Here is a 72,089-nt window from a genome sequence, read left to right as displayed (position 1 = left end):
CATACTTAGTTATTGCAGACATACAAAAGCCTTTTGCTCATTTGTCAGTGATTACAGTTTCTGACACAATTTCGGAGAGTTCACCAGATACCTTGAATTCTAACATTGTATTAGATATTAAGGCACAGTATAAAAAATGAAACAAATATCACCTTGGCTTTCCCAGCAAAATCATTCACAGGTTTATCCTAGCAAGTTTTTTTTTTTTTTCCTTTTACTATCTCTATACAAATGTACGCTATATTTCTGTCAGTGTCATTGTGTCAGCTGAAGACCTTGGCTACTGTGATTTTTACACCACGTAACTCACAGTTTGTTCTTATTATCATATGTCTCCAAAAAGAAATTGCATCTGCCAGATCCATCTCTAAGCTTTGCAATGTCATTATGACAATGCCCTGCTATTAGAACATCTTGTCATAAAGCAATAGTCTCTGCCATCTTGTACAGGAGTAACCCTCTATGTCCAGATCACTTCTGACTAAGCAGTTGCATTTAATGGAGAAAGATGTTATACTCTCATATTTTTCACTCCTTACTGTTCCTTTTTCTTCTCTAGCCTTCCACCACCTAGGTACATTTAGATTTAATCAACGGCTCCCAATTAACAAAAGCAGATCTTTCTCAAAATGTTGCTTCAAGGGAGCCCTTACAGTATGTAAGTATAACAAGACTTCACAGATTACAGTCTCACTATCACAAAAAAAAAAATAAATAAAAATCTCTGGTTTATTTACTACATGGAATTTATATATAACGGAAATTACATACTGTTATCTTTCAAACTTTCCCAAGTGACTGCATATGCACCCATGACAGTGCTTGCAAAACTCTAGCACAGAAATGCAGACATCAGCTTCAAAACCAAGTTTAGTGACACTAGAAGACACAGAAAGGAGTGTTCTCATTGGACTAACATTTCCAAGCATGTTTTCCTTTGGTAGGGGCATCTCCTTCACTACTTCCTTAACTATCCCATCAGCTGTGTCAAAAACTGTGAATATGGGATATAATTTCAAGTGGAAGCACAGACAATTTTCTCTAAGATGGCAATGTTTTTTAACCACCTGCCCAGAATTGTGATCGGTCTGGTTCAAGAGAATGATTTATTTTATAAAAGTCCACTCTACATAAAATTTGAATGTCAGAGTCCTATTAACTTTCCTTATGCTTCAAGCATTTCTTTATTGCTGCTTACTTTATCCATTGTATCAGAAGCAGGTTAAAGCAAAGTATTAACAAAACACATTTTCTGAAACTGAGGTTAAAGAGATGATAGATTATTATTCCCAGGCTGACATCGACAGTCATAGAGGTGTGGAAAGGAAGAGACTCAGAGTATATTATTTGGGTCCTTTCCACTCCAAAACCCCTTGATATGAAATGAAATCAAATTGTAGGCCAAACTTTTCCTAACTAGCATTCATTACATTCTATAATTCTCCCAGGTAGACAACATTTCAGCAAAATTAGGGCAATCTTGGTTTTGTTTAAGAATAAAGGAAATAGAAAGGGTGTAGCCATTTTGGTTGTCTAAGAGTGAGGTGAATAAAAAGTTCTGCAATTTGCAAAGAAAGACTTGGAACTGATACCTTCTAAATATGGGTTTCCAGATAAAGATTACAATTTAGGGGAAACAAGTGACCATAAAAAGAACAAAGGAAAAAAAAAAAAAAGAAAAAAAAAAAAGAGGGGAAAAAACCCTCTAACCACCACACAAAAGCCAATTCTTCCATCTCTTCATAAATCATATTCAACATCAACATATGAGCCCTGTATCACCTTTTAATGAAAGCATACTATGGTCAGCTGAAGTATTCTTGTGTTTCTAAATATTTTCACTTTGATTTTTTTACATATGTAGCACTGTATTATATTTTAAAAATCCTGCAGTCATTCCCTTCTGCAGAGGGAAGAGCTTGGATCAGATTGCAGCCTATTATAGTAAAATTGATCTTATAAGTACATTTTTCTTGCTTGATTTTATCCATTGCATGAATTCTTCACATGAAAGGAAGTTATTGCTGATTCCTAACAAATTTCAAAATTCCACTCAGTGAGAAAATGTTTTTAAGCACTTATTTAACTGGGCAAATATTGTGACAGCCGATTCTTTCAGCAAACTCAATTCAGTCTCTGCCTACGTGGTTCATCCATTCTTCCAACAGCCCTTCTTTCACACCTATGGTCTCCAGTTCTGGCCATATATCTTCATTAAAGATTAATTGAGATTAAGATACAGAAAGGCTAAGAAAGGTTCGCCCACACAGGCGGACATAGATGTCCACATGCTTCCAGGCAGGCAGATTCAACCCAGGTGTAGCCCAGCAGCTGTGCAGCTGCAGTAGCACTGTTCTTATGCTAATCATACCCTGCCTCTCAGCAGGAGAATGACGTGTATCTTTTAAGTGGAGAATAAATGAAAAAGGCTTGTTTTGCCTAACAAAACAAACAGTGAGGGAGAATATGACTCCTATCTCCAAACACAATGTGTGAGCTAAACATCAGAAAGGAATAAGTTATTTAAACTGAGGGGCACATTTGGCAGAAGAGCAAGTGAGTAGAAACTCATCAGGAATGAATTCAAGCTGCAAATCGGATTTCTATCCAGTAGAAGATGTTTTTTATTTGCTTTCTGGCAGTGCTGCCAGCTAATAGTTTTACTAGTTTTATCATAGAAATTCATAAGTTTATGAAAGACCCTCTGAGTTACCTACCTGTTGTAGCAGTGGTTGGACCGAATGACTCAAGTTCTTTGCTCTCATACTCAGTTGACAGATGTATGAATAAATATTTCTGCATTACCCCATATTCTCATATGTGTTTTAATTAGCATACCTTCCTATTTTCATATTATGGATCAAATGTTGAACATACACTGGAAGCCTAAGAGGTGTTCAAAGTAATGCAGTTTAACTGTAACCTGTGTCCCATTCCTACAGAAATGGCCATACGAGCTTTTTATATCCTAATTCATTCATATCATCTATGTAATTTTAAAAATCTTTTACCTATTTTTAGCTAAAAAAGTGCACCATTCAATCAAGCTAACAGTGCACGGTAGAAGTATATATCACTTCCACACAGCCAGAATATCATTTAGCAATGTGCTGATTGGTCAGGTTCAATTGCACTCATATTTAAAGCAAATGTAAGAAAAGTGCTGCATCATCAAACTCTTTACGAAACCAATGCACTATTTAATAAAACTAATCACCTCCAAAGAAACACTGCAATTTGCACTCAAATGCTCCCAAAAATTTTGGCACCGTTAGCTTTTTCAAAGAAGAATTCAGATGAGGAGTCTAAATTAGGTGTCCTAAAATGCCCTTGGAAGATCTGCCTGACACATGAAACACTAGAGGATAATTAGGTCTGGATACAATAATTTTAATAATCAAAGCCATTCTCACAGTCTTAATCCAGCTCAGCTCTTTTGGTCATGTTTACTTTTCAACTGCTGCTAGATCTGGTGTTTTCTGAATTCTCATGTAACTCAAGTACTGTGTTTGTAAGTCTTCCACAGTTCTGACATGGTTTAGCCCCAACTAGCAACCAAGCCCCAGACAGCTGCTCACTTACTCCCCCCTGGTGGGATGGTGGAGAGAATCAGAGGAGTAAAAGTGAGAAAACTCATGGGTTGAGATAGACAGTTTTATAGGTAAAGCAAAAGCCCTGCATGCAAGCAAAGCAAAGCAAGGAATTCATTCACCACTTCCCATGGGCAGGCAGGTGTTCAGCCACCTTCAGGAAAGCCGGGCTCCATCATGTGTAACAGTTACTTGGGCAGACAAATGTCATCACTCCAAACATCACTCCTTTCCTTCTTCTTCCTCCAGCTTTATCTGCTAAGCAGGACGTCATATGTTATGGAATATCCCTTTGGTCAGCTGGGGTCAGGTGTCCCAGCTGTGCCCCCTCCCAGCTTCTGGTGCACCCTCAGCCACTTGCTGGTGGCACAGTGTGAGAAGCAGGAGAGGCTGTGATGCTGCGTAAGGATGGATCAGCAACAATGCAAATATCATTTTGCTATATTATCAACACTGTTTCCAGCACAAAGCCAAAACACAGCCCCATACTAGCTACTCTGAAGAAAATCAACACTATCCCAGCCAAAACCAGCACAAGCTCTTGTTAGACTGGTCCCAAGCCCATGATGCCAATGTGCAACCTCCTTCCCATGTGATCCATAACTGGAGGTATGAAGCTTCAGTGCACAGGACCAGGAAGGTGGCAAGACAACAGTAAGGACACCAGGTCCCTCTGATGTCCCAAACGGTGTGATACCTCTTTGGCTCAGGGAGTCACGCTGTACTTTGGAGGGAAGTATGTTATATAAGCATTGCTTATAATCTATACAAGTAAAGGGTCACCTATATACAGTCTATATACAAGTACTCTATGTATACAACTACTAAAATTTATATGTTTGAAAATCCTACATTTAATCTAAACCCAATTGGTCAACCAGATGGTTCTTTATTTAGAAAACAAGGATTTTTTGACAGAGTTACACAAGTACACACATTTCTGGAGGTAACTTTAGAATTTATTTCTCTAATATTTATACTGTCTTGCATTTCAGTTTATAATTACAGGTATCCTTGTAAAATATTTCTGCATTATTTTGTAGCATCTTCCATATAATTTCAAAATTATTCATTGGTGTTCTTTGTAAATATTTTTTCATTCTTCTTTACTTTGTTCTAAATAATAGAATTAAAAAAAAATATATTATAAAATAATGACTAGAATTTTACTGTTATACTGCCATGATAAATTTGAATTTGAGAGAAAATATCTCTAACCATGCTTAGAGATCTGAAAAATGTTTTTTAATCACAATGCTCCCCAAAAATTCAATATACTTCTCATAATTATTTTTATTTTTCTTATTAGTTCTCATGTGTGCTACCAGCACCTACCTGAAGGATATTAAAGTGCATGAATCAATTTTCCATTCGTAACAGGCATGAACACGGTGCTTTGCATCTCTATAAAGAAACAGTGTATTTTTCAGCATGACAAGAAAATCAAGATGGGGTGTGGTGGTGTGGGTGTGTGTGTGTGAGAAGATGCAACTCTTATTTGTGAAACAAATTTATTATTCTTTATAAAAGGGGTAATAAATCCACTTTCAGTTCCTATGCTTGATTATGTTTTCACAGTAAACCCTGACAGCTGAGATACAGTCATTTTTGGTTTCTGTTGTCCAACAATTAAATACTTCCTTTACACCTGGGAAAGACATCTTCTCTGACATACATACAGGTCCCTACTGAGTATGTTCAAATCACAATGTTCATCCCAAATGTGCCAAACTGAAGGTTTTTTACAGTTTTTGTAGAAAATTTCTAGATGGAAAGGTGATGTCCCAGTTCTAATTTGTGTTTCTTACAAAAAATGTGGTGTACTTTCCTTAGACATATTTTTTTTTAAACTTCAGTCCGTCAGCTAAACATAAAAAAATAATAATTCAGATTATTATTAATAATATATTTGGTCTGTAATATTTTATCTCAAATAGCTACAGTTCAGTAAATATTTATAACCTTAACTTTATAATCAAAAGTGTAAAGCAATATTAATAAAAGTGTCAGTAACTGGACAATGAAATTTTTTATTTTGCACTGAATTTCAGTAGCGAAAATGATTTTTTACATAGGAAATGTGTAAAAAAAGCAAAACGGCTTTAAGCAACCACAGTATGCATTGACTTGCCTTCTAAATTAAGTTGTAAAGTCTTTTGAAGTTTTTCCTAGGCAAAATACAGATAGGATCTACATGTTATTAATTTATTTTCCTTTGTGATGTTTTCTGAATATAACTTCCATTTTTCTATATGGGTAAATATTTGGTGTGTAAAATAGTAATTCAGTGGCTATACAGGGTTCAAGAAGAACTTCAAATTAATTTTCAAGCTATACATTGGTTTATTGCTTCAAAAGTATATGAAGCATTGGATTTCAAGGTAATTTTGTTCCAAAATACGCCAAGCTGTCACACAAAGCTATGTAGCATGTTATAATATGGTTAAATTAAACATTACCACTCTGAGCTTATATGAAACTTCAATTACATTTAAAATACAAGTATGTAAAATATTAACTGCATTTTAGCTACTATTTAGACTGTTTTTCTCTCTTCTTCAGAGCAGTATACTTGAAAACTGTCTTACTTGAATTAACTTGGAGTGAGAGTACTTAAACACATAACCTAAAGCAGATGGCTATAAAAATGACTAAAAACCAGTAGAAAGATGTGAACTGCAAGTTTCACCAACAGAGTGTATCAATCATAAAGACATTGCCAAGTATTCACTTTAATAGACTATGTCCATTTGGCCTTTTTTCCAGATTTAAATTAGAACATTACTACATTGGAGACTACACATATTGAGACAGGAGGGGACACTGAGCCCATCCACTGTTCTTCCCTCTCCTGCCAAAAGGTAGTTGGAAAAATCTTTCCTTTTCTTTTCTGATTCTCTGTTTTGTTCTGCTTCACACAGTTCTTGCAGCCAGAGCTCTTCCTGCAGTTTCAGTCTATTGCAGCTAATGGCTTTTGGTTTGAGGAAAAATTCAAATGAAGATTGGCTTAGACCAGTATGGTGAAGTCTTGGCCAGAAGACTGAGTGCTGTTTTTGGCCTTTGGTGGAGTACAGCTTCATGGAAATGGAAGCTGGTAAATGATCAGCATTAGGAGTTTTACAGAAGTTGATAGCATTTTAGGAACATTGACAGAGAATTGTGATGCTGGTTTTCTGAAAGCTAGTTAAAGGTAGAAAGGTTAGTGGTGGAAAGAGAAATTAGAAAGTTTAGGTCAAATAATAATGCAATTCTAATTTAACTCACAATAATAAAATAACTTGCATATATTAAGTTTATCAGCAATTAACATATTAACATATTAACTAATACATCCGAGGCATTTTGCAAATACAGAAGTAAAATGCAAAAGATACAATTAAAGGGATAATTCTTTCAAATTTTCCCAAGACAGCTGTTTGTAGTCCTCATAATACCGTACTCCTGCCAGGACATGCCAAGATGAACAAATTGATTTGATTTTAGCAATCCAGCCTCTACAGGAAAGCTCTGTGATTTCTGCTTGAGTGATCTCCTGACTCTGATTAAGGATAACATCAGTTAATTGGGCCCTATGTTGTCTTTAGTGAGACAAATGTTACAGCAGGCAGCAATTCCAACTTTTGACACTGATTTTTATGGTAGTTGCTGAATCCTGTTTGGATGCAGTCAAGAGAGTATAATTCTGACATAGCTGCGTATTCTGTGCATGTACCTGTTTTACTCTTTATTGTCATCTAAACTTATTCTGTTCTCTCTGTGCTGCTGTTGAAGTCTTCAAAAGAATTTTACTGCTAATATCTGCCAGTCTAACCTAACTTTCATTGACTGTTCTGAAATGTGTTCTACTGTTTCCTAGCAAGATGTATGAAAAAAAGTCTCTTCAGTGGTGGACAAGCCACTCACCAGCTCGGTAAGAACATACGTGGGAAGTCAGTAGTGGCAATACCTGGCTGAATTGCCACAGCTTGTATCTGAACTGCCAAAACCCAAGATATTATTATGAAATCAGAAGGAACCAAAATAACTACTGAACTCAGTGTCTATCACATAAACTTTGAAGGCTTTCAGTGAAAGAGAAAGCACAGTGTGTACTGAACACGATAGTGGGTATAATCTTATCTGCAAATACCTAAAATGATTATAGGTGATTCATGTATATGACAAAAAAGATGCATGTTTCTCCAGTTTTTTGAGCTGGATTTTGAGTTGTATGTGTTGAGACAAGACAAGACACATTATTTTCTCATCTTGTCAGAGAAGAGAAACAAATAAATGTCAGGTACAAAACCAATATAAATCATGTTACTCACACTTGAGGCTGCAAGATATGGAATTGTGCTTATATTGAGATATGAAGTGCCAAGATATGAATGAAATATGGAGTTAGAATCTGCTTTTGCCCAGCACTATGTTTGAGGTAATTCTAAAATATTTCATAAACTGGTGCTTCAAAATTTTAAATATATTCATTCTTTTGAATCAACCAAAAAGTGATTTTTTTAACACTTGAGAAAAAAAAGAGACAGTGGGCCTTATAGCTGCTGTGTAATATAAAATTGTGTCTCAGGGATTTTTTAATTTTTTTTAATGGCCTGCATATTCAGGCAATAAAATTAGATTTGAGTCAGGATTATGAATAAGTTGATTTATTGACTGTTCTGACTGACAACATAAGTCTAATTCCATTACTGAGAGAGTTCTTTATTTTAAGGGCAGAATAGCTATCAACATGTGACAGAAGGCTCACTAATGAAATGTGTTGTGTCACCAATGTCAGTAACTGCCTATTGTAATCTCTGAGATGTATGATTATTTTGACTGTCTTTAAAATTAATAACATGCTGTTTGTCAGCTTGATGGACCCTCAATTAGTATAAGAGATTCACTGAATTTCACTCCTCTTGAGAGAAATTAGGATATCTTAATTAAGAAGAAAATTCGGCATTGTTAGTGTCAAACAATTTTAAATTTTGATATCTTCAGACTCTCAGAGTCAATTTAGGATTCATATGTCCTTCATGGAAGAAAATGTATGTGTAAATTGAATTTCTGCCCCTCTAAATCTTGTAGACACAGATGAGTAAGAAGGAAATCTCATATAGAAATGCACAGGTATCCAAACAACATGGCTACTGACTTCAATAAAATCTTCCATTTGACCTAAATGTATAAAGTAACATCTGCACATGGAGTGATGATGCCCTATTTGTTTTTTAGGGGAAATTAGAGGAGATGAAATGTTCATTAAGGAAATGTAATGGCTGCAAGCCATAAGTAAGCACCAAAAATTAATCCCTTAAACTTGTTTATGTTGTATGTCACATACACAAGACCATATTTTTAGATTTTTATATTTTAGAGGATTTGTTTATTCCTAGCAAACAAAGAGGGCATATAATGTTGTCATTAACACTTCTCATCACTGACTTAGATGTTTTTGTTCCAGCGTATATACACATGCAACAACATCAGCATCCACATCATTGTGTAGACACTCACAGTGCAGACAGGAATTCTCCATATGTTTGTGGAAATAGTTTTTTTTCAATATGCAATAATACAAACAATTTGATCTGTATATGGATTATGATCTCTTTTAAAAATATCTAGCAGATGTGGATGCCATTGTCTAGAATGTGGATGGCCCCTTGCTGCAAGATATTTATGCACACAGCCTTCTACAGAGAAGTTCCCCAGCTCCCACCATCGCCCCCAAATGGATAGCTCAAATAAGCAGCCTAGGCTTAAGTGGGACTTTCACTGGTGGGAAGGAGAGTGAAAGGTTTCGGTCTTTCTCTGGTATTAGCTACTGAGGAATCAGGGAGGTTGGGATTCTGTTCTAGCCTGTCTATGTTCTATGGAGTGTTGTCTCAAATAAGGTCATCCCTCCACTGACTTACTTAAAAATTAAGATTTTTTGTTATATTGGGTGGCAAAGATACTTAAAGTCACAAGCCCTGGAATATGAGACATTCTAATTAAGGGATCAATAGGTTATCTGCTGGCATTGCAACACTGTATAGCTGAACCATTCAAGGAGAGAAGAAAACCTTTCACCATATTGGACCATAATCACCCCAATAAATACTGCTTTCACTATAGGATTAAGAACTATGGTTTTACATTTATGATTAGACATGCATGGTGAATTACCTGAAAGATCTGCTACAATTTGTTTGTACTTGTTATCTTGACAGACCTTGCACTTTTTTCTTATCCAAGCAGGAAAACAACTGGGTACCTGTTCTGCAGAGACAACTAGTTATTGCATGCTGACAGTTCATAAACTCCCTATACTATAGAAAAAAATGACCTCTTACTGATATGGGAATGTTTAGAGAAAAAATTGTGAGCAGAATATGTAGAAATATGCTACCTGTCAGACAAGAGTCTTTCAGGTTTAGAACAGAATACCTAGAGATCGCTCTGTGCTACTTTAATTATATATATATATATATATATATATATATATAAATGTCTTCTGATGCCCAGATTTGAACAAAGGCCTGTTTTTTTGTTTGTTTATTAAAAAAACACACCCACACGCACAGAAGAAAATACCTAAAATAGATTTCTTTTTTTCTCTGGTGATATGGTACTGATATAGCATGGAGTACTGAAGTCACAAATATTATTTGCTGCAGTGCTTCCTGCGGAAGGAGTACCAAAATAGTATGTGCGTAAAGGAAGTAAGAAAATAATATTGTCATGTCATCCACTCCTGTTGAGACTAGCAGACTTCCATGTCAAGTGTATTTGGGCTCCTAAATGATATTATTTTTTTTTTTAAACATGCACTTTTTCAAAACATGCACCTCCTTTCTCTGAAAAACTAAAAAAAATGTCTTAATTCAAGAAGTTAATTCATACCTAGGTATATTTATATATTTCTTACACAATTATCTGAGTTTACTACAATATTAACTTTAACACATTATAAGTCACTGCTCAGGAGATTATCTGAAAATTTAGTGAAGATGATTGCTGTATGTAAAGGACATTGAACAGCAGTTACCCTTTAGGAGAGATGCATGTATCTGTTTTATGATAAGGAAAGTCAGTTATAAAACATGACTATCTCCTGTTTTAATTCTCATTTTCATTGAAAATTGCCCCTTGCACAGGAAAATAAGCTTTTTAAAGTAGTGATGGGAAAAAGACAAAAAAAAAGAAAATAAAGAAACAAAATTAAAAAATGACTATACTCCATCAAGCATATGCATTCCATTGAAGAAAAAACTCTATAGATAGTCTAAATATATTTTATGGATGTAAATTCTCATACACAAAAAGTATAATAATGCAGAATTTTACATTTAAATGCAGACTATTATGAAACCAAGTGCCACATTATCTGAAAACAGCATTACAATGAGTATTAAGCAATCAGTCATGATAAAGCATACACTAGAAAAAAAATGTTAATGGAAGTCTATTTTCTTCTGTGTCCTCAGGCAGACCCTTAGGTCCAACTACGGGCTTTGTGCTCAGAAAGGGGAAGGGATTTCTTGCTCAGCCAACATGCCTCCTGTGGTTTACAATGCCCCAGAGGAGTCTTATGAAGAAAGGTAGCAAGCAGTCATTAGAAAGAATAATGGAGCTAACACCACCTTTCCTGCACTCTAATAGGGAAGGTGCCTTTACAGCAGTCTTTCCCCAGCTCTTCCAAACAATACAGCTTTGTTTTGCCCTCCATTCAGGTCAGCCATTAAGCCACAGACTGTGGCATCAAATCTGTAAGGGTCTGCAGAGCCCCAGAGGACAGTATTTTTCACAAAATAATGTTAGCATATTGGAGGTCATTACACACATATAAACCCCAGAAGATTCATGTAGGTTTTTTATGAAGTCCTCTGGTCTTCATGTTGTGATCTCTCTTCAGTTCTATTATGTTTCAGAAAACAAAAACAAAGCAAAACTCCATAATGGGTTCTCAGATTCTTTCAAAATGCTGAAAATCTTTGTCATCTAGCAATCTGAAGAGTAGTTACATATATTTACTATACTAAAGCTCTTAAGTAGACCACAGAGACCACCCCTTTGTGGAGAGACTTCACCTAGTAAATTCTAGCACCAACTGCTAGTATTTCCACAAAACCCAGGTGTTCTCTCACTGTTCTGAGACTTTCAGAGTCCCTTGATCTCACCTATAAACTTGCTTCTGCTGCTGTGCTATAATTTCCCATGCATCTGTAAAAACGCCAGCAGTATACGTGCAAGAGGGCTATATGCTTTGGAAAGATTCCCAGTGGATCCATCACTCTAACTAAGTGGCATTTCGACCTCGCAGAAGGACATGAAAAAGTAATGTGGAATGACTGTACCTTCATTTTATAACCTGAGGGTTTGCGTAATAATTTAACAGCAGGTTGCTGGAGCTATTTGCTTACTTGTAGAAGGACAGACAGTTAATTGTCACTTTTCCCCCCTCATCTTGCTCTATCTGTTTAAGTTGATTTCTCTCAGATAGTCACTGAAAATTTACATTAAGGTGATTAGATCCTCTAGTCTTTGTTCAGTTAAAACTCATATCCACTTTGACATGGTCATTTAACAGTCCTGTACTGAAATTCAGTATAAGATAAATACATACATCCAAACATAAATGTTTTAGACGGATGTCTCCCAAATTTAACAAAATCATTTTGCTTACAACTGGTTTCAGTGGGACTACATATGGAATGATATACCATTGGCAGCAGATGCAGGTTCTGTGTATTTAAGAGCTTCTACATCACTTCATTAAACTGTCATTATGCAGCATCTTATCTCTAGAGAGTTATTTAATGGGTGCAGACTGTTGTGCATGATGTCTGTTGTTGTCTACCAAAGATAATCTGCAATAAATGTTTCCCTCAGGTTGTATCTGAGAATCTTGTAGGTTATTATTATTTTCAATGTCTCAAAATAATTTTAATAAAAATTATACAACACTATATCCAAAAACTTACATCAATTAATTTAATAAGTTCTAAACCAAATTACTCATCTTGGTTTTAGAAAGACGTGCCTATAGGAAAAAGAAAAAAAGGAGCATTTTTGTGTATCCTCAAAATACTGTTAATAATTAAACCACTTCAGAATGGTAATTGCAGTGAGAAAGCTCTGAGGTGCCTCTAGCAGGTAGTGCCCTTCAGGTGCCTAGACTGACCACTGCAAGCCTTGACATTTTTGTCATTCCTCTCCTATTACTTAAAAATCTGTTCGCTCATTTGATAGTGAATTTCTTGACCTTGCTTCAGAGGAGGTTAACTAACATATAATTTTTACAGAAATTCTTCTGTATTTGAGATCTTAGATAATCCTACCCTTGAAAAGTAAATTAACGTGATTATCTAGTAACTGCTCTTTTCCTAACCGTCTTTAGAATTTTGTACCAGAAAGTAGGCTGTGGTCTCTAACAATGCTCCACGACTATCTAGCAATTTTGAAGAAACTAAAGGACAAAAAAAAGAAGTTAAATTACTTTTTAAAATCTCAGATTTGGGAAAGACAGTTTAGAAAATTGAGGACTTATTTAATTTCATACTTACTTTTTTATGATCTATTACTAAGTGACATGGGAAAAGAAAAACCAGAACTAATTGGTAGAATTAAAAGTTTATGTTCTTCATACTCCCTACCACAGGTAACAAGATAAAAACTGTTGATGTGAAGCTCAGAAGAAAGCCCACTTGTAGCTGTCTGGTTTTATCTCATGATGTTTATGTCACTGTACCCTGCATAGAGAAAACTACCAACAAATACCTTTCTCCCAGAATTCCTGGTATGACCAAAAAGAATGTAACTATGATTGTTTCTTTCCTGAACTGTAAGTTTTGATTAGAAAGAGATGTTTGTAAGGGCATTACCTAGATTTAAAAAAAGAGGGAAAAAAAGGAAAGGTGTTACCTGAGAAAGGCAGTGTAGCTAGAGTCAGTTAAACTTACCATCTGGCAGCTTGTCAAAAACCTGACGTATGACACTAAATGAGAAGATCAGAACTTGCTGACATTGCTGTCTCAGCAACTACAAGAACACACAATTTTGTTCACTTTTGCCTTATTTTCCTGTGTCCATTACACTTTGTATTGGAACTGCTGCCTTGAGAGTAGTCAATCATAATTTTCCCGGGGCATTGTCATATACACAGCAGCCAAGTACACAGAAAACAGTAATAAAGTTAATTTCATTTTAGTCAATTTAGGAATGCTGCCATACTAGATTAGACCATTTATCCATTTAATCTGGCAGCAGGCTTCTAGCAAGGGGTAATGTCTGTTGTAAAAGAATGTTCTCATGCTGCATAAAGCCAAGTGTGAATTACTACATTCGCATGAGAAACAGTTCTTTCATTCAGTACAATGACTACCCTCTGTCTGAAAGAATGAGATTTTAATATCTTTGGCACAAACTCTGTGGTTCTTCATCAAGGAAAACTAATTTATAATTAGTGTTTGACCTAACAACCAACCAAAACAAATTTCATCGTCTAAAAGTATGAAAGTAAAAGCTGTGTTAATCGCAGAAACATCCTTAGTTACTAATCTAGTTTCTGAGGTGGATGAAATGGCCTCTACCATGCTTTTAGTAACCTGTAACTCAGAAAAAGCAAGCACATGAAACCATATCAGTTAGATTTGAATAGGTTTGCGAGCAAGAATTCACTACAAAGCATCGAATTTATTCCCCTGAATAAAGAAAACTTCATTTTTCACATGTTTGAGGGAAAACATGTGTTCTATGTTAGGCATAAAGTGGAAACCTGATTGTCAGATTTCTTATTGAAAATAGCAAGAACACTGTCTTCTAATCTCTGCAGTTACTGCTGCCACTCTAATTGAAGGTAAGCAGTTAGCAACAAAAACTTTCTGCCATCAGATGCCCTTTTAATTTCCATCACTAGCCTTCCTACCACCTGCTTCTGGCATTCTTGCTTCTGCTTCCCAGATGACATAGTGAAACAGCTGGATGATGATGACGATGATGTGAAGAGTAAAACAGAAGTATGGGTAACGAGACTCTTTTCCACTTGGTGACTTCACCTGCAGCTTCAAAAGAGCCAGTATTCGGTGGATTCGGGAAAAAATGAGGCAGTACTATGCAATATGATTTTTAATAAGGAACCCAGGCTCTGAAATTGCAACACAAAAATTATATGGGATGGCTGGAAACTCCAATGGAAAGACAATCCAGACAGGATTTTTTAAGGGATGTCTTAGTTGGAGAAAATTAGAAATCCTAAAGAGAAAGAGTAAGTTTTATAATCAAGATTTTTTTATAGTTTCGCAGCAATATATTAGATGGATAGGGAAATAAGCAATAATGAAAATAAAAAACTGTTTTCCAAATCCTAGCACTGCATTTATGCTTCTGAGTCACCACTAAAATAATTTTTAACCTACACAATAAAAATTATATCATGAAAAACATTAACAATTTTATCAGCTATTTTCTGGCCAAAATAAACCTGAGGATGTATCCAAAACTGTGTACAACGACCTAAAAACTATTAAATTGCATTAGCTTTCTTTATACCAATCAGGATACACCATCTTAGTTGATCTATTTCATATAATGCCAAAAATATTCTTATAAAAATATTGTCAAATTCTAAAATCACTTTCTTTGTGAATGTGCATACAAGCATTAAACTGCCTGTAGCAGTGAACCTGGTATAAAATTTGTGAAAAACATCTCAAAGGCATTGTACTTCTGTAACTTCCTATCAAGTTTTTAAAATTACAAAGTTTGTGAAAGGATATATATGGCATTGTCTGACAGTTTCATCTTATTATAATGATCTTAAAGACATACTATGATTTTCTTTCAGCATAGTTATCAATATATGCCAGATTTCTCTTTGACTTTCTCCTATTCCTATCTAGTTATCTTTCTCCTTATTAAAGTACTGCCTCATGCTTCTTATACATGTAGGGAGTTAATCTTTACTGTTTCAAATAATTTTCCAGGGAAGTGCCATTCTTGAAGTAATGTACATAATCACAACACTCATTAATTTTAAAGGTTTTTACTAGTGCAGCTGAACTTTTGAACTCAGATGTTGATTATTTGGAAATTATTTACTGAGGTAATTTAGCTTTACAAAAAGCTACCAGCAGTGTTTGCATAGCAAAGAATTCCTGTAATAGTCTGAACAGTTAGTTTTAATATGAAAAAAATGTATGAAAAACTAGGATGTCAGACCCATAGTTTAACAAGCAGTGTGCTGTCTGATGTTCTCTTTCTTTTTTGTTTTGCTAATACTTTTCAGTTCTTTTCGTAACACTTTTCTGACAGACAGCTTGCTTCTCATTTCTATGCTTGCCCACTCAAAATGACACTTTTTGGTAAACTGGCAATTTAAACACCATTATTATTCTGCATTGAACTGCTGCAGAATGCCAGTCAGGCATTACGATTTTTTTCAGTCCAGCTGTGCTGAGCTACAAGTAGATATGAAGTAATTGACCTTGTTGTTCACTGAATTGTACAATGCTTTGCTACCTACTGTTTTGTGCCACTCACTTCACTTCATGTATCTTCACAAGTCGTGACCTTTATGGTAGGTATTACTCTCCAACATAGACAAAACCCGCCTTTACAAAAGTAAAACATTAACCATGATCAGCACAATGTTTCAGCAACAGGGAGGCTAAGCAAACCTGCAGTACTAAGATTAGAGATTCTAAATGAGATTTTGCCAACAGAGGGAGAGAAAAAAGGAATTACTTCTATGAAAATAAACACTTGAAAATCTCCAGTGGAGAAGTTACTCATTCCTATTCTCTCAGAAAGACATGATTCTTTCTTCTGTAGCTGAGACAACTAGGCATATTGAATGTACTACTTAGGCTAATTAAAAAAAAAGGGGGGTGGGAGAGTCTTTCTGTAAAGAAGAAAGAAAACAAATTTGTTTCCCAAAATTAGAAACATAGATTGTCCAGAGTATTTTCTATTATAAACAAGAAGTGCTTCAGAGTTTTCATGAAGGCAAAAGGTTTTCTAAAAATTACTTGTATTTGGAGTAAATTAAATACATTTTTTAATATTTAGTAGTTTTTATAAGTTATTTTTGAAAAAATGTTTCAAAAGAAATTAATTTAATCATAATATTTTGTTATGAAACAATATAAGTAACAAAGACTAATAAAGCAAACATTATACTGCCATGAAAAGAGAAAAAAATATTTTCCTATCTTTTCAGGATGGTTCTACAGAGCTTTTTTTTTAAAAAAAATCACCTTGCATGATAATACAAAGAAAATTGTCTTAGACTTCTTTTTATAATCAGTTTTGTTCATCATCTTTATAAACTTCATGTTAAAGGAAAAAAAAATACTTTTCTTGAAGTGTATAGTATTTGTTATTGCCCTTTTCAGGTATGTTCTAATTAATTCTATTGCATTGGAGATTACAGATAAAGTCAATTTAGTCCTTCATGAGGTGTTGAAAGACCCATCTTATACGTCATATGCTAGGCACATTCATGGCTCCTCATTCAAAGAGACTTGAGGGAAAGTCAAATCATACATGTAGCTGAATTTTCTTTTTTATTATTTAAAAAAGAAAGACACCTAAAAAAGAACTAAATATCTACTCTTCAAAGTGACTTTGCAAAATGCATTTTGAGACTGCATACATGCTGGTTATTTTAAAACTGTGCTCATTTGGATTTTAAAATGGTTTTCCCAAATTTCGTCTGATTGAGACTAAGAATGTGCTTCAGGAGGCCCACCAAACTGCTGGCTCATGAAAAATTACAACCAAAGCCATCAAGCCCAATCTCAGTAAAACCTGTGTACAATGAGATTATATTTGTAAAGTCTACATATGGATATTGAAGCATTAGTAGCTTGATAAAAGTGTCAAATAGAACTGTTAAACTTCAAGAATAACTAAGTAATTCATAAGATTATGGAGGTGTGTAGATAACAAGAGTGTAACATAGTAAACACTTAGAAAGTATACGAGGATAACTGTGACTCTGAATAGAACTCGACTGCTATTTTCAGATGATTTGAGGGTTTTAGGGTAAAACTGTATGATAGGAATGGATGAACAGATAAGATAAGCAGTGATCAAACTACTTTTCTGTGGATTACATTCAATTTTTTTTTTTATTATTTTTTTTTTTAACAAAAAGTGTGTCAACCTGTCTATTCCAGGTGACTGTGCATCAAGCTTTTAGTTTTAGGTTTTTTTTTTAATCTGCTCAGTACAAGCCAAATGTTGCAGAAATCTCTTCTAGGCTCCAATCGGGATGGAGAGAGAAAAAAAATGGAAGGAAAATCCTCCAATCCTTTGGCATTATGGCTTGTTGCAAGAAAAATGAAAGAGGTTTCTCAAGGTCACTCTACAAAAAAACCACCACAACAAAGCAAAAAAAAAAACCCAAAACCCACACCCACCCCACCCCCCAAAAAAAACCCTAAAACAGGAGAGGTAAGTAAAACGGAAAAGGGCTAGCAAAGAATACCATGTTGGATTTTCTACTCATTACAATTTTTGTAAGAGAACCTAAACTATTCATGTGTACTTTCAGAAGGATAGCATGAAGCATATTTCCATACGAAGGAGACCAAGGGACCCCGTTCTGATGTTATAGGTTATTCTTTCTCCACAGACTATCAAATCTCAATACTCACAAGGCAAAATTCAATGCACACAGCATTCCACCTTATGTGAGACTACAAATGAAAAAGCATAAGGCAGATAATTAAAATAGTCCTATTCAAAATCTCTCTTTCAGATGTTCTTATGGAAAGACACAATCCATTTCTCAGTTCATACTTAGATAACATTTCTATGCAGAAACATTCCATAATGTCTAGGGCTCTGCAATACTTTTTGAAAATGGAAGCACATGGTTCAATTTATTTCTGAAGCTCTAATCTATAATCCTGTGTATCTAAATATAAGGCTTAGTAGGAATTAGTAGTTTTATTAGCATAAAAAATCCTTGGCTGCTTATTGTTCTCATCATACATTTTGAATACCAGATAAAACTTTTTTCTCTTTTTTTTGTTTGCTGTTTGTTGTTTGTTTTTTTTTTTTTTTAAACCAGTCAATTAAAAAGTATGTTTTCTGGGCAAGCACCAATTTTATGAGACACGTTCATTTATTCATCTGGGTATGTACCTCACCTCAGTATAAAATCTAGTGGCTTCATTTTGCTTCTTTCCTTGAGGGACCTGAAGGCTCTTAAACCCACATTACTAACTAGACATTTAGAGCAAAGAATGGAGATACAGCTATTTACTACTCTTGCAAACATAATGTGGTTCCAAAACTGTTTGATATATGACATATTTTATGTCAGCAGCAAAGTGATTCATTACTTTCTGTTAGTAAATCTGTATTTTTGAAAAAACATGGGCACACTGGCACCTGGCCAGTCAGAAGTATTTTTGAGGTCAGAGATAAATTCAGTCTCAAGAGACAAAGATATCACAAAAGTCCCCTTCAAATTGTTAAGGTTTTGTCATAACAAATCCTTTATATCCAAAAAATTAGTGGGATAATTGCCACTAATTTCAGAAAATGTGTATCTGGAATATCTAGGAGTCATTAGAGCTGTTTAGTAAAAGGATACATTTAACTAAATATGTACTGTTCTAAATGGAAGTGTGTATAAATATGATGGGACTTTACTTTTCATATGCTAAGAAATGTCTTCAACTAAAAGATTACTTTTAAATAATTCCTTATTATTATTAGCACAAGTTTAAAAGATCATCACCCCCCAGACTGTCAAGAGTTAACAGAGCAATTTATTTCATATCTTAGTACACACACACACCATAAACTAAGAAACTAAGCATTCCCTAATGTTTTACTTATTGTAGTGACCCAGTATAAATGTAACTTTAACTTTGCTTTGGCTTGTTACCACAGGCTATTAATTTTCAAGATGAAGGAATGTGTTCTCAAAACCAAAGCAGGAAGCCTGGAAAAGGCAGATGATGACGGTTCTGACTAACCACCAAATGCTTATGCTGTTATCTTTTTTTCTTAATTTAATGGAAGCAGGATTGCTTACCTCAAAAAATGTGGCATGTGCTTTGCTTAATAAATGTTAATAAAATGCTTAGACACTCACAAAAGTTCCATTTAAATGCCAAATATTATGATAAATAGCATTCTTCATTTTATGCAGAACATTATATTCAAAACCTCATTTCTCTATAGTACACTGACATATCCAATTTCTATACTAATAGTATTCGATATGGAATTCATAATTGTTCCACAGAATAAAACAACACATTATTATTTTTCTTTCAAAATATATCACACATTTTAACAATAATTTTGACGGGACTCAGAGGGTTAGAAACATAACATACTTGACCATCTCCCTTTTATAATTTACCACATGGCAGATTTATCTACTCTGAATAAACAAATCTGACATTCCCAAAGAACGCAGACATGAAAATAAATGAGCCTGAAGTAAGCTGCTGCATAGAATAATAATGTGGCTTCTGAATGATCCTAATCTTTGAAACCAAGGTATTAATTAAATAAAAATAGTGGCATCTCAACATAAATGACAGCACTAAAACTGCCTGGTAATAATAGTCACAAGATGTCCACCATGTTTGTGAATGTGAAGTATATGGTTTCACAGAAACATCAAGTCCTTCTTAATATCATCTGTATAGTGTATTTGTTTGCAAGGTGTTAAAAACTGATAGAGCTTTATGCATTAAACACGTCAATGGGAAAGGTATCAAAGATCACTGTTCAGGTTCCCAGGTTATCTGTTTCACTTGGATCTAAAAGCTTCAGTAGCATTTGGCCAGTGTTTCTGAACAATGTTCTAGTGAAAGAAAGGTTAATAACTTTTTACAATTAATTACCTTGGAAAAAATTTTTGTTTCAGCATTGGCTGCCCTTCCTGAAAATTTCACTCTACTAAATCCCTGGAGAAAATTCTTTTCTGAGAAGGATTCAATAATCTGTTTTCAGTATGCTTTCCAATTAATTTCCTAGGAATTATTTCCTTGTAGAAAACATTTTTTCTTTTCTTTGTGTCAATGTAGATGTCCACGTTTGTACTTCAGTGTTTATTATCCACACGTGGAGTATTCAGACTGGAAGCCTTTGGGCAGCAGCATGAGCTCCTCATTCCAGTAAAGAACTAAAAAGGAGGACTCATTCAGACCTCTCTCAGCTCCTTTGCAGCCAGATCATGTAAGCTGGGTTTGGAAATGTGTGCGTGCATGTGCCACAGTGTACAGGGAGCAGGAAGCAGGAGACCCAGAAATGTAAGCACATTTCATTTACAATAAAAGTAATCTTTTTTGTTCTTTGAAAATATATTCCCCTTCAAGCAGTTACTAAGCCCGAGTATTTACAGTCCACATGATGTAAAGATTAAAAACCAAAGGCTGCTTGAGGTAGGAAAGACACTGTAATGACAACCTTATTAACAGGTGATTATGCTCATTCTCAAAACATATGGTTGGATTTCCCAAGAATCCTTCCTGAAGACACTAAAGTAATGGAATGAGACAAACAGAAACACAAACTATGGGTAAATAAAGCAGATTCCCACATATGGGAATAGCTAACTATAAATGCATTGGAGTTAGACAACAGTTTGAGGCATAATAATAGGCCAGCAAGAAGTACTTTATAGGATAATTATGATTTCCAAACAAAACCTAAATAATTTTTCTTCTGAAAACCCTTCTTGGTCATATTAATTTCTGAGTTCTAAGGAGATAATGGCAACAAGGAGTATCTTCCAACACAGTAGACTTCTGCAAAAAATGTTTCATGTGCTGGAGAAAAAAACTGGATTCTGCTAATTAATAAGGAATAAGGGAACACTTACTTGGCACTTTAAAACATACTTCAATAGCTTTGCAATTGAACAATGAAAATCACAGCTGTTTCCTAAAAGGAACAGACATATAAGGCAGAGTAAAGTCAGTGCTGAATTATTCCTGAAAAGCAGTTAATTCTGGCTGCTCAGAGAGAAGGAGGAATACAGAGCATTGCAACAGAAGTTGAAATACTACTCTAAGAAATATTTCTTCTATAAATCACCTTGCTACTCATAGATGCACTAAAACCTTTCTCCTATTCATCTCCACACTTTTGGAGCATGAAATATTGGGTCAGAATTTTTTGAACAGGTTTGAAGCAGAGGGTGTTGTTTTTCCAGCACAAATATGTCATCCTTCATTAGTAAATATTGTCTAGTGTTCTCAGCCTCCTGTATTATCCAACATACTAGCCAGCATGACTTCTGTTAGTCAGCCTGGATGCTGCCTCTGGCACATTTGCAGGCAGAATACCTAGGAGGGCAAGGTTTGTAAGAAGTCATTTTCATTGGCATAAATTATATACATTTTCCTGTGGAAAAGATGAGGTTCTGGGCACTGAAGGCTCCCTCCAGTCATAACCCTACACCCCATAATATATTATCGGCACAGTTAATAAAAAGGTTGCAAGCTTCATACAGAGTTTGCAACACTTCAGGACTGAGGACTGAGGTTTGAAAGGTTGGGTCTACCCAAACTTTAGATGAATAGCCTGATTTAGCAGTAAATGCCTTTTTTTTTTTTTTTTTTTTTTTTTTTTTACAATTGGCCAGGTGGCTGGCTGTGGTTAATCTGTTTTATTTTGTCTTTATCTTAAATGTCTTTATTTTCTTTATCTTTATATGGCAGTACTACAATGCTTTCATGACTAACATAATGATGCTACTTTGAGAAATATAGTCCTGGTAGGGCAGCTGAGACCTCGGGAAGGGCAGACACAGGGTGTGGCGCAGAGGTACACACGCACAGGACGAGCAGAGATGAGGCACAGGCTGGCACTGGAGCCATCATGGGTATAAACAACTCACCCATGGTCAGTTAATGATATGCAAACCTTAAGCTGGACAAAACTGATTTGAGGAATAATAAAAAGAACAATGAAATAGTTACTGACATATTTAAAAGGCACTGTACATGGTAAGCTCAGATGTAAAGTGAAGCTGCAGGCCAATGAAAACAGGAACAAAGATATAAAAAGCATGCTAGAAAATATAAAAGTGACCCCAAGTGGATCCTAGAGTAGAAAGAAGAAAATATCAACCTGAATTAAGTGAAGACCTGCAAGTACTGACTACTCATCGTAACATCCCCAACCACAAATATCTGAAATAAGACTAACGACTTTAGTACAGAAAAACAGGGGGGTGGGTGAATTGCTAGGAAAAGGCATAGAAATTGAATGTGTGTATAACAATTTTATCTGTATTATTGCTATTAATAAGAGGTTTTCTGTATAGAATATTCTTTCTCTCTCTGTAATAATCAGATCTGTAATAATAATGATTCTTGGATTAAGCTGTAAAGATTTGAATTCTTTTCACAGCCTATTCTTGACTTTTTATATAAGGTGTGCTTCCTCTTTGCCCATAAACAAAAGTTGGGCGTAACACAGTCAACATAGATTTTTTGATACATTTTCTGCTTCCAGAATCTCTCCCCTTACTGCCAATCTCCAAGACAAATAAAACCTATAGTAAGGCATCAGGCTAGCCTCCTAGGTAGGGATTTATGGAGAAATCACAATAGCAAGTCAAAACCAAGCAAGCAGAAATCTATCCCATCAGTGAAAAAAAAAAAAAAAAAAGCAATGGATACATAAAAAACTAAGAATAAGTATTTATACTTACGCTAAACCCATCTTAGCAGACTATTCTCCTGAAAGGATAATTCCAAAAAAGAGAAAAAACATGTCAAGGTATGAAAGAGGGTTCAGCCTTTAGCCATAGATACAAATCTGTGAGAACTCAGCAGTCCTGTCCATTTCATGTCTTGCAGTAATGGGTACTGAGTCTCTCTGAAATGACACCTGATACTTAGATTCAGGCAACTAAAGGCTACTTTTACTGACTAGTCAGCAAAAGAGCTTTCTGGAAGCTACCTCTAGGTACAACTGCCATGACACAGGATGTTCAAGAAACATACATCCTTCTCTAGTGACTGCTGGAAATGGGAGGCATCTCTCAAGGACATCTGAAACAGCATTTGTCGCTGATGTTAAAGCAACTGAACCCTGCCCTGAGTGAGTGCCTTGCAGTGTAAATTGTAAAGTACTCTTTAAAGTACCTACTGCTCATATTCGGCCATCTAAATATGGGTATCTCACTCTTGAACAGAATTTCACTAAGGAAAAGAAGATTTGCTTCAAATTATCTTTGATTTTTTATCTAAGCTAGAACTCCTGTTATTTGTGGATTCATTAATTTCTCTGTACATTCCTACCCAAAGGTATGCTCTTACACAGCAGGTAGTAATTCATATTAAAATGATTGACATCTCTACAAATGAAGAAGCATGAAGAAGAACCTTAATGAAATAGCTTCATTTTCAAATGCATTTCTACAGGTTACATTTTAAGTAGTCTGTCATAGGGGCTAAAACAATAGTACAAACAACCAAACTAAAGACATTTTCAACAGATACATTAAAATAAATCCCCAAAACAAACTCCAAAGAAACAACCATTTATTGCATTAAAACATCCCTCTACATGAACATTTTCTACTGAACAAAGCTTCGCTATAAAATCATCCACGGGAGAAAAAATTGTGCTATAGAAATCAGGATAGGGATGAGCAATAATTATATTGAATGTGTAAGCACATTTTGGAAAACATTTTCTTGTCTTTTAATGTTTTTACAGTCAGTTCAGCAGTTTCAAATATGTAAAACATGTTTTATGATCACTAGAGTTCTCATCCTGAAGCAGCATTTTCCTGATTCAAACAGAAAGAGGATCAGAACTGTTCTAGTAGTGAGGGACTCAATGATTAATTTGCCCTATGTAATGAGGCATTCATCCATCTACTTATTTAATTATAAAAGCGTAATAGACCTGTTGCAATAGAGGTTGCAATATTTTAGAACTACATTAGAGAGCATAATAAATATAATTGTGATGCTTTTGCTGGTACTACAGAAATTAGCATGTTTCCAGAAACATATTTTGAAATATTCTTTCTCCCAAAAGATCAGTTGGAAACAAGATAGAAGGCTTTAAAAAACCACAAGGTTTCAGCTTTATCTTATGAATTCTGATGGAGTTTCTGAAGGCTACTTCAAGTACAAAGGTTAAAAAAACAAAAGCAGATTATATTGTATACATGAAAAAGTAGAAACAGAGAAGAGCATGCTTCAAGGAGAACACATAACCTGAATGTGAGGGTTATACCCCCATCTGATTCTGTGTTACTGTGATGCAGAATCTTTTTTTTTTTAAAAAAAATGTTCTTTCACTTTGAAGAGAATGTGATGATACACAATAAAATGTGATGAATATGTGCTGAATTTGTGTTTACGTTCTGGTTCTTAAACTTGAGAGGCACTGACTGTTGATGACAGACTCGCCTAGAGAACTACCAGTATTTAGCATGCTGTCTTCTTAGGAATTTGCTTTATATGCATGTATGAAAGATGTAAGTTATCAATGTATTTTACAAGAGCTCAGATTTGTATTTATGTTGGATATGTTTGCAAAAGTATCACAGAGAAGAAATTTAATATAAAGAGGAAGAAAATGAGTGTCTAACACAGATTTGCAATTATGGGATGCGGGGAGTAAGCACATATATGTGTGCCCTTAACCCCAAAACCAAAAGCTTAAGAAGGCAGTAATGCCCTTTTTAGTGGTGATTAATGAATAGAAACTGGAGCTTGGATGCCTCCCTCCTACCTTCTAAACGATAATGCATCCTTACTCTCCAGAGTGCTAATCTCCACTCCACATGGGAAGAAGATATTTGGTACATTGGACCAGACAGAAAACAAACTATGAATCCCACCCTAAAGCTCATTACACTATCATCAATAAAATTACTCTAGAAATATACTCTCCACAAAATATTCTTTTCTCCTGCCAGGGAAGCAAAATGGACTCCAGGTCAAAAGTTAGCAATTCAACAAAATATTAAAAAAAAATAAATCTATTGAAGAAAAATACACGTCAGAGACTATCATGTTACTGTTTTACATTAAATATTATCAAACCATCCACAGATATAAGCACACAGTCACTTTCACCCTCACTTGTTTGCATGCATCTCGGTACATGCAACAGAACAGTAACAGCAGCAGATTTATATAATTTGATATGTTAAATCAGTGAATTATTTTAGCTGCACCTTTATCAGAAACATTATGTTATTAAGAGGTGTGTGTTTAATTCAGTTGTCTTGTTCTGTGATGAAATTTTAAAGATTTAACTCTGGTCAAATTCTGCTTTTCCTGTGTCACTGGTAGAAAGGAGCAAAATGGTTTATTTTAAAAGATCTCAGAGTAAGGTTCTACACTGGAGAAATAATTAAGGCATATAGCAGTATCAAGTCTCTCCCATTCATTAGTCAAAATATTTCAGGGTGGGGAGCGGGGTGGGTGGGGAACAAAACCAACACACAAAAAAACCAACCCCAATCCAAAAAAAAATATAGCACCAATTGATGACAGTCCTGCCATTCTTAGTTACGGCAAACCAGCAGACAGCAATACTGATAGATTAAAAACCAAGAAATCCACAATTTATTTCAAACCCCTAACTGCAGTAAGCCTGCATAGTCCTTCTAGGTTCATGATCATAATTAAGTTATAGTTAATATGCTTTACATCGCTGAAGTGTTACACCCAATTCCTTAACATTTTAGTTTCTAGTGGAAGATACTATTTTATTCTAAGTATTTATACCACATATAGATTCTTCACTAATGAAAAGATGAACAAAAGAAGACTCCAAAAATCACAGGAATTCAGACTAGAACAGTCAGATTATGTTAGCTGCAAGGATAATAGACCTCTAGCAGTAAGGTAAGACGTGACTGTCAAAGCGTCTTTAGCTGATTGTCAGGCTTCTAATTATCTCCAGTAGTCTGAAGATTAAAAAAAACAACGAACACTACTGGATTTTCTGTCTCCAAGATTGTTTGCTATGCATAGACATTGAAGTTCCATCAACACAAAGTTGACATTATTGCATAAAAAAAAGTTTTTGAGATAAAATATAATTTGGATATGTCTACTTGTCTCATTTATATGTTTTTCCAATTAAAGATAAATATTTTTATATACTCAAAATGTTTTGTTCCAGATTTCAAGCAATCTATCGTAAACTGCAATTTAGGAAAGCTGCAGTTTTATCAGTTGCTTGTCACATTTTTCTAGTGAATTTTCTCTCCAGACAAACTCATCTCCTCTTTTATTTGTAGAAGTTTCTTCTGGTGCCTAAAGACAAAAAACTACACCTCTTATTAGGTAAACATTTTGTTTCAGTGGATACAATATTGATTTAAAAATTAAAACCTCAAGATACAAGAAGTAATCTTTTATTACAGGTAAATATTCATTTATTAATAATTATTTTATTATGGTTTAGTTCTGATTTTAATTGGTTATTTGTGTTAATTGAAAATCTGGAAATAATTTGCCTAATTACAATTCCAGAAGTTTCTTTCCTGTGTTGGTTCATTTAGACATTGCCAGAGAGTAAGCATCAGATTTTGCCTGTTAGTTTCTTGCCTTGGTCCTAAACATGAGTAGACGTTTTATTACTAATCTTGTCAAAAAACTAAAAATCTCAGTTTTATGGAAAATTGTAACATGTCAAAGTTTTCAATTTCTTCTGTGGAATACACTTTAGAAAAGTATTTTGTAAATGGATGAAATTTAAGCATACATAATTTCCAATGCAAATTAAAATCAATGTGTCGTGGTTTACATTGTTGCTGGCATATGAGTGTAAAAATAAATTCAAAGATGTTATAATCTCTTTTAATTCAGCATTTCAATTTCATTTTTAACAGGGAGCTGATAAAAATAAATTTTATTTCTGGCCAAGAATCTGACTGTGGCAAAACATGACAACATAACTTTTCTGATAGCTCTAACAGAGTAACAGTGTGTTGCTGAAAGTAAACTGGCATGCAGTAGGCAGACGGTCTGTATCTAAAATGACTGGTTTTCCATTTCACTTCAATTTGGGCCCACAAAAACTGGCCCACAGTGGGAAAGCAGGCAGAAGTAGAGATGAGATTACACTGGCTGGCAGAAAGGATTCTTTGATGTCCCAGGTGCCAGAGCACCCGAAGCCCTCCAGCCTCCCGGCACAAGCTACCACCACCCTATATACCTCAGTTCAGAAAGTTGGTGGGTGGCGGCTAAAAACGTATTATTATTTCTTGATATGAATAATATTAATTTGTGTGGTGATGAAAAAATAGTATATTACCTTATTTCTAAACTTACCAAATTTTTACTTATGCATATTTGCAACTTACTCATAAAAGAGACATTAATAAAATCATGCACTTCAGAAGTGGTTTTATTTTTCATCAGTGAATAAAATGGCATTAACTACTTTAAAAAGAACTATGCAAAAGGGCAAATAAAAATTACTTAGGGGGTTATTTGAATAAAGTATACTTTATTATGAATATTTCATAATTTGATACATAAATCATTGTAGAAAAGCCTGTGCTGGAAGTTAACTCAGGGGATTTTGCAAAGGTTAAAGCCTAGATAAGTAATGAATGAGGGAAGGAAAAACTGAAAAGCTTTTCTTGGTAAGGTATTGTATCATGACGGATTTTTCATAGAATAGATTTATTAGTATCTTCAAGCAACATTTTGCTAAGGATCTTACTCATTAAAGGGGAAAATGGACCCATGCTGTCATCACCTGCTGTTCCTACAATTAGAAGTATAATAGATTTTTCTTAGTCTAAGGTTTTCCTAGGTGTCTACAAGTGAAAAGTAACTCTCTTTGTCCCAATATTCCTTCCCTATGGCTTCCCACCCCCTACCAAGAAAAAATAATTAAATAAATCAAGATTTCAATACAGTTTTGCAAATAAATATAGAATTCTTCTGCATTGTTCATATTTTCCAGGTTCATGTAATTGAACTAAGTGGGGGGGTGTAGTGGGTGGGTTAATAAATTAGAGTTCATAACAGAAAGGAACATTTGTCCAAGGTGGTAACATGTTAGAGTTGAGGGAAGTGGTAAAATTTTGATAATTTTGAAAAGTTTGGAATGATACAATGTAAGTCTTGCTGTAAAAAAGGGCTGTGGTTACTGTTTACAAAAACATTCTCAAATATGTGCTGGTTTAAATCATTTTTCACATCATATGTTTTAAACTAAGAAGCATTTTAAATTTATTCAAGATCAGTGATTTACACTACTGAAGTTAACAAGCTTATTTAAGTATGATTATACAATTGTACATTCCAATACATCATTGGTCATTAGAAAAACACAATAACACAGAAATATATGCAAATTGAAGTTCACTTATGGAGCTCTGAGAAAGAAGCGTTATCTTAATTTATAATTATTTTATAAATATTTACTTAAAGGAATATTCTAAAGCATATTTAATTCTCACTTCTACTCTTCTACATATGGAACTGTAACACTCCCAACACTGGCCAAATGTTACTATTGCCAAAACACTATCAAAATACTATTTGGACTGGTATAAAGAATTGGAATGAAACATGAATAACTAAGAAGCTACTAGTTTAATCAAGAGACCTTAATAACATGTCTGGCCACCATAACCAAAACAGGGTTTTTAATGGTAAGCATTGGAAAGATTCTCTGAGTAGGTTTGCTGGGGGTTTCAGTGTACATATACAAACATGGAGCATCACCAGGCAGCAGCACTTTTCAGATTACTCCACACTCAGCAAGACGTGTCATTCCTGTTGGAGACAGAGGGTGGCTGGATGACTGCAGCAGCTGGAGTGCTGTATGGGCCTGACAGGCTGGCAAAACCTGACAGCCCTTGCTCTGTCATTGACTGCTTAGCAATATGGTGGAGAATAGAGAAACAGAGGTGTAATACTTGAATCATTGACAGCAGAATAACCCGTATCTAGCTCTACATGGAATAATGAAGCAAAAAGAGCTATCAAGCCTCTGCTCACAAGGTTGATGTGGGATTTTATTGTGAAGTTCTTTATTTTACTGGAAGTCTTCAGTACTAAGCATGTCAAAGGAATGCACAGCTTGGAAAGAGGGGGAAAGGTGGCTGAAAAAGAACCCTTAACTTACTTTTGCGGGTCAATTACCATATATTGTCACTCTTATTTTTAAAAGCAAACAAATACCATTCCCATAGACTGCAAAAATCAATGCAGATAGAACCGCGACACTTTCCAATGGTCAGAATGTGATCCTCTTCACAATAGCCACAATATGGCCACTCATTTTCTGTAGAAAGAAGAAGATATAGCTGTTTACCTCTGATGCAACATAAGTAAAAATATTGAATTTACATTACTCTCCTGAAACAAACCTGCCAGCTTAGCAGCTCTGGTTTCAGTTGAAGTATTTTGAATTTATCCATCTCGGAAAGAAATCTGAGGCACAGACTAACCAAAATTTGATCATAATAAAGGTAAGGTTGCAGATGGATTTTTAAATTCAAAATAAAAAAGAAAATAAGTGTAAACTTCATATTTATTTCAAACATAGTGATGAAAATGATGGAAAGAAAAATGCAATGTTCAGCAACCATCTTTCTAGAAGAGGAATTGATATGTGCTGGACATCTGTGTATTGAAGAGTTCATTCCCATATCTTTAATATCAGGGGAACTTTATTTGCTGGGTCTTTTTGAGAATTTCAGATTGATCTTTTAGCCACATTTATAGTTTCTCCCTATCAGATACATTACACAATATAAGCAGCTGCAATCCATGAAATTTGTGATTCAGCTGCAGACACACTCCAGGAATTTGCCCTGTTGTTTCCTGGTCTGACAGGCTTAAGCTTACATTCCTTCAGCCTCCCATCTTGTTTGTTACCATCTACAAATTGGCCTTAGCCTTTCCCTTTGTTCTGCTTTCTCTGCCTTGCAATACAGATGTTGATCTTTAGTCTAGGTTTTGGCCAGCCTCTCAACCTACCCATTTGGCTCAGCGTTTAACCACATTTCTTTTCAAGAACTTCAGTTTGCTATCTTCTCAGTTTCCCAGTTTTGGTCTGCCTTATCTTAAGCAGTATGTGTTTTCTGTTATCAGCCAGCCCTGGCTCAGGTCCTTGTCTCACCTGCCTGGTATAGATCCCTCTGTCCATTTATTCCATGACAGAACAGCACAGAACATACATCAACTTGTTGTGGGCAGTTTTGTTGTTTGTTTTGTTATACCAGAAATTCCACAAGTGCACAGGAATGCAAAGCAGAGAAGAAATTAGAAGGTGCAATGCAAAGCATCCTGTCATCATGATCTCTGGTTATTATGCAAACACAGACGGAAATAGGGAAGAAAAAAATATTTCAATGTATTATATTGTAGAGATTCTGTAGAGGTACACCAAGAAGGTGAGCACTTGGAGTCCTAGTGTGCTGTATACAGAAGGGCTGTCCTACTGAACAGAGCAGATGGTTTCATTAATTTATGATGATTTGTGAGTGTATGTGCACAACACCGTATCACTACATTGTACACGTCATTGTTAGGAATGCTTTAGGGAGAAAACACAGCACCTGTGTGTCACTAAGTGTGAATTGGTTTGAGAGTACAAGATAGTACAAAGTAAAATACTACGGTTTCAAAGTTTGATTTTAAGTTTCTCTCAAGGAAACTGCATCAGTTTTCACTCTTGGTAAACAGTTTAGGAGAAGGTCTAAATGGCTTTGTGCTACTTAATTAAATTGTCAGGAAATTTCTGACAGATAATGAGTGTAGTTCAGTACATGATTCAGGAAAGAACACATATAAGCAAATAATTTGATTAACCTGAAATATTGAAAGTATCTTTAATATGGAAGTGTGGTATTGTCTAAAAATCGTGATGAAAGAACACAGAGAATTTCTGAGAGAAGACTTCATCAAGGTCAAGGCTGATCCAAGTTGTTTTCTGTACCATTAAGCCACTCAGTTGTCCTTATTAATATTTTTTCTGTATTGTCAATACTATGCATTCATATAATGATTTTCCTAGGTAAAAAATAAAAACTGAATCAGGACAGATGTAAATTCTTTCATGTTGTAGAATATAAGTTTAACATAAAGCTCCAGTTCAAAGGAAATTTGCTATTGCTCAAGCATCTAAGAGTTAATTTATAAAAAATTAATCATTTTATACTTTCTTGAAGAAACCTCTCTCTTCACCAATAAACTATGTTGAGTCTGAAAAGGGGGTTAGCAATTATTTTTGAAAAGAGTTTCTTCTAAATTTCAAATCTAGCCAATGTTTTATTAGCTGATTTCAGATGGTTTGTATTTTGGGGATACAAGCCTCCACTCTCTCAGTAACCTCAGATCCATGGCATTTGAGCACTGTGAGATATATCCAGATTCAGATGTCGTTGGAGGTAAGGAGTCAAATCTGTTTATTCAAAGAGTGCCCTAGTGAATACATTTTGTAGTAACACTTTTTTGTAGTTGTTCTGACATAAATCATCTATTCTCCTCTGGCTCAGCAGGTATTAATCCTATATCCTGCTGTGTAGGTCATTCACGTCAGACAGTGAAGAACTTTGTTCCTACTCCAGCTTTGGATAGAGTGCATGAGGATTGTATAGCTTTCCAGCTCTTAGTGGGTCTCCCATCCAACAGGCTATAGTTTAGTCTCATCTGGGTCCAGAAATATCACCTTAGTGGCATTTCTGTTGGAAGCAGACATAGGAAAGATACAGTTCTTCCTCATTTTTTTCTCCAGTCAGCTCTAAACATGGTCCTCTCACAACTTGAACTGATCCAAGTGATGCTTTACTCAAATAGTGAGTAGAGGCAGAAAATATTCCTTAATTTGTTTGAGTTCTAGGTTTCATGTTTATATTCCAGCAAACCGTGCTCACTTTATTATAAATGCATGTAAATGAATACATGAAGAAGCTCTCAGAGGTTTAGTGATTCATTTATTAAGAATCCTTTCCACAAACACTTACCAGAGGAACATTTTATGTCCATCTAATCATCTAGGTTATAAAACATGTTCATTAGAAATCATCTTAAGCTATCAGAAATATTAAGAAGTTATGCTGTGTTGTACAATGCAGGTTGAAGCCCTTGCAAATTCAGCCTTTTCCCACAAGATGTTTATATTCATCAGTGCAGACATGCTGAACAGTCAAAGTAGCATATACATTTGCTAATCCAGCTTGATAATGCCAGCATTATTCAGGTTACTCAAGTCATTAGCGACACAAAACAGGAACTGCAAACATGTGGGGGTTTTTTCCACCCTGATTAATTTTCCCAGTACTTAATCTCTGAAGTTTAAGAGATCCTACCTGTTTTCCTTTTCAGTGATTAAAAATACATTTAAAATTTTCATACTGTAAATGCAGCATGTTTCATGCAATATGATGCATTCCATTGCTTATGTGTTGTGACTCCCTTTTTATAATGCAAACTCTGTCATTAAGACCTTAGAGCTCTCTTACATCAGCAGCTCCTAACAGGAATGTAAACCTGTGAGTGTGCTGGAACTGTTCAGTGTGAGTACTAAAATTCCCACGAATGAACAAATTGTGGGGCACACTTCAAACTTTTCAAATGCTTGGGAGGGAAAAAAAGTGAGGGGAGGAGGAGAGGAAAACCTATGACTTCTTAATAATTATTGATGAAGAAATAAGCAAGCAGTCATTAACCACAAATCCAGAAAAAGTATGAAAAGCTAAGAAATAAAAAAAAATGGATAAGAATAGATAAGCAACTTCTGAATGGAATAATTTTCTAAAAGTTGATGTGCTACCAGTACAGAAGTGCTATGTAGCAATTTTACTGCAGTCTCACAGAATATGAAGTTTCTGTAAACTGATTCTCCACTAAGCCTGTTTTAGATTCAAAATCATCTTATTTGTGAAGTCATCCAGTGAAAGCAAAAGGAAGAAAAGGACAAAGAGGATGAGTATTCTTTCTTATATAACCTTAGAATATTGTAAGGACCAGATTTATTTTTTTTTACTCAGAATTGTCTAGAACTGAGCAGCTTCATGTCTAAACCTAAATGGGGCCCAAAACAAAAAGGAAAAATGCTTAAAACAGCTTAAGGAAACCAGTATGGTAGGCACACTGCAAGTATTCCTAACACCAAGCCATAGGACTGGGTTCCTGTCAAAGGAAAGTAACAGATTTTCCTGTCTAAAAAGAAACAGATGGAGCCACTCTCAATTAAAAAGATGGAGCCACTCTCAATTAAAACAAAGGTGATGGTGGTGCTGGCAGTGTTTGCTAGTATTCTAAAAGTTTTTTGAGTACCTGAAATTAAGAGCCCTGGGTTTTCAGCATTATGGAAGCTAAATCCAAATTTCATATATTCTTCAAAATTTCAATGGAGATTATAATATAACCCATCCCATATTGCTAAGATTATACAAGAAAAATGCCAAATTCTTGGAGTGAGGGCATATACAAAACTATATAATGTCTGGAAATAGGATCATATCAAATATGTATGTTTTTTATTATCAGAAAGAACAATGATTACTCACAATTCTAGAAGACATCACATGTATGGAAACAGAAGAAAAGTTTGTTATTTCATTGGTTCTTAGGAAAAAAAGCTTGGTCTTAGAGCGCCTTACATAGACTAATAGTGTAAAATTACTTAGGCCAAAGGGCCATTTTCCTTGTAAACCTGTCCAAGAGCACAAGGACAAATTCTACATTCAGTCTCTCTTTGCAATATCGAGTAAGTTAAGGAACTGAGTTTCTGAAGATAGGATCTCTCTATAGCCTTCCTCCTTTAATTCCTCTCAGTAATTCCTCTCAGGCTTTTAGTCATCTGTTTCATGTTTCCTTTTATATTTTTTTTTGTTTTCATCTATTGTCTAGAGAGATACTTGATCCTCACCTCCATAGTTTCAAAAAAATAGGGGTTCACAGGGGATAAGGAAATTCTGACCACTTCCTATATGCTGTCACATTCAGCAGCAACCCCAGTTATTCATGAGATTGGACTGTGTCAGACAGACACAAGGAAGGTGCAGCTTGCTTTAAGAGAGCAGAGTCTGACTCTTGCTCACCTGCAACTGGCACTAAATTTTCCATCACCTCCTTTCTGAACCATTGATGTACAAAGTTGCCATAAGGTAGTAGGGTAAAAGCTATATTCAGCCTGTCTGGTTTTTTTTCCCCTGAAATGCATTGAGACACGAGGCTGTAAACGGGGCTGTGGGTGACTGCCCTGGTCAGGAGCCAGGTAAGAGAGTCTGTTACAAGGTCTCAGAAAATGGAACAGGTAAATCTGAAACACAAATATAAAATACCATGTGAACACAAAAATAACACAGTCACAGCAAAAAAAACCCCATTATGTTCCTTAGTATAGTAAGGTCAGAGAAGAATAGAGGGTTTGTGCCAGCCCTGAAATAGTAGGTCCAGGGATAAGCAGACCTTTTTGAAAATGCATAAAGTTCAACTGGCAATGGAAGAAATGGGGAGAAAACTGACACTAGTAGGCTTCCCATAAGATGCCAGAGATCCATAGAGACCTGTTGCTTACTTTTACCACCATTCAGGTAAGAAGACTTAATTAGGAATCAAGTGCCATGATCACCTTTGTGTTTTACAGAGAAAAATTGTTGCTGTAAAGGAACTTACAGGCTCTCTATAATGCCTGACTTTAGTAACCACACAAAAGGCCAAAGTCAAACAGCCTCAGTCGCCATGCTGCCTTGGGGCTTAATACGCACTTTATGTAGCTGCTTTCCTTGCACCCTCACTCTCCTCTTCCTCCAGAAGCAGGAGAGAAGCCAGCCTTAACAGCTCTGCTCTGCTGCACAAGCCCCTCAGGGACCTGCGACTGGAGGACCTGAGACTGTAAGTGTGGTTGGCACAAGCTGATTGCACCACACAGAAGTCACCATTAGCATCCAAAAGCTCAAGCACAGTAACAAGCTCAAGCAAATATAGAGGTGATTTAAGATTCTTTATATAATTTTTTCAAATGTTATTTGCTTTTTTATATATATATAGACATCATACTGAAAGAAATAAAAAGAAAAAGATTCAAATAGCACATATAGTAAAATACAGGCTGTTAAAATCACTGAAGTTTTTCACCATTGCTGAAGAAATAACTGTTCTGAGAAATACCATTTTCAGCAAAGAGGTTCTTTTCTCCTCACTGACTTGAATGTCTCCATAGACATTTCCACCCAGCATTTGAAGTTTATACAGAGGCAAATACAAATGAAGTTCATATTAGGTGTTTACTATGAAAAACAGTATTCTGCAGGTATCAACCGGTTCAATTTAGCAGCCGAAAAGCAGAACACACCGACCTTATATATGAAGCCTTTTCTGAAAATTCAACTGAAATAATTCTGTCTCTATGCAAAGCTGTTTGCAGAAAGACACATTAGGTTTTCCAGCTGAGATGCATTAATATTTTAGTCAAGTCTTTCATGGCATTTAGTGTAGCATGTATAATGCAGCATTTGAAAAGTTGCCTGACTCTCTTAGGATCATAATTATTTCTGTAATTTTGAAACCTGGTAGGATACGGGTAACTGCAGTAATTATAGGCCAGTTTTCTTAATTAATGCAGTCTGAAAAATACTCACACAATGATTTAGAATTGATCCCTCCCAAAATTAATTCATAAAAAAGAGACACTCAAACAATAATATAAGACTCTTCCTTGACCTCACTAATGATATTTACAATACAAGCAATGAAGTGATATAGTATCATTTAGAGCAAAGGGGCCAAATTCAGGATTTAATAATGTAATATGATTTTACCAGAGTACAACCAGAATTATGTAATGAAAAAAAGAAAACTTTTCTGGAAAAATATTTTCCTTCTTAGTTTAAGCTGTTATTGATATCAAAGATATATATCAGCACAACAGGATTCTGTGGCTTTTTGGTTTATTTGTGACAAATAAAATGAAGTAAACAGAAATTTCTGTTATCCTTGCCAGTCATGATGGATGTAATGTTTTAGAAAATGCTGATACAAAAAAAATCTTAAAGATAACTAAATATTGAGAATAAGGTTTATAATTTTTCATGCTCCCTGCAACACAACTGAAATGGCCTAATCAGTTCAGATCATTAGGCTCAAACCCAAACTCCATTGAAAGTAACAGGAAAAAAAACCCAAACCTTGCAATAATTCCAGAGGAATTAAAACTAATATGTTGTAATGTATTTAAGAACCACTGTGAATATAAATATCACTATTTGCTAGGGAGACTTTTAATATCAGAAGTAGCAGATATCTAGTATTATTAAAGACAAATGTCTATTTAAATATTATAGTAAAGGAGATTGAAAGTAATGATACCACAAAATATCTAGCAAAGCAAAATGTTTTGGTTACTTGCTGACCTTCTTTTGGTATCATTTGCTTAGAAACATAGCAGCTTATCTGATTCTGCATTGATAGATACTATATTGTATTAGAAAGAAAAAGTTCCCAGAAAAGAGAAACAAAAAAGTTCAGAGTCCTTCAGTGTTTTGCAAACCAAGTAACAAAGCCACCAGGATAATGATTAATTTTCTGAATTTTTAAATATCTTTACCCTTTTTTTTATTACAAAGAAGCTTTTTTTTCTATCAATAGGTACCTCTCTTTAGACTCTTGTGGAATCAAGAGCAACAGGTTATGAAAATTTATATAAACTATTATATTGTTAAACAAAAAGATAATAACTATTGATGCAATCCTAGAAAAAGCCTAAAAACATGAATACACATCTAGAGATCTGGTATTAGCTAGGACAGATTGGTTCCGCTCTGTTGCATTTCGCACAGTTATGCTAGATGAGTGAATTTAGAGTTCAAAATGCAGCATGCAATTATCCAGAACTAGTAACATACAAATTTGTAATCCTACCACACCAAACAAAGTTTATCACTACTCTACCACCAAAGCTTAGCAGTGGTAAGAATTTTGTCTTTAATTGTAAATTATGGTCTTGGACAATCAACTTCTGGCATGTGCAGACCTCTGGTTGTGTGCCCAGCTCAGGGAAAACTTCCAAGCTGCAAGGGGAGGCAGAACTTCTGACAAAGCTATCCTCAGAGCAGCTCTGTTGTAAGTGCAATATTGAGATCATATCCAGCCAACGATACAGGTTAAAAAATGTCAATGTACTTTCTTATTTGCCAGAACTTGGTTATTTAAGCCAAATCAGTACAAGACATGGCTCCATGTGACATAGCACAAGCCTCCAAGATCCAACTGCCAACTTGGGAGAAGTAGCAAATGACCTATATAATAGCATGCCATATACACATACTGTAATCCAACATATTAACTTTACTTAATTTTGTTCAGCTTGGAGAAAAGAAGACCGAGGGGTGCCCTCATCACAGTCTACAACTTCCTTAAGGGGGGCAGTGGAGGGGGAGGTGCTGATCTCCTTTCTCTGGTGACCAGTGATAGGACTCGAGGAAAGGGAACGAAGCTGCATCAGGGAAAGTTCAGATTGGACATTAGGAAAAGGTTCTTCACTGAGAGGGTAGTTGGTCACTGGAACAGGCTTCCCAGGGAAGTGGTCATGGCCCCAAGCCTGTCAGAGTTCAAGGAACATCTGGACAACACTCTTAATCATATGATTTAATTTTAAGTAGTTCTGCAAGGAGCAGGGAGTTGGACTCAATGATCCTTATGGGTCCCTTCCAACTTGAGATATTCTACGACTCCACTTATGCCCACACAGATCAACTACTTGAACCAACATCACATTAATTCTGTCTGCCTGTTGTAACCATATGTACATCATTTCATGTATTTCAATGGTACCTGGCTGCTTTTCCACAGACCTCATGGTCAGATACCAAAAAAATGAGCATCTTTCCAGGCAAGGCAGGACTCAAAAAACTTTCAGATCCCATAAGAAAGCTGCAAGAAAGAATTTCCCATTATCACTCTTCTATTGCATAGCATTGCTTTACCTCATTTGTGCTTGGTTTCCATCTGGAAATCTTTCTGTGCAGATTTTGAGGAACTGACCTGTTTGCCTTGGATTTCCAATTTGCAAGTTACCTGTATGATACTTATTACATAGCTAATAGCATCAAAACTTTCACCAGCAGCTGCCATTCATCCAGAAATATCTGACATCCAGAAACATATACACTATAGTTGTAGGACATCAAAGCTATGTCTGACATTTTCTTAAAATGTTGGATGTAATGGCCATAATCTGTGCTACATGGTCAATGTGGATACAGAGTATGTATGATGCTTCAAGATGGCACAGGACTTCTTCACACATGATAAACAGCACATTACGGTCATCTAGGAGATCCTAAATCAATATATGGAACCCTAGTCATGCATCAATAGATTTAGAAGGCCTGAAATTAGATATAGTTACATTCCTATAATTCCTTATTCATAGTAATTCCTTGTTCAATTGTAACATACAGATTGCTTCACCACAGAGTGTGGGAACTGTATAATACATTTGAGTTTGGCTAATAATATGGGAACTTGCACTATCATTCCATCATGAACTACAATTATGTAGTATTAAACAAGATTGGTGGGACTGTTTTTAATTCTGTCTGTTAAGGGATAGAGGAATAGGTTTACTTGTATTTCTGACTACCATTTAATCTTGCAGTGAGGGCATTCAGCAGCAAAGAAGAGTATTTGTCCTTCCATATTAGGTATTCAGTGATTTATCTTGAGGAAAATAGAAGAGCTGCCTCCCAGTTCTTTGCCAATGTTTGAAAAAATGCAAGTTTCAAATTAGAAAATGTTCTCCACAATTAGTATTCATATTTTCGTAACAGTCAGATGATCTAATCAAGATCAAGGCCATGAGGCATTATTACGCAAACTAAAAATACGGAGTCAAGGAAGTAAAGGGAAATCAGTCACAGATCCTGTGCTATTTGCTCCCAGTAGCTCCCTGTATGCTGCCAGCTCCAAGCTGCTGGAAACAAACATTGCAATGCTGCTGTGCTCAGTAACTCAAATGGACTATGCAAGCAGGGTAGTGAGCATATTTAAGCAATTCCTTGGAAGTGTATTAATAAAGAAAAAATCTCGTGCACTAAGATACAGTCTTTGAAATTTCCCAGGCTTGTCAAATCATCTTGACAGAACATCATGCCTTGTTACACTGGCATATTAGGTAAGGGTGAATGCCAAAATAAAAATGCATGACAGGCCAATTATCCTGGCCCGAGTGTCTTCTCAACTCTCAGAATTCCTCCAATATTACCAAATGTTATACTAAATAAGCAGCAAAATTGCACTGTTACTTATGTGCAACCACAGAGGATTTTATAGTTCACATAGGTTAGAATTTATTTCCAAGAGTACCAACTTTGCATCTAATGTCAAAGCCTGACTATGCATTTCAAGTATTGAATGTACATGAAGCATGGGCTGATTAAACTAATTTCAATCGTGATTTTTTTCTGTTAGTAGGAAACTCATAAAATAATTACCAAATAAGGCTCACCTTAGTCATAGCACAGAAAACTCAAAATGTTTTTCAAAAAGGTTTGAATTTGAAAGGTTTCAGTAGGGGTGAGGTGATAAGTGAAGATCTACCAGTAAAGACTAACTTAATTCTAGCTGTCTATAGCATATTTCTGTGACACTTTGAAAGAATTTCCTACATTAATTCCTTCCCCAGCTAGTTCTCAGTCTGAAAAAATAAGTAGTCTCTATTCATCAGCATTTTGCCCTAACATTCTCAGTCATATTTGACAGAGCCAGCTGCATGATGGTGTCTTTTCCTACCTCCAGTGGATGGTTCACAAACCATTCATTTAAGTCAAAGGTTACTACTATCAAATACTTGCCTGCTATAGCTACCTACATTCAAACCTATGCCAGTACTGAAAACGAGACATGTGATGACTCATCCCCATCACCATAGTGATAGTTTTCCATTCCTGCCTTAATAACTGTGGATTTACCATCAGTCCGCTTGCTCTTTAACATAGGAATACAAATAACATGACAACTATGTCTTCTGAAATATAAAGTGTATAATGAACAAACACACCTCAAAATATATGTACAGAGCTACTGAACCCTGAAAGCTTCTTTTATTGATATTCAGATCACATCACTGTTTAAGCAATGTGCAGGCTTAATGAATGCACAAAGATTCAAATGTCAATGATATAAAGTGAAATTATATTTACATGTAAGTAGAATTAGGTATTCAGCTAAGAAATTATTGAGATGATTTGAAGATGAATCACTAGCAACAGCAAGCTACAACAAAACAAGGGAGAATGAGCAATCATCTTTAAGACTGATGATGAAAGAACCATAACTTCCCATGTTCTAATGTTTATAATAAATAAAATGTAAATAGCCATCTCCTTACACTTGCCAATATGTATTTCTTAGTATTACAATTAATGCAAGTAACATTAATAAAAATTACTATGAAGTTGCTTAGAGGTATTTGATTCTTGGAAATTTCATTTACCATGTTGGTGGTTTAATTGTTTGAATTCATTCTTTCCATTTCCAATTTGAGAGATATTCTTTGATGTATAATACAAGCAACACTCTCCATGAGACTGACACCTTCAATACTTCTGGAGCAGTTTTTGTCTTAGTAAACACATACATCTGTTCAGAGCTCCAAAATTATTTTTCTTAAAAGCCCTTAGTATGACTGAAAACCTGCACATGAAATTTGATTTATTTTAGATGAAAAATTGTTGAGCAAAGCAAACAAAAAATTGAACACACACAAAGAAATGTTTGTTCTAGGGGTAGCATATAAGAAAAAATACTACAGTTGTAGCACTTAAGTAATAAGAAGGATTACTGAATTAAATCAGCAAAGCCAGACAGCATTGATATGCTTAAAAGCTGAACTACAAATTTTTGTTTCAGAAGTCACAGCACCACTGCCACTGTTCTCACCCTTAAATTTCTGTAATTGTGCCTGTTTTCAAACTTTCTTTATTGTAGAGGAATGAAGGCAGTAGGCTGATTGACATTGAAAATATGCAGCTGTGGCCTTGCTTCGAAGGCAGTGGGTTGATTGACATGGACGATGTGCAGCTGTAGCTTGTCTGCCAAAGTGGTTAAATAGCCCTGAGAAAGAGGAGCCTAGAGAAGGTAGAATCTGGATATAGCAGAGACAAGGAGCAGTGTGGTCAGTAGAATCTGACCAGTGATAAAGCTTTTTTGCAGCTTGCTAGTTTTGCTTGTGCTGTGACATTTATCATTTGTTACAGTCAACAGGAGGGAGAAAAGCAGGAGTTGCATTAATATTCACCTTAACAGCCACCTGGGAAACTTTGGGGTTAGAATTTACAGGAATACTTACAGAATCAGTTTTCCTAGCTCATTTTTTCTACTCAATAAAATAACACCTAAATAGATAATGATTCAGTGCAGTAATTAACTATTTGCCTCAGGTTAAACTAATCTTTAAAGCCTATTAATTTCAGTGACATTTAAAGTTCAGCACATGTTTTAAGTACATTGCTGAACTGGACTTCAAGGTTAGCCTGTTAGTAGGTATTGTGTCTGTGCATCCTGCAACAGCTGCTCAGTCTTTCCTGACTGCTGTCAGTTCAGTGTTCTCAAATATCAGGTGTAACAGCATTGTCCAGTGTCTACCTCCATTTTAAGGTTAACAACAGGCAAAATTTCAAGATCAATTACATTGTTCTGTCTTCTAACAGAATCATATATGTATTAAGATACAAAATGAGTTCCTACTGTTCTAATGACTTTTAAATGTTAAATGTGAAATTTTGTCCGAGGTAGTTTCTCTAGCTTATTTCTGGAACACTTGCTATTGTTTTCAATATTTGAAAACAAGAATGATAGTAAAATTGTCACTTCTTCAGAACAGCCTGCCACGGCGAAACTGCCAGTGTTCTTCATTGCAATGAAAAATGCCCTAGTATTTAAAATTATGATTAACAAATTGATACTATTAATTATAACAGTAACAACTGCAGTTCTACTACCTAGGTTATATTCAGAACATATTTCTCACAATGTGCTAGCAAACATTAATATCTAAAAACACCGTCACGGTTTGCATTTCTTAATCAGCTTCACAAAGGAAAACAAAGATCAGTGTGTGACCTGTGTTCCTTTCTGCATTATAATAGCAGAAACCAGTACCAGTATAGGCATATTTCAACTTGGAAATCCAAAGAATGATTTTTTAACTGTAAGACAATGATTTTTTATCTGTAAGATGAATATCTAAGTCAGTCAGTTGGTTTATGGTGAGTTGAGCTCCTGTAAATTCTCTCCACCCAAATCCAAGCAGAGCTCAAACATCAAACTAAGCAGCAGCCATGTAAGAGTGAGGTCTCTTACTCTCCATAGCACAGAGCTCAGTTGTTCCTGCAGCAGTTAAAACTATATGCAGGATCAGGTACATTCACCACCACCACCAGAGACTTTAGCAGAACGTGAAGCTCAAAAAGCAAATAGCTCTAATACTTCCAAGCTAAAACGCATGATACAAGCATCTGTCAGGTCCTGCCTTTGGCTCTGAGCTGGTACCAAGACTCCTCCTCCACACTGAATACTCTAAGAGCTGAGCTGGAGACTCTTATACCTTTATAGAAGTTTTCCTGCCCAGTCTCATACTATCGCTAGGGACAGTAGGATGCATACTCATTGCTTACTTTCCAAGACTACTTAGAAAGCAAGAAGCTAAGAACTGGGTGTTTGAGCCTGTTCAGCAGAGGAGGTGACTGAAACCACATTTCCTATTTTTCTGGAAAGCACTCTGAACAGAAGACCTTTTATGAAAAAAGCATACAATTCACATATTGTCCATTATAATGGTGTTAAAAGAAGATAGCAAGTTATAGCAATTTGCTTGAAATAATGGCATTGGCAAGCACTGTCAAAGGAATATTCCAGACTGCGAACAGTAAAGCACCCAACCCCCATAAACAGAATTACTTTAAACACACATTTTTCCTTTACATGTCCTATTAAACATTTCTAAATTTGATTTTTTTGCACTGTTTGAATATTTGTACTTTTTCTCATGTTTCGTGCAATGGCATCTTTGACAGTGATCAGCCCACAGTTTCACATGCTCATGTAGCTTCAAGATGATGTTAATTTGTCTCTTCTTTCAAATACCAGGTGCCAGATGGTTCTCTGGCCATTGTATTCTGATAATCAAGCAATACATATTTTTGCTTTACCTCCCTATGTAAGAGATGTCATAGCAGTATATAGTGATAAATCTGGTAAAGAATGCTAGAGAATGAGCAGTTCTTAGATTCTATCAGCCCTATCAGGTTTGGTCTAAAGGAGCCAGAAGAGACCTGGTATTTTATACTGGTGTTGTGCTTTATTTTCTAATTTTACAAGGCTTTAAGTTGAAGCAGCTGATATTTTAATCAGCTACCATTTCTGGCAGCAGACCTGCTATGCAGAGTAACATTTTTGGTTTACCCTACATCATATCTAAGGAAAAAAGAGACTTGTTCAGAAAGGATTAGCGGTAATTCTCAAGGAAGAAAATCTCAGAAGGCAGGAGCAGTAGCCTAACACACTGAGGAAAATATTTGTCTAGATATGAACTGAAGTTCTCCAATTGCTACAAATTTCAGTGTCAATTACGAAGACTGCACAGAGTGTGGATATAATAACCCAACTTATAAACTAAGAGAGGAAGAAAGCAAACAAGATAGAGGACATCATTTAATAATCAAAAGCCCTCTGAAAAATTATAATTACAAATCCAGAAAAGTATCTTTATTCTGCACATATTCAGCAAAGTTTATTGGGACAGTAGGACTTTCAAAACACTAGAAAAAATTAGTCACGCCATTTGTATGGTGTGTAGCTGCACACCAATTGTACATGTAATTAAACCACTGTTTCTGTATTTTTCTTGTAAATAAAACCCAAATTGTCATTATATTGATGCAAAATTCAGGAGAAAAGATGCTAACTTTTTTTTTTCTTGCTTTCCTTCCATTCTGTTATCTCTCATGAGGTTTTTTACACAACTCTAGAAAGGTGAGAAGATCATTTAGTAGTATTTCTGGAGGTTTAGCTTTTTCCCTTCAAAGTGATCTAGAGATGCATGACATGCTAAAGCTAATGTAAAGAATTGTCTCACTTATCGTCTATAGGTAAGTGAGCTACTATACAGACATTTTCAGATCTACTAACCAGATGTCCCTCCACAGTTGCTAGACACCTTTGTCAGATACTTAGACCTATTTCGTAAGTTCCATAGCACAAAGACCTCCTAGTAATATCTGGGGTTCTCAATACCAAATAATCTACTGCTGCTGATCCATTTCAGCAACCAGCTGGAAAAAAGTCAAAACTCATGTCTAATATATCTAAAAAACAAAGAAACAAAAAAACCCAACCAAGTTATTACAGAATTTTTCCCTGAAAAACACAGAAAAGTACCATCATGAGAAAAGACACCCTCAAAATATGTTTTTTATTTAATACTCATTGCAATCTATGAATTATTGCAAGAGTCAAAACTAAGTTTTGCCTTTTACCAAATATTTCGTTTGCATGGATTTCATAATGATAAGTTTGGCAATGGAGAAGAATGTTCCCCAAAGACCAAAACTGAAAGTATCCAGAATTATACAGCGCAGGCATTCACCTTTGCAAATTTTTATAAGACAAAGAGGTAGCAGTCTATTTCAGATGGTGAAACATACCCTCATTCACAGATTCATTCTGGCAGAGGTGTTGTAACATAGTAAATAGTTCAAAACCAATCTGCTTTCAATATCATCTAGAGCACTACTAATGTGCTGTAGAGCAAGAAACTAGCTGGGGCATTTGCACACCTGCATATTATTTAAGAAGTTAATCAGAGGATGCTGTTGTAATTTTCCCTCATTCTGCAGTGGTGATATCTAGCCACACACTTCCAACAATTTAAAAGACTGAAAATTAACATAAAAGCTAGCTGAGGTAGCAGAACTGTGAAGGTTTTATTTCACCCTTTTAAAGTCTCTGAAATTACAAAAAAATAAGGTAGGGAAGTAAAAACCTCTTACGGCTTTTTCTGCAGTCCTACCCCACCGTTGGTGACAATACATAGAAATATAGTCAGAGCAAATTTATTTTCAGAGACCTGCAACATGTATCAGTCAACGTCCTGCTGATGCATAAAATCTGAGGTTGCCACTTAGTTACATAAAACTGTCGCTACTGTATAAACTCTGTGTTATGTATTACTTCTTGATATTTGTCAAAGTTGAACACAAAAGCTCTATAGTTCCATATTATTACCAGTGCAGCAGGCAGCTCCAAATTAGAGATGTGGGGCAGATTTTCTCATCATCAGGCAATGATTTTTACATTTCAAGTTATGGCCTGCACCCTGCTGTAACATTGTCATTTGAGCATTTCCTAAGACAGAAATTGAAGTACATATTTCTCCACCTTTTCTGTTTCTCTGGATTTCTTAATACATGGGTATTACTTCAATCACCAAATGATTGTGAACCCTCGCAGTCACAACCTGCTGAGGCTGAGCCCTCTATATTTTCCCCTCACTCCAAATTATCATGCAGAATGATAGGCAATGTGCTTGCAGCTGCAGAACCGACATTCCTCCTCAAGGTCTGCAAGGTGTTAAAAGAACCTGGAGAAGAGTATGGATCTAAGTCCTTGTCTTTATGTCTACAGTAATAAAATCAAAGCAACTGGAGGATGTGTGTAGTACAGTACAAAGATATATAACCTTTATACTTCATCTCTATAATAATGGGCTAGCCAAATCCTCTCACACAAGGTTGATCAGTTTCCTCACAGTACCTGCACAGCAGAGGGAAAGATGTATACTCACTAACTATTCAAGATGATAAGCCATTACCACTTGCATGAGATGCACAGTTTTAAGATTAGAAAAAGAATCTTCCTTTATTTCATTAAGCAATAAACATACTCCTCTGACTTTCTACCCAAGAAAACCAAGGCTACTGCAACCATACAGATCTCCAGAGGATGTATTATTGCAAGCACCTTACAAGATCTTCTCAAGGAAAAATCATAAGTATTCTGGGTCCTTCTAACATTTTTCATTCCTTTATCTCACCTGGCACAAGAAATCCCTATTTAGTGTTTTAATGCTTTCTTATCCAGTATGAAAAGTATTATGTGAGCAAAACAATACTTTCTTTTGATTATCATGTTGATAAAACCCTCTCTTTTATGAAGCATATGATCAAGTCTAAACTCAGACAGGATTCATTCAGTTCATTCAGTTAATCTCTTAGAGTACCCATTCTGGAGACATTCAGTATTGTTATATACACAGGTACTAAACCAAAGCCTTATGAAAAATTTTATAATACCTTGCTCCTTATTTGTTTCTTTATGGAGTTTATTAGTATCATTTTTATAATAACAGAAAAAAAGTTTTCTAAGAGTAGAAACATTTGCTACTGTGATTTCTGTCTCTGAGCTTTCTCAATTCTATGCATGTAAAGGCGCTGTCTAAAGGAAATACCAAGGGCATGCTATTGGTCATCAACAGCAAGTACTAGTTATCAGTGAGAATTCCTCCAGGTCAAAAATCTGCTATACCTAGCAAAAAGTGCACTTTCTTCTTCTTTTCATATGTTCTCAATCTTGTTCTAGAAAATTAAGGGGGGGTGGGCGGTGGGATTTGATGTATTAATCTTTCTATAAAACAATAATGCAACACAGTCACTCATGAAGCTATACTGAAAATACTAACAAAATCAAAGTTTCACATTTTATCTCTTAGGCGTATTTGCATCAAGAATCAATGACAAATATAAAAGTTAGTTATGCTTTTAGCAGACCAGACTATGTACTTTAAATACATGGTGGCTTTCTACTTCATAACTATTTTCAAAATCAGTTTTACAAAGAACCAAAGTAATTCTATAACCAGCTGAAAAAAAGACAACGCTTCACCCCTGTTTGCACTACAACTGTTATCTTTAGGCTACTTGGTAGTGGTTAAAAAATTTCTTTCAAAATAATTGCACTGGTACAAGTCAATAGAAAACCCTATACCTTCTTCAAAGGGAAGTGGAGGTGGGGGTGGGGGTGGGGGGGAGCTGTTTACCAAAACATTCTTCTTATGTCTCACAGAAAAATTTTTTTAAAAAAAATCTAGCTTCAGTCTGAGTTATATACTATAAAAGAAGATGGCATAACAAAAAGGAAAGAACATGAGGAAAAACCAGCAAAGTTAAATGACAAAGGCCTTTTTTTAGATAATTTACTAACTTTTGGTACAAAACCAATACATACGATGAAACAGATTATGTTAGATACATGCTTAAATAACGCTTAAAAGCAGTTACATCTCACTCTACAGCGGGAAACACTCCCCCCCCCCCCCAACATTTTAGTTACTTTTCTATTATTTTAAAGCTAATTGTACATTCAAAAATCATATTTTATTATTAGTATTACTATTATTTCATACCACTTTTTGTAGGAGGATGGTTTAGTCTGTATAATTTTACTCAAGTTTGTGTTCTATCACTTAGGGGAACAATTGAAAATGGTACGCAAATATAAAAAAGAAAAAAAATATCCTTCTATTTAAGATTTAGTATTGAAGCAATTTGTAAGTCTGCAGCAACAGTAATTCTCTGGGTTATGAGAAAGGGTATTGAAGCATTAACCTTGAGGTTTGAGAGCAAAATGGGGAACATTAAAAGCAGGGAAGTGATAATGTACATTTAAATTTGTCTTGCATTTCATAAAATTTAACATCTAATTTTAGTATAAATTACACAAATTGCACATACAATTCCATACATATTATACCAACAAACTGCACGTTATCACAGTTTGAGAATGAAAGAATGGGTAAAAAAATGAGAAAAAAATATGTATGAGATATTTTAGTTTGCTTATAAACATAGATGTCTTTGGAAAATTCAGAAAGAGTTTAGGCCTCAACTAGTGGTTTGAAAGCAATTCTGGCAATTTATCCAAAGGATAACTAGTACCCATTGAAGGCATAATACTCCTCCTAAAGACAGGCCTCCTACAGACAATAATTGTCAGCCCACACCTGTGCTTGAATCAAAACTCTGGGACTAAGCAGCCATCATCTGAAATATGGCAGGGAGGAAAACTCCGTTCTGCCATAACATTTAGAGACTATTTAAACTTGACTTGACCTATCTCATCAGCTCTGCAGGTATCAGCTCGGTGGCCAGCTGATTCCCTCTCCACATATGCCATTTTACCTTGCAGTGCTGTTATGAGGTTAGTGTAATTCGGAATAGCTGGTGTCCTTTTTGGCTAACAAGGCAGGGTGGAAGTCAGGAAAGACACTGTGCTTTAACATTTATCTATACTGTATAAATAGTGCATGTGCTGTCACAAGTAACTTGAGTGTAACAAATAGTGATTCATTAACTCTTGTTAATCAATGTTAATGTTAGTTCTGGAATTCTCAAAAGTCTGTGACAAACAGATCCTCTCATCACAAATTTCCCCTTTGTTGGATGTAATATTCTACATCCCAGACCTTTCCTTAGTAAGAATAGGAATTCATCACAGCACTGACCAGTGAATCTGGGAGTAGCAGAACCAAAATCGAGGTTTTCTATAGATTAATGTCTCATGAAGAGTTCTCTAGCATATAAAATGATGCGAGCTTTGACTGAACTTGTTCATAGCTGAAACATTCACGGTATCTCTCACATTTGACATTCAGCAAGAAGTAAAACACTGAAATCTGTCTTCTCTATTTTCACAGGGTTTGGAGAAACTCTCTCCCTTAGGATAATCTGTGAGATTTCAGAAACAAGTGATCATGATTTAACCTCATTTAAAAAACAAAAAAAGTCTCTTGCTGAAATACAGAGACATGGTGCTTTAAAAACTAGTGCTTTCACAAATTCAGCAAACATCATCTGAAAAAAGAAACAAATGTTCTGATACATAGAAATCACTTAAGATTTTTCTACAAGATACACAAAGAGATCACACTAGATTAGAAAAAAATCACACTGGATTAAAAGTGCAGCAAAATGAAAAGCTTACAATGAATGGCAGAAACTATAATAATGTTAATCAGGAACTACAAATTGAAGAAAATTGTCAAAGTAAGCATAGGGACAAAAGAAGAAAATAACACAAACTACATTAACAATGTGAGAAGGGTGTTTTAAATGTACATTTTAAAAAATAGCAATCTTGATAAATGCATTAATATATTCCACAACATAATGAATGCATAAAACCAGGAAGAACCAGTAATTTTTATTGAATGCTAGAAAAGTTGGGGTGGGAGGGGAAAGCCAAGTCATCAATCATAAGAACATTTTTTAAAAATAGGGTATTTCAGCCCCATAGTCTAAATCAGGAATAATTATCCTGTGCCATTCTAGACACTCATTTCTAAAACTCAGAACTTAAATTAATTTTCTAGCATGGGAAAAAACATGTCTTTGTAGCATCCTTGCTCATGCTTGTAAGGTCCTAGACTGTGATTTGTCTCCCTTAAAATAATTCAACCTGAGTACTACTTTCTCATCTTTGGATGCAAAGACCATTTTGCCATTAATTAAACCCAGTTTCTAGTTATTTGGCTTGTTCATGCAATTTCAGGGGAGTAAAATTAGTATTATACGTTAAACTGATAATATGTAGACTGGCACAATCATTACAGCTTTCCTTCTTGTGCCATCTGGAGGTCATCTTTCTCGATATTTTTATTTTAAATATTTATCTAGTAAACTGATTTACATTACCTGCTACACAGCTATAGCTCTCAGCAACAGCTAATCTTATTCTAGGTATTTTCAGTCACAATATCCTTAGAATATGATCTGCAGGGACTTTTAGACTGTGGAGTTTGAGGGAAGTGAGCAGGACTGACAGCAGAATTGCAATCCTGAGCTTCAGAAAAGCAAGCTTTTTACCTCTTCAGGGACCTGCATGGCAGCACCCCCATGAGCATGCCTCGAGGGGCAAAGGGGTGCAGGAGACCTGGCTGATTTTCAAAAATAGTCTCCTCAGAGCGGAAGAATGGTCCTTTCCAGTGTGCAGAAAGACAAGCAAGCGTGCAGAAGTCCAGTGTGTGTGAACATGGAGCTCCTGTCTGAGCAGGTGGAACATAAGGTAGAAGCAGCAGTACAGAGACATTGTCTGCACATGTAAGAACAGAGTCAGGAAAGCTAACGGTCAGCTGAAACTCAAATTACCAAGAGCATATGATAAAAATGAAAGGAAAAGTGTATGCATCAGTAGCAAAAGGAAAGGTAGAGAGAATGTAGTAGAAGAAAAGAGTTCAGTATCACTTAACCCACTTGGACATGCATAGCTCCCAGTTATGGAATGTCCTGATGGGATACATCTAAGGGTGCTCAAGGAACTGGCCAATGTCATTGCAAGTCCATCCTCTACTGTCTTCTAAAGGTGACAGCAGATGGGGAGGTTCTTGTTAACTGGAAAGACTCAAAGGCCACACCCATCTTCAAGAAGAACAAGAGGGAGCCTTACCTCAGTCTCTGGGAAGGCTTTGGAGCAAATCCTCTGACCGTGTAGAAAGCATTTCTGCAGAAAAGGACCTGGAGGTCGCAGCAGAACACAAGCTGAACACAAAGCAGCAGCATGCCTCTGCAGCAAGAGGCCCTATAAAGCCTCCTGGGTTGTATCGGCGAGAGCGTGGCTAGCCAGCCCAGGCAAGTGCATCTGGAGTACAGCGTCCAGTTTAGGCCTCTCCAGTACGAGTACAACGTTGGCATAGTGGAACAAGTGCACCATCTTAGGATGGTTGAGGGCTGGAGAACTTGACCTATGAAGAAATGTTGAGAGAGTTCTGCCTTTTCACCCTGAAGAAAGGGCTCAGTCAACGAGAGGGCTTAGTTCTGTCTACAACCACCTAATTGGAGAATACAGTGAAGACAGAACCAGACTTCTCAGGGGCACACAGCAATAGGAGGAGAGGCAGGAGACACAGCCCTGAGCAACCTGATCTAAATAGACCTGTTTAGAGCAAAAATTTGCAGTAGACAATCTCTGGACAACTCTTCCAAACCAAATTACGATTCCATGATTCTTATGCATACAGAGCAGAGCCGATAAACTTCTATTGCTAGAACTAAACAGTTGTCTGAATTTCCTCTTAGTCCTCTAACAGTCTACATTTTAGATAGTGCTGTCTTCTACATTGTCTTTTGTTAATTACTGAATTCACTAAAGTTTTGCACCAGGGTTGCAGTTGAGATCATAACTTCATTGGAAGTTTAACCTAGCTTAATGCATCCTATTGTACAAGAGGACAAATTCTTATTGACACTGACCGTTCGGCAAATTTAAAAGTACAATTTGAGTAGCTTAATATTGATCTAGAAACTGCTTCCTTCTTACTTTCTGAGATAAGAGCAGTAGTTCTAAATATTCTAATTCCTGTAATAGATTAATTAAGGTAGCAGAGCTGAAAATGTTAATGCTGTGTATTAAATTAAACTTCTTATTAAGAAGCTTTAGGAGATCCCAAATAGGAAGATTTTCCAATCTGGAGGACACAGCCTTTCTCTCAAACTGTTCATAATCTGAACTCAAAATGGCTAAAGAATACCAAAAGACAGAAAAAGTAAGGTGGGATGGAATGATGAAGCTTATAATAAAAGTAGATGTTTCCAGCTGATTTTGTTATGTTTTGCTTATTTGGTGTATTCCTAGGAAGATTAGAAATATATAGGAACATTATCATAAATTCTACTCTCACTTCCACTGTTGTTTTTTTGTATAGGTAGTGAGAACATTGTATCACCTGTATTCTCTTCCATAATCAATATAACGAGTTTCCAAAGGTAATATTTGCATAATTACACATGCAGAGCAACAAAGATAAATTACTACATATCTAGCAGAGAAGTATTCTCTATTCACATCATTGCTCTAAGCTGTTTGGCAGAACTAAATAGGAATGTAGTAGCCCAGATGTTGTTTCAGTGATGGGATCATCTAAATTCACTGTGAATTTAATAGGCAACAGTTCCAGGAGTTATTCTGTACTTATGCCTGTATAGCTAGCAGCTGTACAAGATGACATTTAGAAAGAAGTGGCAAGCTTTAAGGAACTAAAAAGATGAGAAAAAAGAAGATAGTATGTAGGTTCTAGGTAGTGTAAGGGTTCAAAATCCTTAAGTAATTTAGGGGAAGACCTAAAAGAAACTAACACAAAGGGACTTCTATAATGTTCCTCTCTGAAGTTTACAAGTTTGCAAAGAAATTCAGCCAGACACCTGATGGTAGTTAAGCATGTAATCCTTTTGGATGTTAATTCATTACAAAGTCAGCTCAGAAGATTAGAGTGCTGAAGGTTACTCAGTGTAGGCCATCAAAATGAAAAGCCGTATCTAAGAGCCACCGTATCCTCACAGCTACTGCACTATGCTGTTACAGAGTCTTCTAGAAACATATCCTAGGATTCTTTTTACATTTATTATTCCAGTTCCTTCCCAATCAACTGTGAAATAACTTGTCAGTATTTCTGGACACTTTGGAAGGTGATGGAAGAAGATGAGAACTGAAGTAATTTAGTTTATCACTAGCAAGACCAAGTTACCCACGTGTGTGAAACATTCAACCGAGTGTTAGTCATCCTACACATCCCTGCTGTAATTTCTCTGTGTTAAAACCCACATTATTTACTTGCCTTCTCATAAGACTAGTATGTGTTTCAGTTTATACTGTGGCATTACATATGCAAATAATTTAATATGCAAATATATTATTGGCTAAACAGTTCAGCCTTTCCCTTCAGAGCACTGACATTATTGCATAAATCAATAAAACCGAAACCTGCAAGTGTATATAGATAAGCATACATGTGTATAGTGAATGAAATATTTTACAATAATTGAACTATTTTTAACCAACTATTTTTGTAAAAACTGTAAGCATAAGAATATTTGTGTGCTTCAAGACATACCTTTTGGGCACACTATTGCCCTAAGCCAGCCTCTGGCCAGAGACCTCAAGCTGTGTCTAACATGGTACTGTATCCAAGCTAATAAGCCCACTGAGTGCTTGCAGTTAAGAATAGGCTACTTTGCAGCATGACCAGATTGAGCTTTCTATTTTTATTTCCTGGAAATATTTTTATAGGCAGTCTTTAAGAGTGAAGATGCTACGCTCAAAACCAGTGCCACACACTGGCATCTGATTGAATCTAAACTCCCCAACATACCACATAATACCCACAGGTTAATGTGGTGCGAATAGCCATGCTTTACTGAAATCAAGAAACTGGAACAGTGACAAAGATTCTTCATTAAAAGGGTCATCAAATGAAAACAACAAAAGAAGAAAAATAGATTTTCCCAAGTGCAAATATAATGGAATTAATAATGTTCTGAGAATAATTTTGTTAGGAAAAATAAACCTTAAAACATGCATAAAACTGATGTGTCATTGCATTAAAACATTCTGTTTGTATGTAGAGACTTTATGAAATGACAATCTTCTAGTGTATCTTTTACATGCGTAGACCTCACTAGGAGATTGTAGGGTGCATTTTAGTTCCATGATTGATATTTAGTGACAGAATATGAAGACTATTTCCCCTTTTTATCTCAAAATGTTACTAAAATGAGCAGCAGGTAGGTAAAAGTATTTGCAAACAATAAAAAGATACCCAATATTCTATACCCTTTTGCTCTTAAGGCTTTTCTGTCTCCAATTCTTCCCCTATTGTCTTGTGATCCATTTAACAAGAGCTGCACTGGAAACAATTTGCAGTTCAAGGTGAATACCAAGTTTCACCTCATGTGATTCCAGAATCTGTAGGTTATCTCAGTCATATTCATGTATGTGATTCTCACAATCAGCAACTGCGATACATTTACCCAACACACACATATGAAGATAAGAAAAATATATATGATTGGACAATGCACCACAGTTCTGACGTACAAGATTATGTTCTCCATCTACTGAACTTACTTCTTGGTCTAACAGTAATCTTCCTAAAAAATAACCCCCCCAAAACAACCAAACAATAAAACCCTACTTAGTTTTCCAAACCAGATTCAACTATGTGGATAACAACTCCTAAATCCTTTCCTGTTAAAAACATTTCTGTAACTTTGAACTTGGTTTTCTACACTGAAAAGATGATGCATATCATTAAGCTCTTTTTTTTTCTTCCTTGAAGAATGTCATAATTTTTTTTACTTTTCTAAAAAATTTTTTCTCATTGAAATTTAGTATTCCAGTCACTGCAGCTCTTTCAACCTCTAAATGTTAGGATGCATTGCTAGAAAGAAGAAAATCACAAAACACTGAAAATTAAGTTGACTTGTATTAATTCATCTACATAATTCATAGGGAAAAGTGTTCTTTATTAGCTTCTTCACTGAAAAAAGAAATGCCTCATTAATTTTAAACACATCAATCTGAAAATGCTATCCATGTCAGATAGAATAATGACTGACATTACAGAGAGCACAATAAACTGCACAGAAAATACAATCACCCATTATTCACTGTCATGTGAATTTATACTCTTGTGCATAAATACACATGCTTTTTTGTACTATGAAAGCTTTGAAAAGTAGAAATCTTAAAAGTAACTGTGATGTAGATTAGGGGAGAGAGATAAGGAACATAGATTTAGAAATTCATAGAGAGACATAAAACACTGACTTTGCATATCTTTTAAAATAATTGATGTTATCATGTATTCATTCCTTACCCGTGGTCCACAGACCTAGACATCTCTTCACAGAAAGCAATCAAATTGTTCAGGTTTGATTTATTCCTGGTAAATCTATGCTGGCCTGTTCCCACTCACCTCTTTTTCTTGTTTCTGGAAATGACTTCCATGTGCCTGCAATGTTGCATTAAATTACTAGTAATAGTCTGTTAAGTATATCTAGCTGTCTTATTTAATTTCTGGAACCTGATTAATTTCAGAAGTGCATTTTTTCTTGAGTTTGTTACAACTGAAGTTGTCCTTTTACTTTTTGTTTCTTGTTATACATGGTATGGAAATGCCAGAAACAGACTGATTATTTTTCTGATTAGAAGTTTAAACATTTGATCAAATGGAGGGAAGTTGGGGAAACAAATCAACAGTAGTTTCATAATATATGCAGATGTCAGCTAGGTAAGCTGTTTTTTGATGATATCAGCTATCTAAATGGATATTAAAAGAAGTCTGTCAACATATGTGTTAAAGCACTCCCCCACAACACATTTTTGTAATCCCTATGGAGGCTTGCTCATCGCATCCAACATTAGTAGTCACATTGTGTTACTTGATTCATTGCAACTAATTTAAGTTGAAGGTAAAAACATCAAAGGGAGGTGGAAAAAAAACTGGTCACCCGGGATATGTGAAATATAATAATTCTCAGAGAAGGAAAAAACAACAGAGTGAAATAAGGTTTGTAGAGGGGAAACAAATGAAGTACTATTATGACGTATGTTATTCAGCAGCATATAGAGTTACTTTGGGGCCTTTCCTCTGCAATATCCAAGTAATACAAAGCATGAGTCATTCTTCTTGTCTCAATATCTACCCATTTATTAATTTATACATAAAAAATAATAAATAGGTCAGCCAACCATTCAGTTGATATGAAGGAAGATCACACCTGGAAAGACCTGCCTTACTAAAGACTTTTAAATCGTTACCAGATTTGTATTATCTATTACCTCTCTATTTTTCTATTAACACTTGTTATCACTTCTCTGTAAATATTATTAATGCCTGACAACTGAGGTCTATTCAAAGAAAATTATACTCCTACTGCAGATCTTTCATGTTTCTCAAGTAAAACATGTAATCAGGCTAAATTAGTGTACATAAATTTGAGAGAAAAGTATATCTGTCCATACTAGTGGGAGACCAGTTCCAGAAGGGGTCTAAAGGAACTCTGAATTTGTAAGTTTACATCTACCCATCTCACTCTTAGCTGGAGCTTTCCTTGGCTTATCAATATTTTCCCTGTGTTGGGTGGCCTAGAACTGGATGCAGTTTTCTAGATGCAATCCAACAATGAGTATCATAAGCAGTGGCATCTCTCAGATTGAAGTAGTGTGAGACATATTTTTACAGTACCACAGAGGTTTTGGAAGTCAAACACAAGTCTCACATTCAAGGACAAGCCTGCCCTTTCTCACTTATTTCCCCGAAAGGACTCGCAATTCATAAGAACGTCTTCTGGGTTAATTATTTCTTTCAAATAGAACACAAAGCTGATGCAAGAAAGTTCAGAAACGTTATAGGACATTTCTGAAGATATAGTTAGCAGACAAGGTATCTACTTTTATGTTTTATTTCTTCCATGTTTTAGTCTCCAAATTCCTGGCCAGACACAATAGTTGGTTACAACAGCTCTGTGCAGAATACACATTGGCCACTCTAAATGGATATGATGCATTGCATTTCACAATTAGTATGATCTTTGATCCTATTTCACAAGAATTTGAGCAACCCCGAAGTGATGAAATTAGCAGGTTCCACAGATTCTATTAAAATATCTTCCCTACCCACTGGCAAAAATGAAAGTAATTCTTGCCCAGCTTTCCTCTCCCATATTACATTTTTCACACACATTAAAGAAAAAATAACGTATGGCATATTCTACAAATAGCTTGACATTCAGTTTATGATGAGGCAAGTGTGGAAATCTCCAAGCTGAAAAGACTTTTTAAAGCAAATGGTTTTACCAAAGCCAGTTGTATCTGAAATCCACTATTCCCCAGTATTTCAAACTAGGGTGTTAAAATACAAGACATGAAGACTTATTAAAAGATGCAAAGAAACTGCACTAACACGCTAATAGAAAATATACACATAGATATATACCTTTTTCTTACAAAGAGCTTTCACCTTCCCTTAAATCATTTTCGAGACCCTTTCATGGACAGAAATTGAAGCTGGCTGGCTTGTAGTTCCCTCCATCATAATTTTCTTTTTTGAAAAATGAGTCCAATGGTTGTTGGGAATTCCCTCAACCTGTACATCATTGTAAAAGTAATAGAGATCTCTGACTTGATCAGCTTTCACTGGTGGTTGTTCTTCTGTTTTAACTCTGTGTCGAGGCACAAAAGTTCGGGAGACCTTTTAGTGAATGTAGATGAAAAGGCGGCACTGATTGTCTACACCTTATCTGTGTCCTCTACACCATTAAAAGACTGGCCCATTTCATCATGGACCAGCATTTTCATTTATTCTTTTAATGCTCATGTAGCAGTAGAAGGTCTCCTTGCCTGCAACATCCCTTGCCACTTCAATTCTAACCTAGTTTTGGCTTTTCTGAAACCATCCCTGCAGGCCCAGGCAATGTTTCTAAGTTCCTCCTCTGCAGCCTGTTCTCATTTGAATCTCCAGTATATGTCCTTTATATATTGGAGCTTGGCCATGACCTCTTTGTTCAGCCAAGCTAGCCTCCTGATATACATATGTGCATTTTTCGAAGTATTAGAATGAACTCCTCTTATGCTTGAAGGCGTGCTAACTGTGTATGGGAATCTCAAGGAAAAAAAGGAAGTATAGACATTACCAGGATTATTATCTTACAATTTTTTTTATATACATGTTTCATCACTGCAGGGTTAGGATGAATATTACACAAATGTAAGCTTTTCATCTATTTTTTTTCTGAAACTTACTGCAAACTTAAAACTAGATTACAGGTTTCACCAGGTATAACCCTGTATGCCCTATAGTGTTTGCAGACCCGAACCCAACATCTACAAAATTCACTGAACGTCACTGACTTCAGAGAATGTCATATAGGAAGTATCAGGGATGAATAAATAATACAAATGTTTAAAGCAGGTAAAATATTACGAATTAAAAATTAAATCATAGGAAAGACATTGAAAGATATGTCAGCACTTTTTTATTTCTAATAATCAAATTTATTATTTTTATTTATAACAAGATAGTTTATATACTAGTTGTATAATTCCCTAAGAAAAAATATCGTAAAAAGCAGGATTTTTAACAGTGATAAGATATATATACAAATACTGTTTAGGGAGGGATTTAGAGAGAAATAAAGAATAAATAATATTTTTTTATTTTTTTTAATCCTGGCCTTTAGCATATTCAGTTCATCTAAAACTTGGTTTTTAAAAAAATAATTAAATTTTTACAGGTCTTTCCAGAGATACTGAGGGAGTTCAACCCTTCTGTACTATCAATACTCAAGGATCATCTTCATCAAGAAAATCTTTGACTTCTCTTTTTTTTTTTTTTTTTTGGCTATCAGTTGTCCAAAATTATTCAATTTCTACATGTTCCAAATCTTTCGGATCACGCAGCAGCAATCAAGGGAACACATGTTTTACAATTAGTAAGCCCGTATTTCATATTAGCTTCTTAGCAACAGGCACTTAGACATTTAACTTTGTCTAGCATCATATCTTAAAATCAGGACTAAAGTTCAATATTCTCAGCATCTGATCTGGTTCAGTTTTTCCCTTAGTAGAACCAAGTTAATGGACCATGGATAAGGTGTTATTTATTGACTTGCTTTCTAATACTCCAGAATTAAAGCAATACTACTTTCAACTAGTAGACAGAATTTCTTCTATCCATTGTCCAAGTAATTTTTTAGTGCTTTTTGATATTGTCTATTTGACAGAATGATGGGTTTGGTTAGTGAAACCATAGTCACAGTATCTAGCTTTCTGAAAATTGCAAATATATTTCATTTACCTTCTTTGGCTCTTTGATTTAAACAGAACTTGCAGACAAGCAGCAGCAACGCATCTAGGCATTTTCTTCAACAAACACCAGTTATTTTGACTACTATTCCTAGAAGATACTTGTGAATATTCAATCAAAAAAATATAGTTAACTGTTGATTTCATCCTTCACTACAGAGTTCTTTGAATAGCTTATTCAGATAAATTAATAGATGCATATCTATCCGTCTTTTGTATATTCACATGGAAAGTCTATTATCCAGAATTCACATGTCATAGTTCTTTAAGTTCAATTAATTTAGAATCAGAAACACCCTAATTCATTACATAACCAGTTATTGATTAAACTGGTTAATATTGAGAAGGACTGTTCACCAAATCATTATTACCATTAAAGCAATTGCAATGATAAAATATAAGCCATCTTATGCAGACCCTTCCTTAAAAAGAAAAAAACCCAAACAACTGTATTTCTGATGGGATGATGCCAAACTTGATAGTGAAAAAACTCTCAAAAAAACCCCACATTAAATTAAAATTTTTTCTAATCATTAGGTATCTTACAATAACAGTATCTCTAAAATGAAGATAGGCTACATTTGTAAAATATGGTAGTGCAGTGAACTCTACTTTTGAGAGCTCACCTATGTGTGATCTTCTCAATTAAAGAGGAAGGACTGGTGTGCATGGCTGGGAAGGTGATGTACACCTAGAGGAAAGAAAAAAAATAGTATATGTATATATATATGGGTCTCTACTTCATGCAGCTCAAGCTGTTATGCAGATCATGATTTCACAGGTCAATATTAAAAGGTCTGGACACAATTCAGGTCTGTACTTTTTCTGCACATGATAATAATTCATAAGGCTATTGACTCATTCTCCTTTGTTAGGAGTCCTTAGGAGAATAACTGATGTTAACAACAAGCCACATAGAAATATTTCTGTCTCCATTATGCTACTAACCACGTTCAGTTCCCAGCTCACAGCTCTTCCACAAGACAGCCACGACTACTTACCTCTGCAAACTCTTAAGAAACTGGGGAACCGGTGCAAGTCTGTTATATCTGAAATTCAAACCCTTAGGTAACTGACTTAGTTTACAGATATTTCACTACTATGTAACGCAAATGAGGGGAAGGATGGACACAGAGAAAGAGAGAACTAGACAGAGATAAAGTACACTTATAAAGAACATTTAATGACTCCGCAATTCAGATTATAATCAGCTAGTATGGAAACAAAACTACAATTCACACTGAAACAGACTTCAGAAATGAGTTAACTTATTTATTTGAGTCTAAAAAGTTAGATTTCTAATTAATTCAGCACTTAAAAAAGACCCCCACAAACACGCAAGTCTAAAACTAATTTTTTCCACAGCTCAGAGAGCCCACATCTGAGCTGTGCCACAGTCAGAGCAAGTGCATAGTTATCTCAGCTCCCAAGCTCTCCTTTGAACTCAGATGTATCAGGGGAACATATCTGAGCTATCTGTTCATATACAGAATGTATATCATCTTCATGGGGAACAAAAAATAGAATTTCCCAGATCAAAACTGCTTCACATAGAAATCTCTAGGTGAAATTTGATTAAATATTTTGAGGTGCTATTAAAAAAGAAAGAAAGCAACAGAGTGACAGAGACTGACAGAGACAGAGTTAGGAGAACAAGTTAGAGCCAGAGAGATGGAGGCAGAGGGGCAACAGAGAGAGAGAGTGGCAGCCCAAGGGACAGATGACTGAAAGAAGATTACATGTGCTGCAGTGATGGGCACAAAGACCTCAGGCAGCCCTGGGACTGCAACACTTGTCCCATGCAGTTAATTGTTGATATCAAGGGAACTGCTGAAAAATAGGAGCCCAGATAAATTAGGGCAGTCTTTAAAGAGGGAGTCTGCTTCCTATTTGTATGTATTTACAGAATATAACCTACAAGCAGATCTTTGCTTTATTTTCCTCAAGTTTTCTCAACTAAAGGCAAAGGGAAAAGATTTACACTTTAAGTTATCCTGTGATCATAAAGGGAACAAGCTGTGCTGAGAAAAAAAGAGAAAAAGAATTGCATTTCCCTGAAAATGTCAGTACTTCCCATCTGAAAGGCCAAGACATTCACCTTGTAAGGTACTGCAGTCTGGATGGATCACTTCTTTAAACAATTACCTCTGCTAAAAGCAACAATTCAGTTAGTAAGCTGGACCTGAATACTAGAATAAACTCAGATAGCAAATTATCATTACATTAGGAGTAATTTCTGAAACTGTTCTAGAGTTTTCATTTTCTAGAAGGCTGAAGTGGATTGAACAGAGTCCAACTGGACATCCCTGCCTAGCGTCAACACAATGTGAACACTCTTCAAAGTGTGTGTGTGTGTGTGGGAAAATAGAGTTCCTCAGCATCTGGTGAGCACCTCAGAGAAATAACATGCACAGACAACAGTGACCAGCAACATAGCCAATAGGTAAGAGCAGGCAAAACAATTGCTATAGATGTTGGGACAATAACAGCATCCTTTCCAAAGAGACTCATTCAATTCCCCCTTCCCCATTCCCACTTCTTTAGAGCTTGGTTTCAAACAGAGAGGGTAGCAGGATGATCCTGTCTTTGGTAGGCATGATTACTGTGCTTCTTAATCAAACTGTTAGCAAGTCTAAGTATGAAAGTTGCTAAAAAAAAAGCAAAAAGGCATGACTTTCTAAAAAAAGGAGCTTAATGTCTTTAAAAAAATATAATTAAGGCAACATGAGGGAAGGCCTCTCAATGTAGTCAGATTTCTCTGTTGCTCAAACATGCTGATTTGCAGCTTCCTTAAAATGCAAGAACTAATTTGGTGAATTATGCTATTGTGACAAGTAGACCAGAAATGGATAATTACTACATGGTGCATGTGGTTGTTGTGAGATAATTCTAACCCCTCTCTTGTGGAATATGATAAAACCATGTGCTTCAGTTTCCCCCTGAAAAGAGCAACCTAAGATACATGCTCTAATGCTGCAAATCTCAGCCAGGTCATTGCTTGTTAAACACATTAAGTATCATTAGTCTTCCTGGAGGAGAAACCACACACAGTTAACATAAAGAAATACTTAGAGTTAAATTTGTCCTGTGCAGAGAAGGAATTGCCAGAGTTCAATAAAAAAGGCCAGCACAACTGTATGTATTTTTTATTGTCCTCAAACTCCCTCAGAGTATCCCAGCAAGTATTAGGTTTAACAAAGATGGGGAATCAGAATATCTTGTTCAAGAAAATTAATTTACCACTTCCCTTCCATTTTCAGTGTCCTCACTGTTATGTTGAGGGCACTATTTCCAAGGTTTTCTTCCCAAAGATACCTCCTTGCTTTTAAAGTACACAACTTCTACAGTTTACATTTGTAAAAAACTGCCCAGAGCAATCATCAAAGTCTTTATATAGACAGAATTGTTTTTAAAATATGTATAATAAAATAAAAGCAATCTAAAAAAACCAGAGATATCCTTAAATATCCAACTGATATTTAATTCACAGACGTAAAGTCAAATTCTCTATGAACAATACATCTGTACTTTGTTGACTAAGCTATCTTTGTTCAGTCACATATTTTATTGTTCTTTCTCCCCAAAGAGATAAGTATTTTAAACTTGTACAGGCCCTTGATGTCTGGCAGGTTTTTTGTTTTGGTTTGGGTTTTTTATGATCACACACACCTGCCAGTACAATTCAAATTTATGCAAGATTAGACACAATATTACAATAACAGTAGTAAATAATAATAAAAAAATCAGATAGCTGGTTTGATCTTTGTCTTTAATTGTTCATTATCAGTTAATAATGACCTAAATTTGAGACACTGCTTTATCACCCATACATCTGCTGCATCAAACGTTTCAAAATGAACATTTTGAGTTGCCCAGCCTTCAGTTGACAAATCTGCTGGTTTCCACAAGTGTGCAACAAACTGGAAAGTTTGTCTTTTCTCAGAAGTTCAAAAGTGGGACATAAATTTAGCCTTTTCACTTCAACTGTTCTGCTGCATACAGAGACAATAGATTCCCCTGCTGTGTTAGTGAAAACAAGGGCTGGGAGCTGCTGTTCAAGTTTTCTGCCCAGCTGAGGGGGTGATGAAATTCTGACAAGCCTTTTCTTACCAGTTCAGTGGGGCAATCTCTGGGCAGCAGATAATGAACCTCTGCCAGCACTGCCTGTCAGAAACTGAGCAAATCTCGGTACAGAATAAGAACAAAGGATGGATTAGAAAAGAAATTATCTTTTTAAAGAAAGACACATGATGATAAGAAATGTTAGCTGGAGACATTATTTTCTCAGAAAATATTACCGAGATGCTATGGGAGAGAGGAAAATAGGCAAAAATTCAAAGGCATGTTGTTTCTCCCACAGAACTGAAACTTGGGTTTACATCATTTTTCATTTAATGTGCTCGTTCTGCAAAATATATAGGTTTAAAAACTTAACCTTAGCAAATTATATGTTAGGTAATGGGTAAACTGAAATGTGATGTTCTGTAGCCAGTAGAATATTAAAAAAAGTCCGTTTGGGATCCCAGGCAGCAAAGTCAGAGACATATATTTGAAGTAAAATAACAAAGGGAAACACTGAAACTGCATTCAGACAGTTTTCTCCTCAGCCCTCTCTATCTGTCCAGTGTTTTTGCCCTTTTGAAGAAACACATTTTCCCAGGGGCATCACTGTCTCAGCTGAGAGGTTCAGCTGTGCCCTGTGGGCATTCTGGATATCAGAACTTGCTTCTGAAGTTGTATAGTCAGGTTTTGGCCAAAGACTATGGTGTTTGTCAGGTATTTAAGTTAAGACTGCCTGAGGTACACCCTCCTCAAACTTGTCATATTGCTTTTGAAAGCCTTCACAGAATTGAGCTCTTCAACAAACTGATACTTATGAGCAATATTGTCTCTGTATTATGAAATATTGTGGAGCAGCATTTTAAAATGGTTGTTTGAAAAGGTGTGATATGCATGCATACACAAACTGTAAGTATGTTGGTTTCAGTACTTAAAATTCACAAGACATTGTAGCTGTCAAAAAAAAAATATTTACTACGTGAGCTGTGTTTGTAACCCCTGAGAACAGTTAGAAGTTTGAATTATCCTGTAAAAGGTCAACAGAATTAATAATTACAGCTATAACTGTGTGAAAAACTAATCATTTTTTTTCTAAACAATAATAAAAATAATCTATAGAAAAGCAAACTAAAGTCTGGCTACTGAATGGAGCAATAATTTATTAAAAAAAAAAAAAAAAAACCCAAAAAAAACTTGTCTAAAAACCAGCCACATCCCATAGTTTTTTATGGATCCACATTAATTTTCTGTTCTTCTTCATTGCTTTCTTATTGGGTGTGTGAATTGGTATATAAATTGGTTTATGATAGAAAGTGAGTTATGTGTACTTTATATCATACTGTTCATCTTTTCTCTCTTAGCTATTATTAAAGATCAACAGTTTTCAGACAAGGCAAGCAGAACGCCAGAGAGTCAAAACACTGAAAACATGACTTGTCATTCAGATCCAAGATCACTTCAGAACCTCTCTCAAGATATTAGTTTTCCTGCTTAGTGAAGACAGACAATAATTTTAGCCTACTGGGCAGTGAAGAACCCCATGTTATTGTCAAAGGGTTTAAAGATATCCTCCGCCATTTTTTAGTCTAAGTCCAAAAGCAGAAAATCTGAAGTAATACCTTTGAAATTACAGATCTACCCTCCAATCTGCCCATAGCCTGCCCTCGCGTTCCCTCAAAGGCTCTCTCTTAAGTGACTTCGAGAGTCCAGTCCAACTGACGCCACAAGCAAGCTGATTTATGAGTCCCTCTCCTGGCCCTTTCAGGATGTTTTAGATCTAACTAACTCTCCTTTGAAATGTTTAACTGTTGCAACTAGTCATGTAAAAAAAAAAGACCTAAATTTTTTCCAGGTGTTTTCAAACAACCTGGAGACCAAGATCTTTATTAATTCCCATTTCCTGACTATCAAAAGGTAGAGTCTGGTTTTGGATGACTTTTTTCCCCTCCCTTTCTAAACAAACGTCCCATATCCTGTGCCTTTACCCCACATCTTGCGTTAGCTTTTATAGCTTCTACAGAAACAACAGTTCCCAGAAAGAAAGGTGGTACTCGGACCAGAAATATTATTTTCTACCTTAAAGTGCCCATGAAGGGGCAATCACTGTATCAAAAATAAACAAACAAACAAGCAATCCATCCCCACTATGGACTCCCAAATTATTTGTAAGGATTCAATCATCTGCAGCTTGGGTGGGACTTACTGCTATTCACCACTGTAGGACTTAGGGACTAGAAAAGTTTCTGTCAACAGCAGGATGGATCTGCTCACTTTTTCACAACCATTGCAGGTATCCAACAGTAGACACGGAAGGAATAATTATTTCTCCTAGTAAGTAAAAGCAAGCTTTCCAGATTATTCTCTTTTTCAGCTACTGCAAATTAAGAGTAAAGGGGAAGAAAGAAAGAAAAAAGAAGTTGCTACAGAAAATTACAAAACTATGGCCACTGTGCTTTGCTTCTCCTTTGCCTGCTTGTCTCTAAATGCAGATGAAACCATAAGGGAACAAACACCCTTCACACATCACAGAGGAACTTACCTAGTAAAATGCTGATGTAAATCCAAATGCCAAATGGATGATGAGGTAAACAAGAGATCTGATCAGGTAAACAAGAGAACATGTGAAATGTCGCTCTGAGGCTTAAGTAATAGCAGAAGGCAGAATCAGAATTTGTTAAAGAAATGCTGAGGAATTTGACAGAAAATAAAAATTCCTTTACATATTGCTTCAGCTACATTTATAAAATTATTTTTCTCTCTGTTATTAAAAAAAATTATAACTATGTGACCTCCCCTCAGGATTTTTCACGTTTACTCAGAATAGCCCTTAGAACTCATATTGAGTTAGAAGGTATTAAAAAACAAACTAATCCACCAAATCATGCTAGACATTAAGCATTAAATTCTATTACCTCATAAAACACACAAAGTCTGAATGGACTGCAACAAAAATCATTGAGAAACTTTCTAGTTCACAGAAGTTCAATCTAAGGGAACATTAAGCACTGGGACAAGTAAGTGTTAAACAAATTAATCAAACTTGAAAATTCCCCCAGAAAATGAAGACAAATTCTAGTAGTCTGAAGGGCACTCTCAAGAATTTTATAAACCGATATAATGAAATGAGAAATGGCAGTCCCTTTATAAATGTTTTTTTCATCAAGCAGTTTTATACAGTAAGGATGCAGCACAAGACACACAGTCTAAGCTTTTTGGGTGTATTTATTTTCCATACCTTTTCTGTAGCTTCCCTAAAAATCCATCTGGATGCATTTATTAGCAACATGTCTGTGTTGGCTTACGGGCAATTAAAAAGTTGCCAAATTAAGAGATTTTTGTGTTGCAAATCTTGTTATATTGCAACACATTTTCTTACAAAGTGAAGAGAAATGGAAAAAAAGCACAGCAAAGCATACTGTAGTAACAAGAGATGTTAAAAAAATTACGGTGAATAATTACAAAAAATAATGAAAGCTATGATATGTAAGTGAATGCAATTTTAATGCATCACATGTATAGCTCAACATACTTTTGCAAGTCTATATATTGTTCTGTGCCTCTGATACTGAGTAGATGCATGTTTTCAGCTGTAACTAAATAGGGAGCTTGATTATGGCACTGGCTCGTAAGGTTCTGGAACTTAATCGCTCATGGGAAGGAGAAGAAAACAATACCATCAGCCATCATTGGCCCACAAATAACCTCATCTGGAAAAGTCATGAACAGTTAAGCTCAACAGAAAAAGAATTTATTTTTTAAACATTTGAATAGTCAGTTGGAATTTCTAGATAGGGTTTATTAAACAGATAATGATCTAACAACTGGTAATTTGGGGGGGGGAGAAAGAAAAAAAAAAAAGAAGAGGTTTATTTGGAAAAGTGACCTTAATTTTCAGGATGAAGCACAGATTAGCATGTTCTCATCCAGGAAAATAGAAGCAGAAACTGCAAGAATCATATTAGGAGAGAAAGAAAGAAAGAGCACTTTCAGGATATCTTTCTCCACAAGATTGGATTTTAGAAGCCACAAAACTTGAAAAGTTCCAGTCAGAGCCTAGCTGTTATTGAAGTAGAAAGCCACAGGTAGAAGGCTCAGTACTTCCAACCTAAATCTCCACTCTGGAAAAAGGGTTTGCTAGCAAAATATGTTCCTAGGGTGGACAAACAGCATGACGTGTTTCCAAAGTAAAGTCTAACAAACCTGTCTTTCCTTGAGAGCCTACATGACATAGAAGAGCACATATGCCTTCTGGGTGAGGGTAAGGGTTTGGTGAGAGAGAGCACCAAGCCCTGGTGGCTGTAGGGCTGCAAAGGGCCTGCTGAGGAAGACGAGGGCTGCCATAAGCTTTCAGTCCTGGCCCCTTCTGTGTAGGAGCCATACACGGAGGTCTGTGTTTGACCAGGACTCTGTCTAAGGTAATGGTTGCAGTTAGTTTTTGGGGAGAGAAAACGCAGAGCCCCAGTCTTTGTGGGGCTGCAAAGGGGCTGCCAAAGGAAGATGAGGGCTGCCAAAAACTTTCAGACCTGGCCACTGTTTTGTTGGAGCCATAACTGCAGCCGTGTGTTCTCACTTCCACCTTCCCTATAAATGGCACAAGCAGATCAAGATAAGATGTGAAAAAATAATAGCTTCGCATCCTGCACTTAGAATTGGGGCTGCAATTCTTTCCACGTTACCACATACCATTGTAACTCCTGCAACTAAAGCTCTCAGCAAGCTGCCCAGACTTCAGCTCTGTTAAATGAAGGTTTAAAGACTCCCATTAAACTGGGTTACCATTACCAGGTTTTCTCCCACAACATGTCAACATTTCTGTTGCCCTGGTTTTCAAATTCCTCAGCTGTTAGGATTACAGTATCTGTTTTGTTTTGCCTAGGCTATTCCCACTCTGCTCCAAAGACCGGATCTGCTCCAGAGGTCTGGTCTCCTATATGTTCATTAAGTATTCAAGTTCCACCTTATGTTTCCCTCTATTAACCTTTTTGTATTTTGCCTTTTTGGAAGGAATGCTTTTAGACAAAAGCTTTGAGACTTAATTTGAAGACACCAAGAACTGATGAACAGCTCATCTCCTTGGTGTCATATCCAGACAAACAACAGATGCCCAAACTTTAGTGTTTTAGCTCAGATTAGAAATAAGCTTTTGAAGATCTCCCAATCATCACTACTCAAAATACACCCATTTGCATTGCAGAAAGGCCTTCTGTCTGAAGCCACACTACAAGATGCATTCTATCAGTGGATCTTCAGGACTTGAAACCTTACTTTCTTCTTTCAACTTTTCTTTGCACATGATGTCTGCATTTTGAGAAAGATCAGATAAGATGGTCAAAGTTTCCCTCTCAAATATATAACAAAAGTTTTCTTTAATTATTACTTTCCTATGAAACATTAGAGACACCACCACACATAAAGCTTGTACCTAGGAAAAGTAATAGATAGATTCAGTATTTGAATAACTCTTTTCATTATTGTTAGACAGACTCCAGAACAAATACAAACCGCATAACGCACCATCAAGAGGAATGTGTTAATTGATCAGGGGTCTTTAACTTCTTATAAATATACTTTTGACAGTAAATTATAGTGACATTGATTAAGCCCAATTCTATATGAAACAGAAATAAATCACAGGAAAATTAGAAAATTCAGGTAATTTTCTGTAAACTTGCCATTTAAAATATTTGTTTATTCTTCAATGGATGATTCAGACTGCTCATTTTCCTAAATCCTTCAGGATATTGTACAAATATGAGGACAAGGAGAGATGTACTGGCTGCTGAAGCAATGTGCCTCTCACATACATTGAGCAGAAACAAAGAGCTGTAATACATATGTTTAGGTTTTATCATTTGCTATCCCTTATAAACAATAATACATCCTTAGGTCAGGCAAACATTAAAAAGACTAGCCACTTTTAAGACTGAGATGTTTCTGTTCAGATAGCAAGGCTAGTTTTATTTTCCTTTCAAGTTCCAGCTCCACAGAAACAACAGTTATTGGTTTATCTTCACTTAATGCATAATCCAATAAAACAGCCCCCACACGGAATTCAAATCAGGTTGGCAGGAATACCGAGAAATCAAACAGAGGTAGTAAGAGATACTAACAGTGCAAACTCTAAATTGAAATAAGAATAGAAATAATCAAGAACTGAAATAGAAAGCAATGATTTCTTCTTCCCCCCTTGCAGGGCAGATATTATGCCCTTAGAAGGATGCTAAGTGCTTATTTCACCACTGGATTTTTTCTGCACTGCTTATGAATTTTTTATGTACTTTTACCCTGTTGGAAGAATAGTCTCAGAACAACTACTCAGATCTGCAGGTGCTCATTGTATGGAGGAATATGAGTCAGATACAAGGCAGAGACAGAAGTGCCTGTTTACAAGGTCCCGTGGTAGCCAGAGAAGTTGTGCTGGAAGGGCTGGCACTGTTACCCTGGGCTCCTCTCAGTTGCATGTTCCAAGTCAGCCAAAACAGCTGCCAAAAAAGTCACCTGCTCCTCCTCCCTTCCTTTCCTATTAAACATGCAAGATCCTGCAGTACCACAGTCCACTGATAGTCTGATGGAAACAGAGAATATTCCCTTTGTACTGATGTTGCTGTTTTGTGCAACCAGAGGACCGTCTGTAAGTGAATTTAATTTGGCTCTTCAGGTCTAAATTACAGGATGTTGGGCAAAGAATGAAGAACAGCTCACAGGAGATTGCAGTCAGGCTCTCAACATATACATTCTCTAGTGATATATAGTACAATACGATCTGATGGACTCTGACCCCTTCTTTTCATTCCATCTATTTTCTCTACTGATTAAGGGTATTGGTCAGACCCATTACACAAGAAATTGTATTCATGATTTCCCCATGATACTTCAAGAAAATCAAAACAAGGAATACTTAGTAAAAGGTAATTTATATTACTTTAGCAGTAGGTGGAAAATTAGCTCACTTGTGTTCCCAAGGTAACATGTGGCTTTCTTCAAAGGTCCTAATATGCAAGTCAACAATGACTCAAAGAACAAAGCCTACAAAAACTGAAATTAAATAAGCAAAAGGAATAAAGAAGAGGCTTTTAGTTCCAAAATACTCAGCATTTTAGTATAATCAGGGAGAGAAATTATTGGACTAAGGCCTGAAAAACAATAGAAACTCTTTAGGAGAGGACACTTTTGTCCAGAAAGGGCTCTTGCAGGATGAGGACTTTAAATTTTTCTCTTTTGCCATTACCTGTATAAGTTAGGGAAATTAATGGATTTTATATAAATAAATATTTTGGTCTGACTGCTAATGTTATGATTTTATTCTGCTTAATATATGCTGACATTTCCAGAGTTCAAAATTTCATGACATACAAGATATACCTATATAAATAGTCAAATGCAAGCTTGATACACACTGAGAAATTCTTGTTCAATTTTAGTACCCCAGCTAGAGTGAGCAATAAAACTTTTGGGCAAAATAGAGAACATTTTCAAGAAAAGCAATATGAAATAACAGAGCAGTTCACCTGTTATTTGTTTTCATGTTTATCCCATTTTTACTTCCCTCTCTACTGGGCACAGACACATACTATTTATCTAGAAATCATAATTGCAGTACTGCCTTAAAGATCAGATTCCTTTACTATGTTTCCAGTGCAGACATTTAGAAAAGTATGTTCCATGCTTTTAGTGATTTTCAGTTCAAACAATTACATGGTAGGAAAGAGATACAAGTACAGATGCAGGAGTCAGTGCTTTTCTTCACACAAAACTAGGTGTGGGAGAGGTGGGAAATAAAATACAAGCTACATTTTTTAAGATTTTGGTATTCTTGCCTTACAAAGCTTCTCACCAGTCAGTCTAAAGGGGGTAATTTTAGACATCACAGAAAGTAGACAAGCAGTCTCTGCCCTTGAGATACAAATAAAAAACTGTTCTAGAGATTTCACCACATTAGACTGTAGCTGCACTACAGCTGGATTAAATATGTCAAGCCATGTCTGAACAACACTCAGACCGTTTCTAAACAGCATGAAAAATTGAAATGGTAACACTTAGTTCATTAATTATTTATAAATACGTAACAGATGTGATTTTAGGGTATGAACAAAAAATTTCACAGAGGTGAACTGTCTTATCAATCTTCTCATCATAAAACCTTCCATAACCCTCACACCAAGAAAATCTAAGTCTCAGAAGACAGCCACAAACTAGAGTTGGTTTACAAGAAATATTACACAAAAAATTCAAACTGCAATGATACTGCAGATGATTATCTGTCTCTTCCAGTTATCCAACTGTCTCTTTTTTCCTATAAGATCTGCTAATATTAACTAATTTTCATAAATTTTTGAAACAGGTAAATATTTATAGTGTTTGCTATTATTTTGTGAACTAACTACCCAGCTGTTAAATATTTCTCTTGTAGAATTTCTACGCCATTAGAAAGGCAATAAAGTCAACAATAGATACCTTTTACCTCACACATATGAAGGTTACATATATACATGACAAGGCACACTTTGCCTTTTCCCCACTGATATTTTTACTTCTTTTATATATTATGAGTTAGATGATAGAAGTCATTAAATTCATATACTAAGATAACCTGCATTTCTGAATCTCATGGAAGAGGAATAATTTTCTGAAAGGTAATCTCTAAGCTCTCTGACTGTCACAGTCCTAACATAAAAGAAGCTTCCCCCCCCCCCCCGCAATGAAAATAACATCTTTAAGGAATGCACAAGCAGGTTTTGGGAAATTATATTAGCTTTCACTTTTAGTCCCTAAGATGTAAATTCATATTCTGTGAGAGCAACTTTTAAACTAAATAGCTACTATTTTGGAGTTTACTTCTTAATAG

The sequence above is a fragment of the Falco peregrinus genome, chromosome 6, assembly GCF_023634155.1.
Source record: "Falco peregrinus isolate bFalPer1 chromosome 6, bFalPer1.pri, whole genome shotgun sequence".
NCBI lineage: Eukaryota > Metazoa > Chordata > Aves > Falconiformes > Falconidae > Falco > Falco peregrinus.
The sequence above is the reverse complement of the archived record's forward strand: the minus strand, read 5'-3'. Positions refer to the sequence as shown.